Raw genomic sequence first — 72,089 nt, forward strand, 5'->3', positions numbered from 1 at the left:
TATCAAATGCAAGGATTATTATTATTATTACTATTATCAAAATGGTCCTTGTAATGATTTATCAAATGGGTGAAAATGTAATATGTGATGTGATAAATGTCACTGGTCATTCATACTGGTTGGAAAGGGACACTGAAACTCAATGAGCAGCATCAGTGGTGATGGCTGCACACTTGAGCTGGCTTTGCGCCAAATCATTTTGCCAAACTCAAGAGGGGTGTTCACACATGGAACTATTCAATAACTATATAGTACAGCTTGGGCCACAGCTTTAGTCAGCATGATAATCACCATCAGTGACATGTCCATCAACCATAACAACTTGCCCTTACGTAGTAGTGACTTCATGAAGTTGTTTGTCTCAAAACATTTTATGGAGATGGAGTGTGAGTCAGAGCAAGTTGAGAGATGGGGTGGGGGGAGGAGGAGGGAAATAACCAAATGCACAATCAAAGGCGGGTTATTAAAATATGTTTGGCAGTGGAGAGAGAGGATGTAAGACAGGAAGATTCAGGGAGAGAATTTCAAAGAGGGAAGACAATGTCTCTCCCACAAATTGTGGGTGGAAGGGGCAGAGGCTGTGAAGCAGGCCAGATTTAAGCAGGTGGGTGAATAAGCCTCCTGGAGATCACAGAGGTATTAGTGGGGCAAGGAGATTAAGGTATTTGAATATTAGAATGAAGATCTTCGGATGAGGATATAAAATTCATTTCAAATATTTACTGTTCTAGTTAATAACTACTTTGTTATGTAACCTACTAATACATAGTTTTTTATCACAGTTCAGTTCCTTACAATATGTTTTGTGGACAGCAATGCAACAAATGTCTTGGGTATGAACATTTTAAGATATAAACCAATATTTTCCTGTTTGTTGAAACTGACATGTAATGTTAATGTGCTCGAATACATTGTGCATTCACATTGTTCATTTTCAGCATATTACAGCATAGCAAAAAGTGTGGCAAATAATAATATTTTTTTTGCCCTCCTATCTCATGAAACCTACATATATCTGTGCTTGTTGGAAATATACCCATGCACATGTCGGTACTGGAAAAGGCAATGCATTGTTACTCCATGAAATATGTTTGTTACCATTGTAGCTAATGTGCACCAGAGAACTATAATGGTTGGCTACAATGAGGAAGATATGTAACACTGAAAGCCCAAACTCCAGGTTATTGGCCATTTTTCTAAAGGTCCAGTGTCTCTACAGTACCACGATGTGTCCAACATGCACATTACCTGTACATAATAACAATATATATGTAATATAGAAGCATATGCTGAGCTATGCTTCTATAGTACCTATATTGTTATTGAGACACCTTACAGTTATATAGTGCTCCTCACACAAGGTAGTATCCTAGAATGCTTGACAGTGGTGGAGCTTGACGCCAAGCTAGGGGAAGGGGGGAATTGACTGTAGGCATGGTTGAATAGGAAGATGTTCAGGTATGACCTGAAGATGGGAAAGAAAGGGCAAAGCAGAGGGCTAGAGGAAGCGTGTTCCAGAGTTTTGGGGCCCAGTAGCTGAAAGTGTGGCCACCAATGGTGGAACGGAAAGTGTAGCAAAACTTTTAAAATGATAATATATGAGAGGAACAGTAGTTTCTGGCATTTACTTTTCCTCTCGTCTAACATTTAACTAATAAATATTCAAACATTCTCATATATCCTTGTTAAAAGTTCAAGTCAACCCACATTTACTAAATATATTAAAATCTACCTGTGTCAATATACCAATGTTAGTTATACTGCCTGTGGAGTGACGACCTGAACAATCAAAATCAGTGTGAAGGTCTTCGACAACATTGCATATATTGCTTTGAATTTGAGAAAGGACAAAATAATTTTATTTTAGTGAGATGAATGTTTAAAGGCACAGTTTTAGCAGCTGGGAATCCATTTGCATGATATTTTTCACTGAACCAATTTAATTCATCTTCACAGGGGAATGTTTGGGCAATGCAAGCTTTGAGTAATAATGAGAGCATGATTGTACAATTTACCAATAATTAATTTAATAAGGTATATGGGAAGATTGATGACAAATATAGTTTAATTTGACAAAGCATAAGTTATATGTTTGTGTTCCCTATGGCCAAAGAATGACAAAAAGCATTACATGTTGAATGGGGAAGCACAAAGCAGGGCAAATCAATGAAGGGATGTCGAAGTCTATGAGCCTGTTATTAATGGTTGATTCGCAGGTGTGGAAAATGATCAAAAAGAGTAATGGGATAGCTTGCTTCATCACAAATGATAAAAATATAAGAATAAATAAACACTGCTTTGGCTGTGTTGACAGATGGTCAGAACTCATTTGAAGTATTATGTTCAGTTTTAGATGCCCAACCCGAGGAAAGATATGCTGACCCTGGAGAAAGTCCAGCAATAATCACTAGAATGATCCTTGGAATGAAAGGAATTAAGTATGATGAAAGATGAATAAATTGGAGTTTCATTCAAAGCAGGTGCCTTGAGCCATTTTATCTCAACCTGTCAGAATGCCCAACTCCTATTGCCGCGTTCGCCCACAAATATACAGTTAATTCACTTTACAGTGTGTTCTGTGAAGCGCTTTGGGACGTCCTCCCGACGTGAAAAGCGCTATATCAAATGCAAGGATTATTATTGCAACATTCAGCTGTATTCTAAATCCACTATCCTGCCCTATTGGTGGGCAGGCCCCCACCCTTTGAAACTCCATCCCGCAGTCCCTCCACCTCGCCCCCTCACTTGCCTCCTTCAATACCCATCTCAAGACCCTCGTCTTAGACTTTGCATTCGGTTACCCTTCTACCCCTACCCTTCCTGCCCTCCACACCCCTGATCCCAACCACCAGTTCCTGTGGGGATCCCTGATTGTCCAGCGCCTTCGGATGTCCTCCTGACGTGAAAGGTGCTATACAAATGTAATTTGTTCTTATTGTTGTTGTTTAAGGCAGCGATGAAGTTGTTCAAAGTCAGGAAGACGTTTAGGGTTGGATTGAATGTTTTGTTAATTTGACTCATTACAGACCTCAAATTTATTGAAATCTTATGCCTTTCAGCCTTTCATTTTTAAGATTATGTAGAATTGTAGGAAGTTCTTAATTCAGTCTTACTTTGGAAGCTGATAACTTTTAAGAACTGAAAGAAAACATAAAATGATTTTACAAAGCTGTCATTTTTTACAAGATATGAATTGGTAAATATTAAAAATGAGAAATAATATTAGGCTCTCAGAGTTTGTGTGCAAGTGATATCTGGCTATCATTGGATTTGACATAGCACCTTACCATGTCTTCCAGATAATAATAATAATCCTTGCATTTGATATAGCGCTTTTCATGTCGGGAGGACGTCCCAAAGCGCTTCACAGAATATACTGTAAAGTGAATTGACTGTATTTTTGTGGGCGAAATGCAGTGGTCAATTGCATACAGCAATGTTTCACAAACAGTCGTGGATTGAGTGACCAAATTATTATTTTATTTTTTTCTTAAGGGATTATTATCAGGCGTGTGGAGTAAGGAAACTTGCCCAAGGTTACGCCCTGCCAGGAATCAAACCCAGGTCTCTCGCTTGCGAAGCGAGTGCTCTAACCACTGAGCTACAGGACTCCCTAAGTATGGAATACTTATCTCAGTAGTATAAGCTACAGAAGACTAAAATCTGTTCATCTGCACAGTGTGTGTCTGTATGTGTGTTTGGGGGTAGACAGCTCATAGGTGTATGTAAAAATTGGCATTCCATTAATGTCAGTGAGAAATTTTAAGCTGCCCTTTAGAGAGCTAGCAGGACCATGCCAATTTCAATCATTACCATATCTCCACCTCTGCAATAGGATTCATTTGGTGACACATAGGTATCAGTCTAGTGACACATGTAATACCACCTTGAAGGAAGCATAGTCATGTAGCTAATAAGTCATTGCAATTAACAGCTGGCAAAATTAAAGCCTTACCACTGTGGAGACTCGCTAATTATAAATTGTTTTTGAAGGATTTTGAAGTGCTTATTATGGAGGACTGCATGATCCTGTTCAACTATGATCAGCATGTTGTGCATCTATTCATTACCAATTGTGCTGAGTTCTAGTGCTAAAATGCTTGCAGCAGCTTGAACACATGCCAAGGATCACAGCTCAAATATTCATTCATATAACACTATATGCAATAAATATTTTCACACTACAGTGAGCAATATTACTGCTAAATGTCACCCATAGGAATGATGTTGGCAGGCAAACAGAATCAGACTTTGGAGATAGATCATAGATCCACTGCGTTGGGCAAAATATCTTTACTTCCTGTGTTGCTTATACTGATCATAATAATCCTTGCTTTGATAGAGAACATTTTCACATCTTCTAGATGTTTCAAAGCGCTTCACAGAATATACTGTAAAGTGAATTGACCATATTTTGTGGGCGAAACGCAGCAGCCAATTGCGCACAGCAGTGTCCCACAAATAATTGTGCAGTGACCAAATTATTATTGTATTTCAAGGGATTATTACCCCCGGAAAAGTGATCTGCCACTCGACTAACAACCGGGTTCCTACTTACTAGTACACAGAGGCTGGTAGAGTAAGGAAACTTGCCTTACCTGTTATGTACACCAGTAGTTGTTATACACTTCTGCACAAATTTGAAATGCCACCTAATCTTAACTTATAAGACCATGTTGTGTTAAAATGTAAGGAGACCATGCAGAATTATGGAAATTTTTTAAATTCACTCCAAACTTTGGGACCAGTTATTTTTAAGACCTGTAGAAAACTAGCTCGCAAATTAGGACTGAATTTTAGTATTTTACATGTTCTGGCAACTTTAAATTTTAAGAACAAAATGGTCTCACAGGTAAAGACTCAATGGAAATTTGGACCTTGGCAGACATCTACATACCTTCATAGTGAGCATATTACTTAATGGGTCAACAAAAACAACATATTTACATTTATATAACACCTTTCATGTTGAGAGGATGCCCCACATCAGTGAAAGTGGTTAAAACCACTTACAAAGGAAAACCAGAAACATAGGGCTCCAAATTCTGCCTACTTTTAATCTGTAAAACTGTTTTTTCTTAAATTTAAAGATTACACAGAACTGAGGACTCTCACTTATGCATAAAAAGGTTAAGGATTCAAGTGCCACATCAGGAATTTTACCTCATAATCTAAGGTGACACTGTAGTACAGTGCTGAGTGAGCAATATGCGTCCCGCAGTTCAGGTGGATGTTAAGGGTCCCAAGGCAATATTTGACAAGAAAATAGGAATGATTTTAGCTTCCATTAACATCACTGTTGGATGCCCTGTTAATGTCCCACTGTCAAGACTCACTCATGAAGAATGGACACTTTCTTAAGTTAGAGGAAGGCTATCACAACCTTGGAATCCTGATAATATTTTTTAAATGTGGTGCCTTTCATATTGGGAGGATGTCTCAATGCACTTCACAAGATATACTGTGAAGTGCATTGACTGTGTATTTCATGGTCCACATCTATCATTGGCTATTAATGGTAACCTCAGAAGAGATGAGGTGAAAAACATGATCAACACTTGATGATAAATTATTCTTAGAGTTTTACAACTTGATTATCGCATATCATGACAGGCATAAACCATTAGGGTTGAATTACTGGAGTTGATCAAATACATTTATCAGTAAAACTGAGTTTGTTTGTTCACGATGTCAGAGACCTTTCAATAATTAAAAAAAATCTGAAGTAGAAATTTCTCCAGTCGGACATATTTTAAATTATATATTTTTATTTGATCAGTGTGATATTCTATTATTCCCCAACATTTACCCTTTGTGGATAGTTCAGGAAGTTTGCCACAAATATAAATTTTTACTTCCCCTAGCTGTTTGGAATTAACAAATATAATTGGTTGTTTTATACTTTAGAATAAGACAACTGTGCATTTCCTAAAGGCATCAAACATTTGACATTCGTGCAGGCTTTTAGAGTTATTATCTTTTGATATGCTATAAAACTTGTACAAGTCTTGCCTTTATAAATTGTATAATCACTTAAGTCGTACATGCACTTGAAGCCCATTCAGTTTCCCACCAAAAAACACTTACATTTATTTGTACCAGTCGTATTTTATAAATTAGATAAGCACCTATATCATTAGGATTTATTGGTCCAAAAGACATCCGAAATGCTAGTCGATTTGCGGTTGTTAGTCGATTTGCGGATCATTTTTGTGGGAATAATAATCCTTTTTTTTAAAAAAATTATAATAATTTAGTCACTCAATACACGACTACTTGTGGGACACCACAGTGCTCAATTGGCTGTCATGTTTTGTCCACAAATATACCGTATACAGTATATTCTGTGAAGCACTTTGAGATGTCTTGAAGATGTGATAAGGCACTGTATTAAATTATTATCATTATACATCTTATGCAAATCATCTCCTAACGTGTAACACTGCTACCATACTTAGTGGATTGTGGGAAACTAAGTATTGACCCGTCATGGCATGTGTACTTACCAGTTGCATTGAACGTGGGAAATGAAATCTTGACCATTCACTGCATGCACTTACCAGCTGCATTAAATTGCAGGAAATGAAGTTTTCACCTGTCACCACAAGTGCACTTAACGGTTGTATTGAAGTATTGCATGTATGTAGGTTATTGATTAAGTCATATATTATACAACTTCTGCACATTTGCCTATAACTCATAATTCGTAAGTTATATTAAATCTTATGGTCACAACTACGATTTTTGCAACTTTTACTGTATCTACTGTATCTACTCCAATCAGGTTTCCGTGCTGCCCACAGCACGGACAGTGCTCTAGTCAAAGTCACAAACAACATCCTGACCATGTTTGACAAGGACTCCCTCTGCCTCCTTGTCCTCCTCAACCTCTCCGCTGCCTTTGACACCGTGGACCACTCCTCCACTGCCTCTCCTCCCACCTCAAACTTCAACGTTGTGTCCCTGACTGGCTCAGGTCCTACCTTCCATACTGCCTCCACTTCGTCTCAGCAAACCGCTTCTCCTCCAGCCCCTGCACTGTCTCGTGCGGTGTTTCTCAGGGCTCTGTCCTTGGGCCCCTCCTCTTCACCCTCTACATGCTCCCCCTTGTTGACATCATCCGCAGACATGGGGTAAATTTCCACATGTGTGCGGATGACACCCAACTCTATTTCTGCCTCCACCCTCAACTCCAGGACTACTGGCGTCCTGACCTACTGCCTATCCGACATCAAGTCCTGGACGAGGGCTAACTTTCTCCAACTCAACGTCAGCAAGACCGAGGCCCTCCTGATTGTCTCGCACCAGTGCCTCCGCACCTCGGGCGCTGGCAGCATCAGCCTCCACGTCTGCACACTCAACCTCACTAAGCCAGTCAGGAACCTGGGTGTCTTGTTTGACCCTGAACTGTCCTTTCTCCCCCACATCCACTCCATGACCGGCACTGCCTACCACCACCTCCACAACATTACCAGTCTCCGCCACTGCCTCACCCCTCAGGCTGCCGAAACCCTCACCCACGCATTCGTCACCTCAAGGCTCGATTATGGGAACTCCCTCCTCATCAGCCTTCCCAACTCTTCCCTCCACAAGCTGCAGATCATCCAAAACTCTGCAGCTCGTGCACTCTCACTCACCAGGATCCGCGACCCCATCACTCCCACCCTCGCCCGACTCCACTGGCTCCCCATCCCCCAGAGGATCGATTCAAGATCTTCGTCCTCACCTTTAAGGCCATTCATGGCCTCGCCCCCTCCTAGCTCTCTGACCTGTTGACTCCCTACCAACCTGCCCGTTCCCTCCGTTCATCGGGCTCTGGCCTGCTCCATGTGTCCTGCCCAACCCACCCTACCATCGGTGGCCGGGCTTTCAGCCTCTCTGCCCCCACTCTCTGAAACTCCACCTCACAATCCCTTCGCCTCGCTTCCTCCCTTGCCTCCTTCAAGGTCGATCTCAAGACCTTCTCTTCGATCGTGCCTTTGGTCTCCCTCCCACCTCTCTGCCTTCCCTCACCCCTACACCACCCCTCCCCCATGCTCGGGTCTCAACACCTGACTGTTCAACGCTTTGGGACGTCCTCCCGACATGAAAGGCGCTCTATAAATGTAATTTGATTATTGTTGTTGTTGGTACTATGAAAGAAAACACAAGAACATTGACTATTAATCTATAATCATATATTTAAGTCATCTAATAATAACATTTGATGACTTGCATTTGACACACCTTATCACATCACTGGATTTTACTGTAGCATGTAGTAACTGCATTTTGTAGGCGAACACTGTAGCCAATTTGAGCACAACAATGAGTTGAAATGAAATTTACATTTTATCAGGAGAAAATAGTATTATTTCCAGGATTGACTCCAGCAGGCTGTATCTGAAATGGAATGTATTCTGAAATTCTGCAAACCAATAATATTCTTAGCAGACAAAAGGCAGACTTTTCAAAATTTAAAGTGCTCTGCATGTAAAACTGTGTCTGTTTGTTAATTTATTATTTTAAGATCAAAAGAATATTAAAAATTTTAAAATCAACTTCAACAAGGCTGTGCATTCATTTTTCTTGAGTCAGGTGTCAAAACAGAAATCAAAGTAACTGTTTGATTTAGAATAAGATAAAAAAAAATTGTAGAGTTACCGAGTACTATAAAAGCCAAAGGTCATTGAAGAGACAGCTTGTTATTATCAGCGCCTTGGGACATCCTCCCGACGTGAAAGGTGCTATACAAATGTAATCTTGTTGTTGTTGTTATATTTCATTTCAAATATGATATTGTGTAAATATGAATGAAATATTAGCGCATTTTGAAGGATACAATCAAATGTGTATTGTGTAAGTAGAGGAGAGATTTTAATTTTTGCTTTATTGAAGAATTACATTTCAATACATCAGTAAAACATTATCGCATTTTTCCTCTATTCATAAGACTTCCAAAATTAAATCAGTTTTTAAACACACCTTTAAGAAAAGACAATATGTTTGTTTTATCCTCGGGGGAAAGTTCTGCACTAAAACTCGGTGATCCCAAAAGTTAAACAGAACTTCAACATATTCATCATTTTCACTTATTCACCTTCAAAAGCCTAACTTCTTCCCTCCACATGCAACTTTCCCCACCACCTGGCCAACAAACTCCCAGATTAAATGATCATTCACTTCAGGGCTGTTTGTCATACATTGATGTGTGTAAATTGACGTCCGTATTCACCTAAAAATACACAGTCACTGCACTTTATAGTGAAATCCTATTAAGCACAGATTATTGTCTATTATAGCATTACAGAAATCACTATGTCCCAGGATAATGTGTGTCTACATTTATCCTTTGGTCTGTGAAAACTGACCTCAAACTAATTCTTATCCGTTTAGTTGTGAATAAGTAAAAACAACACAGCTTCTATAAAGTAGAATATACTTTGGATATTACAACATTCATATTTGCAAAAATAGCAGATGATTTCTGCTATGTTACTGTGATGTCCCTACAATCAATTTGCGTTAAAAAATGATTAAACTCATGGTTCAACTTCATGCTTGCTAACTTGCTTCACTGGAAACATTTTCAGTGCATTCAATTTAGATTTGGAAAGAAACACAGAGAGTGAAATTGACCGAACATAAGATTCATATTTGTTTCTGTTTAGCAATATTATATTTTTTCTTTTGTTCTCTTTTTTAGAAACTCATTTAATTTCACATTATCCAGCTGAAAAATATGTTGCTGGCAAAACTGTTATTTCAGCATAATACACAAGCTCACACTCTGAATGCTGAGAGATCTTTTTTAATTAAACAAATCACAATAGGCACTGTAAACCGTTGCTGACAATCCGTAATTTCTGTAATGATTTATAGAGCTGCATGAGCAATAAGCCTACATTTTCCGTATATTTACCCCAATAGTTGTTTCTCATAAATCATATTCTATTCAGTAAGAGCCAGGTACAACCAGCCAACCCATTGACCAGTTTGAATAAATGATGTTCAGTTCAATATTTCTGAAAAACGCTTAAACCAGCAAAATCCAATTAAGGATCTGCAAAACAATAAAGTATTACATGAAACATTACAGATTTATAAAGTGTCTAGTGTGATATTATCCATGTACAGTCAATTTAGATTGTTGAGATTTTATACAATATTGTGAAGAGGATACTTCTGTATATCTCTGGCTGTAGCTGAAATTAGACGAGTTTCCTTTTGGACTATATTTCCTTGCAGGTTTTCCCATATCCTATCATGAAGTCAAATTTGTGGTGCTTCATAATGCATTTGATGTGATCATATTGACTACGTTACGGGACTGTGGCAATGAGCAGTCAATTTGAACACAGGAATGTCCTGCAAATAGCCATGGACAATGTAATAAGACAGCTGCTCAAGTCATAGAGCCAATGGGGAGGATGATCCCCAGCGTTAGAGAAATAAGTTATGAGAAACAATTAGCTGAGGAATTATTTCTTTACCCAGAGGTAAATAATTAAAAACTGGAACAAATTGGCAGGAAAGGTGGATCAGACCAAGGTGCCGGACGTGTTTGATAAATCCCCAGCTTGATGCTTGTGATGGGAATATGGTAATATGGGTATTCTGGAAGGATAAGATCAAATGAGCAGAAGGGCCTCCTCGAACTGGTTTCTGAGACCCAGCTATTGACAAGAGTGTCAGATGGGACCTCTGCAGCACACGTGGGGACCAGCCAATGTGTTAAAAATCATAAGCTTGCTAAATTTACAGGCAGTGTTAATTGGTACGTGGGTGTTAATTAGCATATCACAACTTGCAAAATTTACCCCAAAGCTCCATATGTGGTCACTCTGCCCAATGTTAAAATCATTTCTTTCAGACTGTAATCAAATGTCCTGAAGACAGAGTTAGCATTCGATCAATCTTATTTGCCTCAGCATTGTCCTGAAACCTTGAGTGAATGATCAATATTCAAATCCTGATTGGTTTGTTCTCTGTCTGTGTTAATGAACAGCTCTTTATTATATATGCATAATAAATGCTTCTTGATTTAAAATCTTGCATGTACACATTGATAATAATCCTAGCATTTGATATAACACCTTTCACATCAGGTGGACATCTCAAAGTGCTTGAAAGGATCTACTTTAAAGTAATTACTGTGTATTCTGTAAGCAAACACAGCAGCCAATTTGTGCACAGCAATGTTTCACAACTTGCCATGAAGTGAATGATCAGTTTTATCAAGGGAGATGGTTGGCCATGACACCAGGAATAACTTTCCTTCTCTTTTCGAACAGTACCATGGAATCTTTAATATTCACCTGAACAGTTCGGTGGGAACTCAGGTTAATGTCTCATCCAAAAAATTTGCACTCCCAGAGTAATCTGTGAGCCACAATCTGGACATGAGGTTTGAACCCACAACCTTCTGACTTAGAGGTGAGAGTGCTTCCAACTGTGTCAGGTTGACACATTAAAATCCATCTGCTGTTCCGTCACCTATTCACTTAACTGGTTTACTGTTGAGGTTAGAAGCGTTGGTATAGCATCTGTGAATTTGCTGATGGGTTCAGTCATGCTTATATATGTGCTACTGAGGCGTTAGAGGTGCTGATTTTGAAGTCGACAGCTTTGATGGCAGTTCTGGAGCTTCCAAAGGGATATTTGAGTCAGTTGGGAAATTGTGAGTGTAAATGGCACCTCACTCCATGAACTTATCGCCTCTCTTTCTTATTTGAGTTTTAAATTGATCTTTGAGCAAGCTTTGCCTCATCTTCAAGTATGTGCCTCACGTCATTTGAAACAGATTGGCTTTCTTCATCCTTTAAGTCTTGTTTCACAGTTCAGTGTTGCTGGAGTCACTGCTATCTTATTCAGTCATTTTCATCTTTTGAATCATTTTACATGTCCCAGCCTGAAGGATAGTCTGGATATACTAGGATGTTAATTTAGCTTATTTGAAGCTCCTAACTGACTGGTAAAGACCAGTATCTGCCGAAGTATCTCAAAATATGGGCCAAGCTTGGAAATAGAATACAGAAATTTGGTAGTGCCATGGGATCTTTAATGTGCACCCAAACAGACTGAAAGGTCTCAATTTAATGTCATCATGCGAAGAATGGCACCTCTGACAACAATAGCAACAACAACTTGGATTTATATAGTGCCCTCCACGCTGGACAGCGTCTCAGAGTGTTGCAATGCACCCCCAGCGTTCCATTAGAGAGTCAGCTTAGACTGTGAGCTCAAAGTCTGGATTTGGCATTTGAACGCAGAAATGGAGAATTAATTATGCTTTGACTTAACAATAAAAAAGTTGTCTATTGGATTTACTTGGAAATTGATTGAAGTTACCTCTGGTTCTAACAAATCAATTGCAACAATTTGCGACATTACATTAAAGTACACAAATGTTTTAATGTAGAAATGGAGTTTTCAAATACCACTGGCTATTTCAACAATACAGTGCTGGAGAAAAGGGGATGCTGAAAGTCAAGGTATTTAAGGACATGTCTATGCAAATTGTACTATGTAAAGTATCAGGATGTTACCAGTAAAGCCATCAAGACCTTGTGTCCTTTAATAGAAAGGACTTCCAGTGCAATCTGTCCGATAAAGCGCTCTGGGACGCTAACCTGTGTGAGGGGCGCTATATAAATGCAAGTTGCTGTTATTGTAAAGGTAAATAGCTACATATGATTCTGAAGTTACCACTCTTTTATTCTTCTATTTGTCATGTCCACCAGCATCCTAAAGTAGTACTGTTCTTACTCTTCTATGCTATTTACTCTCGTTTGTAGCTGGGTATTAAGCTGGGTATTAATACACAGTTTCACACTGAAACCAATCATTTGTAGAAAGAATTTCTCAGAACTCCAATAATTCCATAGCACCAGTAATTATATACAGTAATTATATTCTGTTTCGAATGATTTTCTTCATCCAGTGCTTATAATGTAACATCTTATGAGAGGATTCTATTCAGAAATCTTTTTGGGATGTCCTCTCGATGTGAAAGGTTCTATGCAAATGAAATTTTGTTGTTGTTTGTGCTGATGGCTGATTTTCCTATTGTTCCATGAATTCTCAATTCCAAAACAAATGCTTACAAAAGCATTCTGTTTTCATGTGCACTTTTCTCTGCTTTTTAATGCAAAAGAGTTAAGTTGAAATGTGAAGAGAACTATAACCTTATGATGCTATCGACCAAAACAGATCTAAGGATGGAAAGCTTGGCAGTATTACTCTGGAACAGACTGTTTTTCAGTCCAGGAATTTAAGTTTGTTATTTCTTTCTCTTCTGAAAACTGTTGAGAATAGAAAAACTGAAACCACTAACAGTTGATCCAAGTTGGTAAAATTTGTGCTTATGAAAGTATTGATAGAGATGTGTCTGAGCTGTGGGCTGGTGGATAGTGGCAATGCTCTCATACATTTCATGCTAAGATGTGCTTTCCACCAGGAAGCTGACAGGGAGGCCCTGATAGCTACTGTCCACCTTGTGAGGGCTCAATCCTGTGCTTGATGGAAGTCCAATGATCGACTGGTGACCATCTTCTTTGTGGGGTTCGGAGCAAGTGGAGCTGATATGGTGAGATGGCTCTGAAGTGACATGCTTGGCAACAGTATGACAGAAATGAGCTAAACCTCGTTGGAGATCTCGGTAGTCTGCGGGTTGAGCCGGGTTTCCACAGCACTCCAGGGCATTGCTAATGTCAGATTAGCCAGCGAGACATGTTGGTAGGATGTGGAAGGGCAGACCTGTCACTGGGAGCAGGGATTCTTTTCACTCAACCCTGCAAGCCAATGCCCTATTAGGTAGAGTGGTCCAAGCTGAACAAGCAATGGAAAGCTTCCTAGATAGCACTCTCAATAGCAAGCAAGATGCATCCCTCCAGGAAGAGAGTGTGATTTCCATTCCAGATACAGGGAAATTTCCAAGTGTAGATGGCATAGATATGTAAATCTCTGTCTGGTTTGGATACTCCGAATGGTCATATTTTTTNGCAGGTGTCAGATGCCCAGATGAACGAAAAATATATTTCCTGAGTTTGAATATTCACATGAAGACAAGGCTGACAGTCATTCACATGATATTTAAAAAAGGACTTGTGTTGAGGAGAAAGCAATCTGTAGCAAATCAATACAATAGAAATATTGCATCAAAATATTAAAACTTCAGCTGGGATTGAGGCAGGGAATAATGAGCAAAATACAATATAACCCTTTTTGTTCTTTAAAAGAAGCGGATCATTTCAGTTAGATGCTTGGCAAAAGTAAGCAACACTGAGGCTTTGAGTACAAAAAGAAATATAGCAACAATAATTTACACATATAAATGTCTGCAGAAAACATCTTAAAATGCTTTACAGAGACAGTAGAGTGGGAGACCAGGGTGGCTGGAAGATAAGGGATGAAGGAGGGAGGTGGCCAAAGGTGCAGTCAAACAGAAAGGTTTTTAGATGGGTTTTGAAAGCAAAGCGAGAGAGAAGCTGAGAGGAAGGAGCGTAGGTGGGAGGTGACAACACAAAAATAACACGCACAACTAAAATAATTTGGTAAATCTGTTTCAGCATTGCAGGGCTTTAGCTAAACAATTACCAAAAAAAGTCAACACAAGAAAACTGCATTTCTCTCAACTTAAAAGAATTAGTGGGTTAAAGGGGGAGTTGGCATCGACAAGATAGGTTGACTAACACGAAAGTGACTGAATTAAACACCAGTGGGTGGATACTATGGCATGTCCAAGTGTCAGGTTTGGAAATGGACACTGATGATTGAGTGAAAGAAAGGGTATCCAATGCCATGTTTGAAAAATAACAATTTGCAATGTATTATTAATTCTGTCTGCTAAACATTACATGGATTTAAAGTGAAGAAAACATTTTTTTTCTGGTATGAGAAGAGAAAAGCATCCTGGGATACAATTTAAAGTGCAATCTTGTATGCAAGAGAAAATCAGTTTACTAAACTGGCAGGACATAGCTGCTGTGATTCCAGATGCTTTTCTTTGGCCCATTGGATGATGATAATTCCTGTCAGTATGTGGGGTTTGAACAAATGAAGAATGTTTAGCTATGATGACACGCTGGGTAGACAGGGTTTATATTTGTTGCAGTACAGGAAGGTTAAGGTGTGATTTGTTTGAGGTATTTAAAGTAATGAAAAGGATTGAAAACATAGATAGCGGAGAGATCCATTTCAAGAGGGCATGGACTGAAAATCAGAAGTAAGATAGAAACTAAAAACTAGGTCAGGAAACATTTCTTCACAAAGAGGTTTGTGAAAATGTGAAATGCTTTGTCCCAGCTATAGAGGCAGAAATAATAGGGATGTTCAAAACAGATTCGACCATCGTCTGTCCGTCCCCCACCACCTCTTTTTGCTATGTTAGTCAGGTAAGTTTGAATAAATTACAGCCGATTTCAAAATGTCTTGCTTCACGTCCCCTGTCTTGCCTGCCCCACAATTGGCCTTCAACCACTTTGCCCCCACCCTCTGGAACTCCTTCTCACAGTCACTCCAGCTCCCTCCGTCCCTTGCCTCCTTCAAGACCCATCTCAAGACCCTCCTCTTCGATCGTGCCTTTGATCACCCTCCTTCCCCTCCTCCCCTCCACCCTCCCTGATCCCGAACCCCCAGCTTGGGTCTGAAACACTGTTTCTCCAGCATTTTTGGACGTCCTTCTGACGTGAAAGGCATTGTACAAATGTAATTTTGTTGTTGTATTCTGTGAAGCGCTTTGGAGTGTCTAGAAGACATGATAAGGCGCTATATCAAATGCAAAAGGATTATTATTATTCTATTATTATTTTGAATTGGGTTCGTACCATAGACAGCCCTGAACTGCACAAAACAATCAGTTTATTGTATTTCACCAGAGTTCACTGTGTGGTGCTGCTGGAATCATAGGATAGAATCATTGAATTTTACATCAATCACAGATCTCATCCGAAGGACCGCACCTCCCACATTGCAGCACAATCACAGCACTACATTAGCGCATCAACTTAGACTATGTGATTGCAAGTTCCGGCACGGGGCCTTGAACCCACAAGCTTCTGACTCAGAGGTGAGAGTGCTTCCACCACGCCAAGCTGACACACTATAAAAGGCAGTCAATTTGGGTCCAGTAATGTGCCACTAACAGCCACAAAGTTAACAGCTAATTTTATCTGGCAGATTGCTGGCTAGGACACTGTGTGAAATCCCCTTTTTATGTTTTAAAAAAAATGTTTATTAGTTGTGTGCAGCCACACGAGCTTTGGAGCTCAGATTGTTAATATCTGTTTCATTACAGCAACACGCTGAAGACCCCAAGGCCACAGATACAATGAGCTGAAATGTAATCATTCCTTAACCTGTGTTTCCTATTACACTTTGATCAAAGGGGAAACTCTGCAAAAAATCAGGGTGGTAAAAGATTGATTATAGTCTGATTCAGCATGTAATCATTCCCTTCTGCTTTCTCAGCATGAATCGTTTCCTGGGAGGATAAATTGCCATCTGATAGCAATATGGTTGGGTTAAAATCTAACAGTATCCAGTTATAGAATGCATAATGCCTCACATTTCTTTCATTAGGAGGCTATTGTATCTTACTGTGCAATCCATCTTGCTCTGACTATCTGAGTATGGTGAAAACAATTGCAATGTGGCAAGTCTATGTTACTGCAAGTGAACGCAAACCTTATTCATCTGCCTAATGCCATGTATCCATTATTGTTAACCTTGATTTTTTGGGGGAGAAACAGAGTTTATAAATTATAGAAGAAACTGGAAGTGACACCAATCCCAGTCCCTTTATCTCTTCTTTTCATACTTACTTGTTCACAAATTAAGATGACACATGTTTTTCAAGTTCATGACCTATAATGGGTATAAAATAAACCTTTATGTTGACTTTACTTTATGCTGACCCTATTTGACCAACCAGGTGACTATCCCTGTGGAGGGGCAGGTAAACAGAGTGTCCTTTGGCGGTACCTGAGCCGGCCTCTAAGGTGATGTACTTGACAACAGAATGTCGAAATCAAGTCAATCGTCTGTGACAATCTCAGTATTCTAGGGTAGGTGATGCGTTTTTGCATCTGTTAGACACCTAGCTGAACAAAAAGAAAATTATTTGCAATTTCCACTGTCCCTTCTTTATTAGATATAAGGGTCTTGCAAAAATGATAAAGGATTTTTGACATGCTATTCAATTATTATAATTATATTGTATTTATTGTCTGACAAATAATAATAATCCTTGCATTTGATATAGCGCCTTATCACCTAATCTAGACGTCTCAAAGCGCTTCACAGAATTTACTGTAAAGTGAATTGACTATATATTTATGGGTGAAACACGGCAGCCAATTGCGCACAGCAGTGTCCCCATGCTGACATAATTCTACTGTAAGATTCTGACACACAGTAATTTTTGCAAGAGTTATTAGTCTATACGTTCTTGGAATGGGGAAATAAAGCTGTCCAGTTTTATATTTCAGAAAAAAAACTAATTCTGCTGCCTAAGAAAGATTTTTAAATTTATTCAGAGTAGATCTAAATGATTTCAATGTCAAAAGACTAAAGTTATAGCAAATGTGTGGAAGACTATTGGGCAACTTTGAATGAGATCAACTTTACCTCCCAATAATTACCTAAACTGATGGATTTGTGACACTGTGTGGAAGATTTATTATGTCCTAAAATAAAGATGGGTACAAAAATAACCCAAACCTAAATTTTCATTCAATTACATTTTTGGATGAGTGACACAATGGATAAAAAACTGAAATATTCTCTTCAATAATTTCTGAATTTCTTAATTTAATAATGTTTGACCTCAACAAACTGCCAATTACTGCAATCTTTTTGTTCTCAATAACATTATTGGAACAGACCGTGACATCTTGTGACATTTCATTTTCATTTTCAACAGCCCACAAACAAGCAGAAACTAAATAACCTATTTTACCTTAAGTGTTGTATTTGGCCTCGAGTAGTCCTCACGCTCTCCTTTTCCAACAGTAAATTTTGGTTCCATCCCTAAACCTGACAATTACAGTTCTCAGCGAATAATATGTCATAGATGTACTATACTGTACTGATTGGACGTTTAATAATTATACAAAGTTAACAGTTACCTTAATTTTATGAGAAAAAGAGTGTATGTAATATTAGAGTCAGGACCCATTTCTTTGCCTGAAGCATGTGTTATCTTAGATACTCTTCTGAGACTAGTATTAAATCTGTCCACTTGGGGCATTTCACTTCCTGTTTTTTATTGTATGGCATTTAGTTTGTTCAGTTATGGTCATGAGCTGGGATGTTTCAGACAGTGCTGACTCCCTGGTGGATGTTTCGTATCTTAGCCTGTGGTGTTAGCTGTTGAGACAGCACCTTTTACACTTCCTCCCCAGGCATTCTCTGAATTTCTATTCGAACCACTTCAGACACATTCTTTTTCTAACCTTTGGCTTTATTGCTGTAATCACATCCACCGCCTTCTGAGCCACACAGTAAAAAGAAAGTCTGTGTGGAAATCTTTGCATTGAACCTAATTGATTGCTTGATGCATGTGGCTGCTTCCATCACTCTTTAATTATGGCGAATGTTCTTTTTAAATTACAGTTCTGTTAGTTTAATTAACAGAATCAGAAGGAGAAACCATACTACGAAATACAATAACCTTAAAGCTCCCTTTACAATAAACAGAGGATGTCTTATATCATGAATTAGTTTCCATGCTTTCACCTATTCCATTCTGCAATATGCCAGGCACTGTCATATTTACCCTCTGTTTGTCCCTTCTTCCCCATGGAATACCTTGCTTTACACATTCTCTTGATGACATGGCCAAAGCATGTTGTGAATGTGGGCACAAACCTGTGTCCTCTATTCCTTGGCATAATGCCAATCTAGCAAATTAAAAAATTGCCTTCGTTCCTCCGGGTCTGGCCTCCTCCTTGCAGTCCTCCGCTCCACGCTTGGCGGCCGTACCTTCAGCCACTATGCCCCGAGACTCTGGAACTCCCTTCCTCACTCCCTTTGCCTCGTTCCCTCCCTTCCTATTTTCAGGTCTCTGTTGAAGATCTTTCTTTTCGACTGCGCCTTTGGTCACCTTCCTCCCCCTCCCCCTGGCTTGTTCCCGGGATCCGTTGCTGTGAAGCGCTCTGAGACGCCGTCCGGCGTGGAGGGCGCTATATAAATCCAAGTTGTTGTTGATGTATTACCTGTTCTTCAAGGCTCAATATCTGGTTTTGTATCAATGGCATGCCTCTTAAATAATAATATAATTACATTTTTAATCTGACTATCATGGTCAGAAAGACTTCCCAAAGCTTTTCCCTCAAAATACTAAACTAAGATGAAACAATTTTCTCTTCTTTAACCCCAAACCATCTTTCCACTCAAAATATCAACAACACTCATTCAGTCCCGTATCTAAACCAAAGAGTTTGCATATGTTCTAAATTTAAATTTTAAACTTCATATTTTTGTTGAACAGGCTATTTCTGTATGTTTTCATTGAATCTTCGTAACCTTATCAATGGTTCACTGCCAAATGTGCAGTATAATTTGAAAATGTGCAAATTAAAGATGTCAGCCTTTTTCAGCTGATAGCACTCTGACCCCTGAGTCAGAAGGCTGTAGAATCAAGCCCTGCGCCAGGACTTTAAATTCATGTCGGCTGAACCTCCAATGCAGTGACGGAGTTATGCTGCAATGGAATCATGGAAATGTACAGCACAGAGGAAAGTCATTCGGCCCATTGTGTCAGTGCAGGCTATTTTAAGAGCAATCATTTCAGTCCCATTTAACTGCCCTTTTCCAATCCTCTGTAGTTTACTCCTTTTTAAAAAATGATTGAGTTCCCTCTTGAATCATTAATATGGGTCATATTCAACCATTGTTCTCAACATAGTATTCCATACCCTATACTACTCTGTGTGTGAAAAAAAATCTTCCAACCTCCCCATTTGCTCATTTGCTTACTATCTTAAATTGATGCATTCTAATAACAACTCACTGCTCATTGCTTGAAATGCCACCCTTCGGATGAAATGTTTAACTGAGGTCCCAAGGCAGGACTTGAAAAGTGAAGGGAGTTTCTCCCAGTGTCTCAATCTACAATCCCAGATAAAATTGCCATTCATCTCATAGCTGTTTGTAGGACTTTCTTGTGTGAAAATTTGCTGCCAAATTCACCTCAACATACAGTCATACACATTACACAAATCCTGTGAAGCACTTAGAGATTGCCTTCTCATGTGAATGGCACACTTGAGTCCTGCTCATAACATAAACTGCAGGAGATGGTTTCAAGAGCAGAGAAATTCATACCAATGCAACAGGAACACAGCTGGTACAAATGGCACAATGCTCAGTTGGTTTCTGAGGTCAATTCGAAGGTCATATAGTCTCCAAATTGAGTATTCTAAGGAGGCTTGCACCCATCAGGAAGAACAAAATTTCAGTCGGGCTTGGATTTAAATTCAGCTAAAAGCGATAAAGGTACAGTATAGTGACTCGCAATGGCATTCAGCCGCATTAAGAAGTTGCAAATTTGACAAAATCCAGTGCTGTAATCAATCTGAAGCAAGATCATTCTAGTTCAGTTCATTTAATGTTCACTAAACTTGGTTAGGTTCCAATACAGTAAACACCAAATCCATAGCCTTTTTGCTCCAATCTGTGCAGACTGATCTGCACTTCCCAAATGTACATATATAACCAGTTCAGTATTTCTATCATAATAATTCTGAAACTGGCTCCAGTGGTAGAGAAAATACAATTACTTGGGAGCAATCATCTTTTATTTGTAGCTATGGTAATACAGTAGTTTATGGAAATTGCTCATCTTTGATTTTCAACCAATCTGTTCAGTACATATTTTTAAACCGGAATCAAGCATTGCTTTTAATAAAAATAATCCTTTTGATATAGCATTGTCGAGATAACTCAAAGCGCTTCACAGGATATACAATAAGTGGTTTGACTGTATATTTTGAGGGCAAAATCATTTCAGCTAGATATCAAGAACCACTTTCACTAATGCCAGATCTCATGGCAGTGCACGGGTTATGATCATTGCCAGTTTATGTATCATATGTTGAAAATCAATCCTTTACTCCTGGTTATCAAAATAATATTGATATTTATGATTAGATTTTTTCATGCAATCTTATGATTCTTATATACTATAATATGACACTGTTTGCATTTGTGGAAGCTCTGTTTATTGAAAGAGGAATTTTAAGGTCTAACCTTAACGTGCCAGTCTCCTCCTAACATCCTGTTTCGAACTATCTTAATAAAAAAAATGATATATGGTCTGACTTTTACCTCTTCTTCCTAAATGCTGAGTTTAAAGGTCAAAGGATGAAAGAGTCCATGGACAGTGCACTCACACCAACAGTTGTAAAAATGCTAATAACCTTGGCAACAGTTCCACGGCTATTAGGAATGCTATAAGCCACAGATAAAGAGCGAGCAAATGTTTTCCTTATTAGTATTCTGTAAAGCGAAGAGGTTCAGAAATACTCTGAAATATCTGTGAAGATTTGCAAAACTGCCATTTATTTTCAAATTATTGGATTACCAATTGACCAGGAAAGGAATGACGTTTTGTAGATTATGTAATTTTGCAACCCGAAGACGCATTTTGCTATTCTCAAGAAATACACAAGTTATAACTAAGACTTGCTTGCATATGTTCCAGGGGCATGGCCTTGTCGAAAAGATTATCCATGCAACTCCAAGCTTCCGCAGATTAAGTTCTGGAATAGTCTGAACCTAACAGTTTGAAGCTATCCATTAAAGACCCATTACAGCATTTAAAAAAGGGATAATGTTACTGGGATGTTAACTTTCATGGGAAAGGAAAAAAAAGAAAGTTCTCTTGTAATCTATTAGCAACAATCAATAGTAAGCACATAAAGGTGATCTGCAAAAGTATAGATCCTGCATCAATTATTTGAAAGACAATGAGAGATCATTTTGTACAAAGGGAAATTTGGAGATATCTTCTTGACTTTTTTTTACATAAAACACCCTCTCCCTCAACCTCTCCCAACCTAGGTGACTTCAACTTTCACTTCAACCCCTCCTGCTCTACCTCTACTGACATCTCCTCCCTCCCCTCCTCCCTCAACCTCTCCCTCCACATCCGCTCCACCACCCATGTCAGTGGTTACACCTTCGACCTGGTGATCACTCAGGGCCTCACCGTCTCGGACCTCCCCATCATCGACAAAGTCATCTTGGATCATCACTTCATCTCCCTTAACTCCTCAATCCCTCTCCCCACTGCTACCCAATCCACCTCCTCCATGCCTGGAAAACAACCTCTGCCCCCCCAGCTCCCACTCTCTTCTCTCTGCTGCCTTAGATCATCTGAACTTCTTCCACTCTGGGCTTCCTCCCGCAATGATGTATCCTCCTTGGTTACTCTTCTTCACAAATCCCTCTCCACCACTCTCGATGCCCTTGCTCCCCACACCTCCCAAACTGTCTCCTATTCATAAAAGTCATCCTCGTACACAAGCCACCACTACTCCCTTCTTGCACAGGTGTGTGCCGCTGAACGCACCTGGCTCAAATCCAACTTAACGGTCCATTGGCATATCTGGCTGGACCTTATCAAATCTTACCACTCCACTCTCGCCTCTGCTAAATCGTTGTTCTATTCCAAGATATTCTTGGAAGCCAAGTACAACCCCAGGCTCCTTTTCTCCATCACCAACCATCTCCTTCACCCATCCTTTCATGCCTTGCCCATCCACTCCTCCAATGCCAACTGCGAGGTTATGCTGGACTTCCTCAAAACCAAAGTCGAGGGGATCTGCTCAGCTGCCTCTGTCCTTCCATCTACTACCCCCTCCCCATTTCCCCCTTGCATCCTGGCCCCTATCCATCCCTCCCTCCACACCTTTGAACCTGTCTCACACTTCTCTCTCACCACCACTATAACCTGCATGAAACCAACCACCTGCTCCCTCGAACCCATCCCTACCCTTCTCCTTACCTCCCAGCTTCATCTCCTTGTCCCTCTACTCACATACACCTCTCCCTGTCCACTGGCACCATTCTCACCCTTTAAAAACAGACACCATCACTCCTATCCTTAGAAAACCCTCCTTGGACTCATCCCTGCTCTCAAACTACCGCTCCATCTCCAAACATCCTTTCCTTTCCAAGGTCCTGGAGCCAGTTGTTACTTCCCAGCTTTGCTCCTTCCTCTCCCACCATTCCCTTCACGAACCCCGCCAATCGGATTTGTGTGCAACCCACAGCACAGAAACAGCATTGTTCAAAGTGACAAAAGACATTCGGTCCATCTGTGACCAGGACTCCATCTGCCTCATCGTTCTCCTTGACCTCTCTGCTGCCTTCGACACTGTTGACCACTCTATCCTTCGCCACTACCTCTCCTTTCACCTCATCCTTTATGGTTCTGTCCTTCAATGGTTAAGATCCTATATCTCACATCGTCTCCACTTCATCTCCATAAACAGTTTCTCCTCTAGTCCCCGCAATGTCTCATGTGGCATTCCTCAGGACCCTGTCCTTGGTCCAGTTCTCTTCAATATCTATATGCTCCCTCTTGGTGACACCATCCGCAAACAGGGGTCAATTTCCACGTGTATGTGAATGACACCCAACTCTATCTCTCTGCCTCCACCCTCGACTCCAGGACCACTGCTGTCCTGACACAATGTCTGTCCGATATCAAGTGCTGGATGTTAGAAAATAAAATCAGCCAAATCTGTAAGGAAATAACGCTAATTCCTCTACCCAGATATCAGACTGTTTTATTATTATTCGTTCGTTATTCCCCAATATCCCGATGGGTCAGACCAAAGGCCGGTACAATCAACAGACCTTATAACAGAAAAACACCACTATAGATATCTCGAGTTCAAGAGTTCAACACTGTGTCTTTCCAGCACACAAGCTTGATTCTTCATGCTTTCAGTCTTCTTGCTTACAGCTTTCAATCTTCCATCTGATATCCTCAGTCTTAGTGTTTCCAGCTCTCAGTCTTCCATCTCCGTACCCTTGTCTCCGCAGCCCGGGATGGCCCCATATCCTTGGCTCCGCGACCCGGGACAGCTCCATCTCCTGTATCCTTGTCTCCATGACCCGGGACGGCTCCATCTCCCGTATCCTTGTCTCCGTGACCCGGGACGGCCCCGTACACAAAGTTATCGGAACTCTTATACCAATGTTCATCCAATCATGGTGCGGACATTAGATCACCTGTCGAAATCATGCCGGGTTCACGTGAACACCTCATGGGGTGTACGTGCCTCACACACACAAACACACTGTCCTTGAGACAGTCCGTTATCTCGTGTACATGCAGGGAGTTTCAGTCCAGCTGCCCACAACACACTTAACTTAAAAGTTAACCCGTTCGCAACATCTATTGTGATTCTAACATTATACAAAAAGTGTAAATTCTAACAGTCCCCACCTTGATACCGAATGAACATGAGATATCACAAAATTACAAAAAGAATATAATACAAAATCAGAAAAATAATACAAGGTTACACAACCTGATAGTACAAGAAGACAGATAATACAAAGTCAGAAAAATAGTACAAGGTCACACAACCTGGGAGGGAGGATGGTACTTCCAGGAGGCAAACTCTCTTAATGAGCTTCACAGTTTCACAGCTCAGTCGTAAGGTTATTTCCAGCGATCACAGTCACAATTGAAATACAACAACATTCAATTACTGTCGGACCTGGTCCCTCTCCTTACCCGGAGGTAATAGAGGATTTCCCACTGACTGTTCGAACGCCCGAAAGTTACTCCATCACTTACGCAATTTCCACATCGACACACAATATATCAACATATTCGAATGTCGTTCACACGCACATCAGCGCACTTAAATGCCTGGTGCGATCGCCAGCGTACTCAAATGCCTGACCGTTATCGAAGCTTGGTCCCGACTACACCTTAGTGTGGCACCCACAGCTTACTCAAAACTACTGTCCTCTACTTGATATATTCAAACATTCAAGGAGACAATCACAAACTTCCTAGGTAATATAGTCAAATATTCAGCTTTAAAAACAATCAGACGTTGATGTATTCAAACATGCAACATCATTAAACGTTCGTCAAGGCTTGATTGTACCTCCCTTGTGTGTTTACTGGGGAATCCTGCCGACTACGCCAAAACTGTTAGAAAATAAAATCAGCCAAATCTGTAAGGAAATAACGCTAATTCCTCTAACCAGATATCAGACTGTTTTATTATTATTCGTTCGTTATTCCCCAATATCCCGATGGGTCAGACCAAAGGCCGGTACAATCAACAGACCTTATAACAGAATAACACCACTATAGATATCTCGAGTTCCAAGAGTTCAACACTGTGTCTTTCCAGCACACAAGCTTGATTCTTCATGCTTTCAGTCTTCTTGCTTACAGCTTTCAATCTTCCATCTGATATCCTCAGTCTTAGTGTTTACAGCTCTCAGTCTTCCATCTCCGTACCCTTGTCTCCGCAGCCCGAGACGGTCCCATCTCCCGTATCCTTGTCTTCGCGACCCGGGACGGCTCCATCTCCCGTATCCTTGTCTTCGCGACCCGGGACGGCTCCATCTCCTGTATCCTTGTCTCCGTGACCCGGGACGGCCCCGTAAATAAAGTTATCGGAACTCTTATACCGATCTTCGTCCAATCATGGTGCGGACATTAGATCACCTGTCGAAATCCTGCTGGATTCACGTGAACACTCATGGGGTGTACGTGCCTCACACACACAAACACACTGTCCTTGAGACAGTTCGTTATCTCGTGTACGTGCAGAGAGTTTCAGTCCAGCTGCCCACAACACACTTAACTTAAAAGTTAACCCGTTCGCAACATCTATTGTGATTCTAACATTATACAAAAAGTGTAAATTCTAACATGAATGAGAGCTAACTTTCTTCAATTGAACATCAACAAGACCGAAGCTGTCTTGATTGGCTCCAGTCAGTGCCTCCACAACTCAAGCGCTGACAGCATCACCATCCAAGGATGCACACTCTACCTTATTAAGCCAGTCCGGAACCTTGGCATCTTGTTTGACCCTCTACTTTCCTTTCTACCCCATTTGGTACCATGACCTGCTCTGCCTTCCCCACCTCCGCAACATTGCCCAGCTCTGTCCCTGTCTCTCTCACACTGCAGGCCACCAAAATCCTCATACACGCATTCGTAACATCCAGGCTTGACTACGCAAATTCCTTGAGTGTTGGCCTCCCCAATTGCTCCCTCTATAGGTTGAAGATCATCCAGAACTCTGAAGCCTGTGTCCTCTCCCGCACCAAGCTCCATTATCCTATCATCCCCATCCTCACGCGACTCCGCTGACTTCCCATCACACAGAGGATACAATTCAAGATCATGGTCCTCACCTTCAAAGCCCTCCATGGCCTTGCTGCCCCCCTACCTCTGCAACCTCCTAACTACCTACCAACCTGCCCGCTCCCTCTGCTCAGCCGGCTCCAGCCTGCTTCACGTCCACCATTGGCGGGCAGGCCTTCTGTCATTCTGCCCCCACCCTCTGGAACTCCATCCCACAGTCCCTCCACCTTGACCCCTTGATTGCCTCCTTCAAGACCCATCACCCTCATTCTCCCACTGCCCTCCCCGCCTGACCTCCATCTTGGATCTGAAACACTGACTGTCCAGTGCCTTGGGACATCCTACCGAGGTGAAAGGCACTATACAAATGTAATTTTGTTGTTGTTTATTTCTGATCTGGTATGACAGTAGGCTCAAGTGTATGTCTCAGCTACTAAAGCATATCTGATCACATTCAAGCCAGATTTCCAATATTTCTTAATACGAAATGTGCAATTAATGAATTTCTAAAACATAGAATAAGCTAAATAATCTATTAGCGGTAGAGTTTCTCCTCCACTTTAGTGAGCTTCCATATTAAAACATTTTAAAAACTCAAAGTCCAGATTTGTATATGAGCATTGAAAGTAATATGTTTATAATACAATCCAATTTACATTTTTATGGTGCCTTTTGAATCGGAGAGACATCTCAAAGAGCTTAACACTGCAGGATGGGCAACTGTGCTGGGGGTGGAAGTTGAAGGAGGTGGGGAGAGAAAAGATGACTGAAAGACTGTCAAAGATAATATATAATATTATATTTCTGAAATTTAGAAACTGTTCCACGTATATAACCCACCTGACTCTCAGTCATTGAAATATAACTGGAAGAAAGTATTTTATCTTGTCACGATTGCCCAAGTGTTTCAGTTCTCAGTATTCATTCTGCTTTAATAAATCAAAGGCTAAGACTATTGAATAATAGTTCTACTGGACGTTTGTCAGTACTACTCTTCTGCTGACCCATCATGAGACATTGGAGTTAGCCATATGCTGATTGCTAAAAATTTAATAATAATCATTTCATTTGCCATAGCACCTTATTGCATTGTTGACTGCTAGACCTACTGAAAAGTGGTATCCCACAGCAATGTCCTGCGAACAGCCATGATATTTTTTGGGGGATTGTAGATCAGGACACTGGTAGAAATTCCCTTGTCTTTTCAAATAGTGCCATGAGATCTTTAACATCCACTTGAACAGGCAGACGGGACCTTAGTTTAACATCTCAAAATATATTTTATTTATGTCCTTTTGATGCAAACATCCGTTAGTAAAGGCATAACAAAAATAATCAATATTTTAATGATCAAAGGATGATAGATCACATTGTTGAGTCACTCAGAGGAATGAACTTTTGTCAGATTTCTCTTCCTCCCATTGCCCAATTAAGAATGTCAGAGCATAGCTGCAATCTAAGTTATGCATATAGATCAATGACTAGATTTGAATGTTGCTTTCCAATTTGGGATGATTGCTTTGTATGAATGTAAGTATTTTATAAATAGTAATTATCTATAAATTTAATAGTCTGCCTGTTCAAATGGATGTTAAAGAGTAATTTGGTGGTGTGGACTTGAACCAAAAATAGCTGGATTGGGAATGTTGGAGGTGCCATCTTTTGCCAGATCAGGTGGACATTTAAGATTGCAAGGCACTACTCAAAAACTGGCCAACAATACCCAAAATAAAATTCATCATTCACTTCATGGCTGTTTGTGAAAATTGCTCCGTGCATACTCGAATGTCACATTTGCCAACAAAATAGAGAGTCATTACACAACAGTGTGTCCTGTGAACTGCTTTGAGACATCCTCATGTTGTGAAAGGCACTATATCAAATGTAAGGATTATTATTAATCAAAAGCCACCACAACCCATAGGTTAAATACGAGACATGGTGTCAACACTAAGAATAGTGTTGGTGGGTGGGGTTCACCTCCATCATATCTGGCTAATTCCTATTCAAAAACTTAAGAATCTCTTAATTTACATTGTATCTTACGCTCATTAATGTTGTACGAAATGTCTTCTTCTGTGTGCACAATACATTAAATTATGATGCGATCAGGTATTGAGTTATTCATTTTATACACGGTTCATAGAGCAAGGTCTGGACTAATAGATTGTATTACACATTCAAATGTTGTGAAATATTCTTATTCCAGTGGTAAGATTTACAACCGTCCCTTAATTTATGTAAATCATCCAAACTGATGCATTTTTATGAACTAAACTTATCTGTTTTGTGTGGCTTATACTTCAGTTATGTAAGAAATGCTGCATCTATCAAAATCCCACCAGATCCAATTTGCATCTTATTCAGGATTTAAAGTAAGAGAATAATATAAGCTTATTTCAGGTCACAGAACTCTATTTCAGCTGGTTAGAAAAGGGTGCAGAGTTATCTCCCTGATATGTGTAACAACTAGAGGTGAGCTTGCATTATGGGTCTGGCTGTCAAAAAAAAACATATTACTCTATTACTGTATTGCATTAAATGCAGCACATTGTGAACTCAAAACCATTGTGGCTATCTTCTTTCTCTAGCATTTACATAAATTGTACACCATTATTACTTAACATGATTTCAAACACTATTAAACACGCATGTAGGTTGTTAGAAAATGTTCCTAGACATGTGCTTGCACCAATGCATTGAAAATTATATTTGAGGATTATTCACTGTTTTGTTCAGCTCCCTTGCCTTGAAGTGTATGTTAAAAATCTACCTACATTTGCTCAATTTTATTGCTTTCTAGGCACGGTTTTCCACCAAGCTGATGTTTAAACTTTGATAAGACACAAATGTAGCCTGAAGAAACTTGTAACAAATTCTACATTTCACTCTTGAGAAAAACAAGCTCAGCGATTCCCTGGGACATGGTTTTGGAACAAAACATGGAGGGGTGGGGGCTTCATGTTGGATATCATTCACGTACTTCTTCTTGCAGCATTGTTTTGGGAGGGGAACCATAAAATGCGAGGTATATGTTTTACCCAGTATCAGAATCAAGTACTCTGAGCCAGGAATAGAATGGCCAGAGGCAGAGTAAAGCTGTTTCTGCTGCTTCCTAACAAAATGCTTGAGACCCAATCTCAGAAGAACACTCTAACTGGATCAGTGTAATTTTTTTGAAATCTTACTTCAGCCATCCTTATTGTCTCTACGAGTGAGATTGCTAACTTGTGCTGAGTTATGAGTAGTTTTGTACTATGAATCCAAGCTCACCAGCAATCCATTTTGTGTGGAATCCTTTCTGAAGCAGAATTTTATCCATCTATCAAACTAGATTTATAAATATGCCTCAGAGGTAAGGGGAGAGTTGAGAATGGCTCTTTACTTCCTCATTTTTCTCTTTCCTTTCGCTTCTCTCTTCAAGAATGCTTCAATAATAAATAAAAATTGGTCAACCACTCCATGGCTGTTTCTAGGTACATTGCTGAGCACAAACTGGCTGTTGTGTTTCACCCACATAACAACAACAACATTACATTTATAGAGAGCCTTTCACGTCGGGATCGCCTTTCACATAATATACACTGTACAGTAAATCCTGCGAAGACTTTGGGACACTTTGAAGAAGGGAAAAGACACTATATCAAATGCAAGAATTATTACAATTCTGCACTGACTTGCAGTCACTGCCAAACCATATTAATAATCATTGCATTTGTCAAAGTGACCATTCTACACATACAAGTATAGCTCTACACCTACACACGGAAAGAATTCCCACCTGGGTCTAGATTTACTCTGTAGCTTTTTATGGCATGCAGAATTCTTTAATGCAACCTTCATTTTCAAGCCAGTTTTCTGTAAGTTTCTTTCAAGAGTGACCAAAAAGGACTTAAAAGTTGAGATTGAATTCAATAATTTATCAAATTCTGGATGCTCTGAAATACTATTTGAGTAAACTATTTAAATTGTGCATAAACGCAAATTAATCTGAATCTTTTCTCATTGTCCGTTACACATGCATACTTTCAGCATAGAATCTGAATTCAGATCAGTCAGCAGTTAACAATCAGGATTTTTCCTTCCTTACTGCAGGCGTTTTGCATACCCTTATCACTTCACCACCAGTGATGAGCTAACTCATCATAGAGCAGGGATCAAATCTGGGGCATTCTTAGTTTGTATGACCATGCTGATGTTTCAAGCTATTTATTTTAAAGTCTTGTATTCATCCTTAAATAAAGATTGTCTTTTTGCAGTAATTTCAGTGTGCTTTTCCTAAATATATCTGCCTTTCAACTACTTAAAGGAGTTTTTTGCTTTTGTATAGCACTAACCACGCAAAAGAATGTTTTGAAAATCATATTCAATAATACAATTGGTATTCACTCAAAGAGAGTGAGTATCAATTATACTGGAGGATACATTTTCTTTTATATTTGCGATAATAAGGCATCCTAGAGCTTTGAGTATTTGGTTGCACTGGCTAGATTCTGTGCTGAAAGGAACGATTAATAGACTAGCATTTTTAATGAGAATCAAATTAAAAACAGGTAAACTATACAAATAACAGAACATTATGCACATAATAATCACAAAATGATACTAATTTTTCCATTTCAAATGGTGCTTTATCAGGTCATCAAAATGTGTATTTTTAGGATTTTGCTTTTAAGTAAACCTGTGTACTTGTAGGCAAATACAGCAGCCAATTTACACACAGCAATGTCTGCCACATGGAAAATTATCACCATGCTTAAGAGAATCCATACCAGACTGGGAGTTACACATATGAATTCAGCTACACATAAACATTTTACCATACAATCTCTCCCTGGAAGGTCATATCTTGCTTACGTAATTCAGGAGAATATTAGACAAGGCTGGCAAAAGCCAAGGCTTCGGGACTCCAGAGTACATGTTTTGGGAATACTGCTGGAGTTCAACCAGCTAAAACTGTATAGCTTACCATTGAGAGTGCTGTCTGGCTTCCTACTGCTTATTTCTTACTGGGATTTACTCTAGTAACTAGAAGTAAATCACATAGACCTCCAGGAAATATATTCCAACACTCCAATTTACTTGCGGAGCAGAGTTCCCGCAGGTGGACAGGAATTCTAACAGGATTCCATATTAAGGAATACAGTTAACAAATAAAACATTAGATTCAATGATACATAAATGTTGTTTTGTTACCAGAGACTTTGTTGTCTGTAATAAATTTACTAGGTTGGGTGATCTTAATTCTGTGATTGGGAAGAAATTGCACAACAAGACTGAATCACCTTAACAGAAAGTAAGTCATTCTTAAAGAACACTTGGAAATGATTGAAATAGGATTGGGTAGTACTGTAGGTTAGTACCATCCTTTCTACAAACACACCTGCTAGTTATTGGCTCTTATATTGTGTAACATAGAGTTACAACAACAATAACTTGCATTTAATATAGCACCCTTCAAGTGGGGTAGTATCCCATGAGCTTCAAAGCAGGCCATTCAGCCTAACTAGTCATTGCTTGTGTTTATTCCACACAAGCCCACTCCTCCTATTCCCCTCACTTATACCCTGCTTTTCCATTCTCCCTTACGTATTCATCATGTTTTTTCTTAAATATCTTGATGCTATTTGCTTCAACCACAGCTTTAAACAATGAGTTCCACATTCTCACCACACTCTACAAAAGAAGATCCTCCTAAATTCCCAATTAGAACTACCACAAGTTATCTTATAATTGTATTTATGCTCTCTAGTGTGAAGAAAGTTATGTGAAGAAAGTTTGGGTATTCTCATGTTAGTTGCTGTTGGGAAAAAGGACAATATCCCCAAACTGACTGCAGTTTGTCACAAAAATATATGTCAAAATTTATTTCATGTGTCACTGGTGATATTTATCATAACACCATAGAATGTTGTTAAAATCTGTCCTTAATCTTGTTAATGACAGATTTAAGACAGAACCCTCGAACTCCCACAACCACACACACATATGCATGATTCCTGAAGAACAGTTTCGCCTACAGGTTTTTATGCCCGGGCACTGCTGATGGTGGAGTCAAGGGTCATCTGCAGCACTTGGAGAGGCAGACAGAGGTTGTTGGGGTTCTTCTCACTCAGCTCATATTAATCTTGCAAGCCAAAGCCCGAAAGGGTAGAGTGGTCCAAGCTGGACAAGCAATGGGAATTGAATATTGCTCTCAATGGCAAACTATGCAGTTTTAACTGATTAAATTCTAGCAGTATCCAACTGAATACCTTGGGGCCCTTGCCAATCTATGCTTCATATAGTACTCTAGATAAAGCTAGGATTTAGATAAGCAGGGTGCATCCCTCTGGGGAGAGAGTGCTCAGGGAAATATAGGTAGCATATATAAGTGGAACTGTGCCTGGTTTGGATTCTTTTAAGCATGGTAATGCATGTGGGAGACAGCCAACTGACCAAAAAATACAGTAACTCCAGAGTAAGTCTGAAGGTTGTTTTGCACATCGAATTATTCCCACTATGTTGCAATCTAAGAAGATGGTAATGCTTGGGACGTTTCAGCAAAGTTTCAGTGTAACCACTATTCAGAAATCGGAGAAGGGGAGTATTTGAACACTGTTTCTTCAATAATGCATGTCATGGACTGTATTGTTAATGTTTATTTGCACACTTGTATATGTATACAATAAGACCAATTATAATGCGACCACTTAGATCCATAAAATCAGACATCTCGCTGGTCATGTTATAACAATGGCGACCAGTCAACACCTGTGTCATTAGATCACTGCTGATATCAGTAAATCACACTGTGGATGCGTGATGGTGAACAACCACCATTCTCCTGAGTGTATGACTCCAGGCAGCCTTCTGTGCCTACACAATAAGCACAAGAAGTGACCAATGAATGCCAGAAGCTGGAAGGTTTTCGCACTTCCTGTGTACTCCCTTGTGCCCCTATGTTATTTATGGACTGACATTATATGTGAGGCCATTATAGCAGGATTTGACTGTGTTTAGTTATTTTCATCTCTTTGTGCTAATATCCTCCATTTAAAGTTAATTTGTTGTTGGAGTGGCACAAAACCATGCGAAATTCATTGCAAACAATTATTCTGGGTGATTGTTAACCCTCTGGCTAACTTCTTGGCAAGAATGATAAGTTTAACTACAGATCCCTTACCACCAATGACAGTTCAGAAACACTGAATATTATAAAATCATTCATATAAAATAAAATGTCAATTTCAAGTGTATGAAAAATAAATACCATGAAATGGAATAAAAGTACATATAGAACAAATGGAAGTGATGTGACACCTAGTAATGTCATGCCATTATAAAGGAGGCGATATCATGAAATACATTGTTCTGAACTGTATTTGCTTGAATGCTTGTGTACCCTGAAAAGGGGAAATTGTTCATGGTGTTTGTCACTGTTATTGAAGTATAGTCATCAATTCTTAGAGAAGAAAATTAGATAGATAGTTGTAAAAGAGGAATATTAAAAGGTATTAGGAGTGAATAAGAGAGATGAAGTAGGAATTACGAATAGATTAGATGACTCATATGCAGATATGCTGGGCTGAATGTTCTGTTTCTGTGCTGTAACATCCTGTGAATCTCTGATATCCTGGGCTGATAAACTAGCCCATTGTGCAATAAGGAATCCACAGAATTCCTGATACAATTTATCTGTAAAATACTCCGGAATAAAATATGCACACCGTTCTTTTTTCACATAAACTGCTAATCGCTGACAATTTAACAGCTTCATTTATTTATGTTACTGAAGCTATATCACATGCTTTGGCACTAAGATGTGGTAAATATATTGTCACTAAGGTACTCTGTTGCTAAGCAGGCACAAAATGTGCATTTTCCAAGTAAATGCTCCGATATCAATGTACAGTATAGAATAATAGCTGATTTGGAAGTGCATTGCAAGAATATAAAACAACCTAATAGAAAACATGAGATTGAAACTTCAATGATTTATACATTCACAGTCACGAGATTTACTATCGCTCGTAATGCACATTTCCAGACAGTTGTTTTCTAAAATATATTTTTGCATTTATTTTGAGCTTTTTATAATCTTCTGGCTCCACAATCAAATGCTGTTCAGACTTTTAACATCTACTTCACTGTTACAATGTTTTTATCTTTCTTTGCCAGGAGGTTGAGTTCTGATATTTTTCCATTGCACTGTTGTTAATGCATTTTGACCAGTCAAGAAAAGTTTGTAATGTTGGATAATTAAGTGACCACGTGATCAGAAGAGAAAAAAAAATTGTTCACTTCTGATATCCGCTACCATAACCAGAGATTTTGCCAGTTTATATATAACCTATTTTTGGAACATTTTTATTCGATCTTAAGATAAGACATCAGCAGTTTGATATATCTTAAAACATAGGATCCCTCACATCTCCTTCAGAGCACGTTTTTCTGGTAGCTATAAAAATCTTACTGAAGTCTAATACAAGCCTTTTCCCCTACAAAATCCTGCAGTGATTTGTCACAGAGCTATGGATAATGGTCTTGCAGTGTCACAAGCAGTTTGTGGAATGTCTCTGTTTCTCACAGAAATGCATTAGTCGGATGCAAAAAGTCCCAAAGCTTATGAAAAGCTACTTTTCCTGTCCAGTGCACTTACATAAAGCTTATATATTAACTTCAGGCACAAAGTCTGTTAGAAGGCAGTCCAGAGCAACAAGTTGATCTGACCTGGAGCAGTTAAACTACATCCTGCAATATCACGAAACAGTCAAACCTTGTTATTACAAACTACGGTTGAGGGATAATCTGAATCCAAAACCCGGGAGCTTATTCACAAAACTAGGTTAAGTGTATGTTATTTGATGCATGCTGTAAATGGACATTGAAAATGAATTGTCTATTTTGTTCTGCAGCGTTATAATATATTCTATTCTCTATAAAGACATTTGTAGGTATCTAATTAAAGCATAGTAGATTGCAACAATCTCATTGCTTTGCGGAGCATATAATGTAATCACGTTACATATTATGTCACTTACCAATACAGGCCATTTGTTTATGTGCTTGTTGGCATCTCTAGGTGTGCAGTCAATGGATTAGGGAAGGTTACAGAATATCTCCAATTAAAATCAGTGGGGTTTTTTGCTGATGTTTAAGGCAGTAAGGACATTTAGAACTAAAATACTTTTCAAAGATATTGTAGCAGACATGCAAAAGAATATGTTTGTGTATAGAGACCAACAAGTGACGATTCCTATCAAGATTACTTGGTAAAGGAACCAGAAGGAAGTCACGCTGACTTACAGGAAGTTCGACTCTCACATGATGTTAACTCAGAATGGATGGTGTCTGCAACATATGTTTGGTTACTAAAAGAGGTTCCCACTCAATTTCCTTAATAAGGAATTAGATATCGGGAAATATTAAAACCCTTTTCCATAACTTGCTCTCACATCTGGTTGAATGCTTAGTTTAGGTGCAATATCATGCCAGCTTATTAACCATCAAGGTTGGCTATTAAAATTACCTTTGTCTTGTCCTGAACTGGAGTAATGTACTGATGCGGGTGGGACATTTTCATTTGTAAAAAAATCTTTGTCCTGCGATAAGCTACTTGGCAAAAATTTTTTTACTGAAAATGGAGGCATCCAAGAGTGTGAGCTCTCTCCAATGATTCAAATGCAATGAATGCTCAGCTAGGAGGCTCAAATATAAGAGATAGAACTCCCCAGTACTCTTGTAGATTAAAGCACCACTAGCTTGTTCAGCTCTATGTCAAACAGAATAGAGATTTGCAGGTTTGAATTCCAGTCTCTACTGAGTAAGTTGATTGCTGCTGATAGCAGTGGGTGCTGCACTTGGCTTGAACATTCTCTGACCTTGATGTGAAATCAAGGCTCTATGCTTGTGGTAACTGTCCATTTCAGAATTTTTGCTGAAATTTGTACATCTGTGAACAATTGGGCGTCAACAGATTTAGCCTTCGGCAGTGATGTTTTATGATTGAATTGCTGATAATGTATGCTCAATATATGGCTCTTGGACAAGAAACCATAGGGTGGGCATCACCTGAAGAAGTAAACCCAACAGAGTTTCAATGCTTTCAGGAAAAGAGGTTTTGTTTAATGTTTAATTTGTCTTCATAAATATTTACAAAAGGTTTTCAAAGATGGTTTTCCAGCAAAGGAGAAATCTTAGCCAGTTCAACTGGACTGGTAGTAAATGTTTCCCAAACGTTAGCTACAAGTGGTAGAAAACTGCACATAATCTTATAACTGTATAATGGGTTTTTGATTCATCCAGTGCAAAAAAAATGCAAGATGTGCTGCAATTTAAGATAATAATAATCCTTGCATTTGATATTATCATTATCTTAAATTGCAGAACATCTTGCATTTCTTTTGCACTGGATGACTCAAAAACCCGTTATACAGTTATTATAAGATTATTTGCAGTTTTCTGCCACTTGTAGCTATCCTTTGGGAAACATTTACTACCAGTCTAGTTATTATTATTATTATTATTATTATTATTATTATAAGATTACAGGCAACAAAATCATCAAACTTATCTGGAAATTCTTTTGATCTTCAGATCTGTGCTTGGATTGAATTCTTGTGCCCAAGGATCTTTGCACTTGAATCCTTCCAGAAACACAGCAAAAGCTTCTCATGTTTTACAAAAATGAACTGCTTTGTTTTGGTTATGTCCTTTTCACAGTTTCTAAAATATGTGCCATTTCAGCACAGAATATCAAGTAAACTCATTACATCAGGGAAGACTCCCAGCTGACCTAGAAGAACTCTTCTTCCTACATTCACAAAGGAAAAAACCCAAAAGATTAAACAAGAGCTAGCATTGAAGTAAAGATTGCTGGCAATAAAACAGGATACCAAACACTGTAGCAGAAGCATCACACTTGGAATAAAGGATGGGATGGTTATTTGATAAGTAATGCCAATTACTGCAATTAAAATACATTGATCCTATTTGAATTGCCAATATTTATCAGCATCATATTTTTAAAACTATGATTATTGCAATATGATTCATATAGTAAAACTGCCAGTGAAACAATTTTTTACACAATTTGTAACCTGCAATTTGCAACCTGCAATTTGCAACCTGCACCTATTAGTGGAATTAGGTGTGAAGAGTGAGTTCCTCCAGAGAAAAAGGGCACATTGAATTCCAGACGCAGGGAAATTTCCATGTATATATGGAGGTTTTAGTCTGGTTGGAATATTCTGAACTATGGAGTTGAGTTTCTGTGTGTGTCAAACATCTAGATGACTAAAACAAAAATATTTAAATATGTAACATAATCACATGATTGGCCCAATATATCTATAGATGTAAAATGTTCCCTAAATACATGGTCAAATTTGATGCACAATTCAGAAAGGTTCGTATTTATGCAGTCTGTTTGGTTTCCCCAAGTAATCGTTCTGACAAAAAAATTCCCCTCTGACAAAAATTACCAACATTATCCTTTTTGAAGAGGACTCTATAAATGCAACTTGTTCTAATTTATTTTTGTGAACATCTTAAATTTGCACCCTCAGATGACTAACTCGCTGACCAGTGAAAATAATTTATTCGTGTTTATTCTAGTTGGTGTTACGGTATAAAACTGAAGAGATTTTAGTAGCCTTTTCGGCTTTAACATGTTTCTGCTTCCCGATCCTGCTCTATTTAAGTGCTATTGAATGGCTAGATGCTTCATCACTGTTATTGGATCTGTTTCTTATCTTTCACTAATTTTTATTTGTTGTGGCTTGTGACTGTGAACATTACAATTTCCCTAGATATACAATCAAATTGGACAATTAAGCACAACAATATTTTTGGCACTGCTTGTCACTAGAAAACACTCAGTCAAACTGACAGATAACTAGCAAACCCCCAGAGGCTAATACAAACAAATAGATATGCAGTGAGGAATGAAAGTGAAAATATGCAAGTGTCCTTGTGTTGCTTCAGTTTATATACTGATCGATTGGAGCGTCCATTTATAATTTGTAGACTGAGATACAATTAAACTTAAATACTCAGGCGTTGGGGAAATTGATATTGTTCAAAGATAAATTATTAAGTGGATGGGCTAAGTATTGAGATGCAATTTCATGTGGCTATAAGTACATTTATCAGCATTGGTGCTGGAAACATAATAATAACAACTTGCACTTATATAGCGCCCTCCACTCAGGGTAGCGTCTCAGTGCGCTTAACAGTGGCGGAGCCTGACTCTGAACGGGAGGTAGGGGCGGTGGTAGGGGAGGTGGCCGTAAGGTGCGGTTGAAGAGGAAGGTTTTCAGGCAGTGCTTGAAAAAGTGGAGAAAGTGGGCAAGGCCGAAGGTTTGAGGGAGAGTGTTTCAGAGTTTTGGTGCATAGTGGCTGAAAGTGCGCCCTCCGATGGTGGGGCGGAGGGTTTGAGGGATGAGCAGGAATCGGGTGCCAGTTGAGCAGAGGCACTATGTGGTGGAGTGGGAAGTGAGGAGGTCGGAGAGATAGGGAGGTGCCAGAAAGTGAAGGGATTTGAACACGAGTGTGAGGATCTTGACGCTGATCCGTTCGGTGATGGGGAGTCAGTGGAGCCTGGTCAGAACTGGTGAGATATGGGTGTGGAGTTTGTATGTGGGCAAGTATGTGGGTGAAAGAGTTCTGAATGAGCTGGATCTTTTGAATAGCGGACTCTGGAGATCGGCGAGGAGTGGGTTTGAGTAATCCCAGCTAAAGGCGACAAACGCATACACAAGGGTTTCGGCTTCATTTGGGGTAAGATACGTTCAGAGGCAAGACACAGTAAATGTATGTCTGCTCACCAAGTGGAAGAAGGGTTTGTGATTATTAACTCTTCACAGTGTCCAGTTATTGTGGTGTTTTTAATAGCCCAATTAAGTGGTGGGAAGTATTTAAAAATCTTTGGTTTTCAAACTGCAAAAGAATACATTGAAAGACTTCATTTGATCAATTTGCAAGTCTCGGACTTTCAAAGAGATTCTGGGAGAAGGGATGGGTGGACCACTTGATCAGATGGTCTTCTCCTGATTGAAATGGTGGCCATGTTACTATGATAGATTAGAAAGGACTCAGACAAGAACAATGGGAGATTTCTGAGACACAGAATACTAACTTAAGATCCTGAGAGCGTTCACAACTTTGTTCTCAGCTCCCTCTTGCCCATAGTCTCATCTTACTGTAAGAGAAAATACATTAATTTGATACAAATGTCAGTTAGATCAGAAGTTCACTCATGGAAAAGGTTCATATTAATTATTTCTTACTCCACTGAGAACAGTACCATGCTTATTTCATCTATTATGCCGTGAATCTCTGGAGCTTCTTGTCCCCTCACTGCCCATCTTCAAATCACACTTGAAGCCTATTCTCTTGAACCATGCCTTCAGTCACCACCACCCCCACACACACGCACACACACACGCACACACACACACACATGCACAAACACACCTTTCCTTTCTGGCTTGGCTACTATTGGCTTCAGTGCTCCTGTGCTCAGGAGCAGAAAACACTAATGGAAAATTGTGAAAATGTCACCTATGGAATAGAACCAGTCAAGGCTAAATAATAAATGCCTGGACTGGTGGATTGATATCCTAACATTTTCACTTGATTACTTTATGAGTTCAGAGAGATATTGCACAACCTCAAAAGATTACATTGGGGGAAAGGTTCCCACAGAGCAAATTAAACTTGGTCTACAGGGTAGAGCTGACTCGATGACCTGATCAGATTGGCTGGCCCCAAAGCCTCAAAGCCAATACCTAATTTTGTCTTGGTCTAAGGGGTACAAAATTTGACCTTCTGAGGCAGATGAATCCTTGGAAAGCACAATTAATCAAATTGAGCCAAATATACTGTCTCAAATTCATAAAAATGGTCATTTCCGGATCAAAATAGAATGATGCCAAAAAATAGCTTGAAACAGAAAAGGGACACAGTATTTAGCAAGGTGGATCACTAGACCTCCTGAGTGCCACCTCCATGATCGTATTCCTGAACCTTAAATAAGGTTTCTTAAATAAGAGATGGAATGTGTTTAGGAATACTACAAATTTTACCTCTGATAAAAATAATTAGGCAATTTCTAATTCTTTCGTTGGTGATAACATTTACAATATTCCTGAACATGGAAGATCCAGGTAAACAAAAGTAATTGATAAATGAGTGCATGTTTAATTGATTTGTTCCTACATTTTGTATGGAGCCCAAATTGTAGCATGTGACATTATCACCAATGGTAATATCAAATGGCACAATTTTGCCCCTATGTCTGCATTGGTAACCATCTTGATTATTTTATAAGTGTTATTTATGTGCTTCCCTTACTAAAGGCATAGCACTCTTGAATGTCTACATAGCTTTGTAGAGAAGGGGCATAGGGTGCCAATATGTGAATTATTGACTAACATTTGTGAAGGTAAGGCTGACATTTGTAGAGATTCCGTGACTAAATGAAAGAAACACAAATGGAAATGAACGTGGAGAACATTAACTGTATATTCTTTCCAAAGGAGCAATTGAAACTGAAAATTAATTGTATATTATTATATAAGTGAGCCAGAAATTTTAAAAAATGGATGAAACTGATGATCAAGCAGTGGAAGTGTTATCACAGCAAACTGCCATCATTTTTCACCCACAAAATGCACAGTCAATGCACTTTTACAGTATATCCGGTGAAGCGGTTTGAGACATCTCAAGAACGTGATAAGGCACTGTATCAAATGCATGAATTATTATTACTATATTATTATCATAAAAATTTACAGAGCAAAAGGAGGCCTTTCAACCCATTGAGTCTGCACAGTGTGGAGAGGTGTTGGCAGGGAAGGAGGAACAAGACCATGGAAGGATTTCAAGGCAAAGATGAGGATTATGAATTCAGTACTCTGGGGGCTGGGGAGCCAGTGGTGTCTGGCGACAGTAGGGTGATAGGGTCACGGAGTCTGGTGCGAGAGAGGACATGAGCTGCAGAGTTCGGATGATCTGCAGCTTGTGGAGGGAAGCGTTGGGGAGGCAGACAAACAGGAAGTTGGTGTAGTCGAACCTAGATGTAAGAAATCCATGGATAAGGATCTCAGTGGCCTGAGGGGAGAGGCAGTGGCGGAGCCGGGAGATATTGCGGTGGTCAGGGAGGAAGAACGGATCATGGCATCATTGCACTCAGTCTCTAGGTGTGGGGAGTACTGGCATTTTAACACCATTTATTGCCTGTCCCTGGTGGCTCTGACAAGGTGGTAGTAGGCTTTCTCTTTACAAATGTGTAGTTTGCCAGCCATTTTTCAGAGGCATACAGTATCCATACTGGAGTATGAATGTCTGATACAGGAGTCACAAGTAAACCAGATCATGTAAGGATGGTAGATTTACTTTCCTTATCATGAATTAGTTGTGATTTTATGAAATTCCAGCAGTTTGATGGCTATTTTTTCAGGAGCTAGTTCAGATTACAAATTTGCGAGAAAATGATGTCTTTTGGATGAACTGTTCATTCAAATTCTCACCTGCCTGCTCAGATGGATACTAAAGATCCAATGGCACTATTTGAAAAGAGAAGGACGTTTCTCCCAGTGTTGTGGCCCAGCCACTCTTCAGATAACATTGGTCACTTCACTGCTGTTGATGGGACATTGTTGCAACTGCTGCATTTGCCTACAAAATACATAATCATTACACTTTACAATAAATTCTGTGAAGTACTTTGAAACATTCTCCTGATGTAAAAGGTGCTACATCAAATGCAAGGATTTTTTTTCACTTTCAGTCAGAATGTTAAAACTACACAACGTTTTAGTCTCAAATCAACATGAAAACAAACCACAATATCTGCGAATACTAGTTGTTCTCCATTCTTTTCCTTTAGTTTGGGTTCACCATCCCAAGTACTGAGAGAAAGTTCCTTTGAATAGCTCCTTTGTTGCTTGGGGTAATTTAGCTCTCAGTTTTCCCTCAAGTAGCTATTTCCTCACCTGATTTGCATTCCTACACCCCCCCTGTCCATAGCCTTTCATTCTCTTCACTCAAAGGTCTGAATCCAGGAAAGGTGTATTGACAGAGGTGTCCCATTTCTAGGTCTCCTTTGGCAACGACAGAAACCACAAATTACATTCGTATAGCGCCTTTCACATCGAGAAGATGTCCTAAGACATTCGACAGTCAAGGTTTTGAAAAATTTTACAACTCAACCCTGTTGCACACCACTAACTAGTATTGGCCTTCTAAACTTAACTAACTAAGCAGGGTTGGAGTCTGAAACATTTACTGTTCTCTATGGCTCACTGTGACACAACAGTCAATTTACAGATTTGAGGCAACTTATACAATATTTTTAATCTAAAATAAGTAACTATCACTCCTAATGAATAACACTTGGCTGGTTTGCACCTATAGGACCAATTTAATAATCTGTATGGCCTAAAGATTAAGATGAAAATAAAATATAATTGACTTTGACAGTGTTGTTAATTACTGGCTGTGGAACCTTGTATCTGGATTAATGTATTTTACTGATCAAACAGCACTGAAGTCACTGCATGTGCATATATATTGGGAGATGGTTTGCGTATAAGTGTGAACAAACATGACACTTTCCCTGGTGATATTATTAGTTTGTCTTCAATTCCTCCTCTGTCCCTGTCTTGGTTGATGTCTGGCAGTGAGTGAATCCCCCTGACTTTGTCACAACGATTGAGTTTGAAGCCAACCTGCGGCCACTATTGGACTTGATGCCCTATGGATTTCACAGCTAGTTCCCAGGACACTAGCTTACTTCAATATCAAAAGTGTCTTGGCCTCTATCATCTTTTCTGGTAATCTGTTCCAGCTGCTCATTATCCTCTGTATAAATAAATAATGTACTTTCTGGTGTCTGTCCTGAACTTGCCCAGCACAATGCTAAATACGTGCACTAATGCCCTGTTGCCTTGGTGAAGCTAAAATAATTTGTTGCTTGCTTTTTTTCTATCCCATTTAGCATCTTATATACTTGTATAAAATTCTCTTCCAAGACTTCTGTTTTCAAGAGACTATGCTCCTCGGGGGCAAAGTAAGTGTGGTCTCCTTGTAGTTCAACAGCCCGTTTATTGGCAATGGAATGCTGCAATTGAATATAAACTTTCTGGTTCTTGAGCAAAGCAGATCCATAGTAATCCAGGGCACTGCTGATGGCAGACCAGCTAGCCTGGCATAGCAGCAGCAATTGAAGACAGTATGGGGTCAGGGACTTTTCCCACTCGAAACCCTGCATTAACCCTGCAAGCCAAAGCTCTCAGTGGCTCTAGCAGTATGCCCACACACACTCTGGGGTTCCAATGATTGGTTGTTGCCAACCTACGCCTAATACTCTCAGGAAATAGGTAAGCACATTTTTCTGGGGCAAGAATGCATATTTCATTCCAGATATAGGAATTTCCATGTGTAGATGGGATGCAATGAATTTTCAGTTTGGTTTGAATTGTCTTAAGCATCTTAATGGGTATCCACTTGTGTCAGACACCCAGCTAATTAAAAAAAAGTCTCTTTTCAAGGTAGAAGAATCTTATTGTTCATTCTCTAACACTGGGGATCAGCCTCAGAGTTTACCTCTGCACTGCCTCCAGTTCCTGGGGAACCTTCTTATTCTGGTGACCAGATTGTAAGCAATACATCAGGTGTGGCCTGATCAGAGGTTTGTACAATTTGAGCATGACTTCTTGGATCTGAACGCAGTTAATTTGGTACGGTAGTTTGGCTGATCAATCTTATCCTTCTGGACTGTTTCTTTGCTGGAGATGAAATACGGTGAATGGCTCACCAGACTGTCTCTTGCAGTATTGTGTGTTTTTAAGAAACATTGTCAATATCACAATGTAAAGGTTCACTTAGCGATTCAGAACATAATAGACTATTGCTACTTTACAATGTGTCTACACAATTCCATCAAATGTGACTGGGACCCGTTATCTATTTTGGGAAATAGGCAATGAAAGAAAAATGTGGAAATTATTTATGGGGGAAACTATTACATTATATATTATCTCCAAAACAAATAAGGGAAACCAAGAGAAGGAAGAAAGAAGGTAGGAATATGGATCTATGCTTAGCCATTTAGGTAAAAGTGATTGATTACGGATAAGAGTTAGAATCATGGATATTTTACAAATATGACGGAAGATGCTTGTTTTAGTTATTTAGGGTTAGTAGCATGATTATGTATTACATTTCAGTAGGCTATTAATAAAATGCAGCATTATTGTATATTTTAGGGTCACAATGAGTGAACTGGAAGCTTACATAGCTGATCAACTTCCTTACTAACTTCTTTCTTTATTTCCTATTTCTTTCGGCAATAAAATTAGTCTTCTGCTCTGAGAAATGAGCACTCCAGTACATTACAGGCAGTAGGGCCATCTTCAAACAAAATATTAGCTCCAAATAATAATAAAGATTTTTTGAAACATCATAAAACACTTGACAGGTAATTGCTGTCAAGTGTCGTGACTGTGCAATTTGCAGGCAAAGCAATCTGAATTGCAACAAGCCAGATGCTATCGGAAACATCTGAACACTGCTTATGTATAAAATATTTGGATTTAAACCTCCTTTTCAAATATCTGAATTTTTTTCCTCTCAACTCAATTTTCCTCCTTTATTTTCCTATCTATTTCCTGAAGCAGTGCCATATGCTGAAGTACGGTTCAAAAGCTCCACATATTTGAATACGAGTAGAGAATAGTGACTTGTCACCAGCACAGAACAGCACAAGCTTGATCGAATTCAAGAACTGCATACCTGAATATGTAATCACCTAGAATTGTTTTTGTGTTAGTGACAGGAATGGTAGATTTTAAAAAAATGCTGTCTGTGCCAAAAAGCCAGTTTTATAGGCCTAGAGGTTCATGTAGGCATTGCTTTGAATTAGACAGCGTATCATCTTGTACGTTGCATGATGGAAAAGAAAACCCATGGTGATTAACGTTTACATTGCATTCTCTTCTGGCTCCAGAATTTTAAAAAATGGTCTCCTCGACAATTTCATACATTATGCATACCAAGTGAAAGTGAAAATAATAATAATATCCTTGTGTGTAATAGAAGATGAATGGATTGAATTATGAAGCAAACAATCGTTGAGAAGAAGCATTCAGATGGGTTTTAGCTCTTTCTTCGACTTTTCTTTTAGCTGTTGGAAATCATAAGCCTGTAAGTGACCACAGATGCTTCTGTTGACCTTGTCACATCCAAAGAAGATCAAATAAAAAACATGCACAAACTCATATGCACATTTTCCTTTTTTCAGGAAGAAAGTGTTTGATTTAGCTCCTGTTCTGAACATGGAAATAATACGAATAACTTGAAAGTATTACCATCTGGTTAGCTAAGCTTTGTAATTTAATTTGAAGTGACACAAATAAATCAATAGGATGAAATGGGGTAATGTTCAAAGCCTGAGACAAGACATGGTATCAATTAATATGCTTATTTATAGATCTGAGTTATCCTGTTTATTACCTATCACCTAACTCAACTGTATTTTCGCTTTATTGAGAAGGACGTTCTATGAAAAGCTTCAAAGTTTGTGTAAATGAGAAACTTATTTCCAACCTTGCTTTAAGTGTAATTTCCAGTGAATTAAATTAAAACATTTTTGCCATTTATGTTACACCCTTTAAAATAGCCATTTAAATATTATTAAAAGGAAAGTCAGGATGAATGTTTTATTATAATTCTTGCATTTAACCTTTGCCTTTGGAGCTCCTTTACTTCAGGTAATCCACTCCCGAATTGAGTGCTGCTGATCCTGTAATCTGGCGGAAGAGCCTCCAGGGTTTCTTGAGAACATAAACACGTCAGCACCTTCTTGACTACAAGGTAAAGCAGATGTGCATTAAGGTACTTTTCAACATCAAAAATGGATGCTCTTCAGTAAATTACTATTGGATTTCCTTTCCGCAATTAATGGCAAGATATCTAAACAAATTAACATATAAAGAAGACCACTCTATTGCATTTCCCAGGCCAGGGCAATGAGATACTCAAATTGATGCACACAATAACAACAACAACTTAGATTTATATAGCGCCCTCCACACCGGACGGCATCTCAGAGCGCTTCACAGTAACAGACCCCGGAGCCAAGCCGGGGAGAGGAGGAGGAGGGTGACTAAAGGCACGGTCGAAAAGAAAGGTCTTCAGCAGGAACCTGAAAATAGGAAGAAAGGGAACGAGGGGAAGGGAGTGAGGAAGGGAATTCCAGAGCCTCGGGGCGTAATGGCTGAAGCCACGGCCGCCAAGGGTGGGTGGAGGACTCAGAGGATGAGAAGGAGGCCAGACCCGGAGGAACGAAAGCAAAGGGTACTGTTTTGAGGAGAGAGGAGTTCAGAGAGGTAGAGGGGTGCAGAGAAGTGGAGGGACTTCAATACAAGGGTGAGGATCTTGAAGTTGATCTTCTCTGGGATAGGGAGTCAGTACAGTCTGGCAAGGACTGGGGAGATCGAGGAGCAGAGTTTCGTACGGGTGAGAATGCGGGTGGCAGAGTTATGAATGATTTGGATTTTATGGATGGTAGTGGATGGGAGACCGGCGAGGAGAGCATTAGAGTAGTCCAGCCGAGACGTGACAAAGGCATAGACCAGGGTTTCAGCGGCTTCCTGAGAGAGGTTTTGGCAGAGACGGGCAATGCATCGGAGGTGGAAGAAGGCGGTGCTGGTGAGGGACCAGATGTGGGGGAGAAAGGATAATTGGGGATTGAACCTGACGCCTAGGTTGCGTACGGGTTTGGAGAGTTTTAGGGGGAGGTTGGGTAGGTGGAGGTGGTGAGAGCCGTGAGATTTTAGATGTTGACGAGAGCCAAAGAGTATGGGAGTATGGCTTCCATCTTGTCAACGTTCAGCTGAAGGAAATTTGCACTGATCCAGCCCCTGAGATTTGACAGGCAGGCTGACAGAACATCAGGGGACTGGGGGTCGCAAAGATAGGTGGAAAAATAGAGTTGAGTGTCGTCCACGTACCTCTGTGGATGATATCCCGAAGAGGGAGCATATAGATCAGAAAGAGGAGGGCGTCAAGGATGGATCCTTGGGGTAACCCGCAGGTAACCGGGTGAGAGAGGGAGGAGAAGCCATTTGTGCAGATGTACTGCTGGCGATTTGTGAGGTAGGATTCGAACCAGGCGAGTGTGGTCCCACTAAGGTGGATGATGGAGCAAAGGCGGTGGAGGAGGATGGCGTGATCGACTGTGTTGAACGCCGCAGCGAGGTCCAGGAGGACAAGGAGGCACAGATAGAGAGGATATCGTTTGTGACTTTCACAAGCGCAGTCTCTGTACTGTGGGCAGGGCGGAAACCGGACTGGAGGGGTTTGAAGAGGGAATGGGAGGAGAGGTGGGCGTGAAGTTGATTATCAACAATGCGTTCTAGAACTTTTGCAAGGAAGGGCAGGTTTGAAATAAGGCATTAGTGGCCGGGGTTTGAGGGATCTAGGGAAGGTTTCTTGAGGAGGGGGTGATGACAGCAGTTTTGAGGGGGGCAGGGATTGATCCAGAGGAGAGGGACTGTTTGATGACATTAGCCAGTAGTGGGCAGAGGAGGGGGAACTGGGTGACAGCAGTTTGGTGGGGATGGGGTCGAGGCAGCAGGTGGTGGGTTTCATGGAGGAGATGGTGGGTGAGAGGGAGGCGGGAGAGATCGGGGATGAAGGAATGTAGGATGGGGGTCGTGGTAGGAGCAGATGATGGGGAGGGTGAGGAGGACAGAGAGGGCGTGGTGGTGGGTGACAAGAGGCAGGTGGATGAGGCTGACTGGCGGATGTTGTGAATTTTAGATGTAAAGAAGTCCATGACCTCCTCGCACTTGGCATTTGATGTGAAGATTGAAGAGGCCTGAGGGGGTGCATGGAGGAGGTAGCGAGTGGTGGAAAAAAGGATTTTAGGGTTGCATTTAGCCTCCAAGATGATGTTGGAGTAGAAGACCATTTTTGCATGTGTCAAAGAACGGCGGTAGCTGTAGAGATGCTCGAACCACAGTTGGTGGTGAACTGTCAGGCCAGTTTTCCGCCATCTGTGCTCGAGCAGCCAGATTTTGGTTTTTAGGCGGCGGAGATAGTTGTTATACCAGGGGGATTGGGTGGGTTTAGAGATGGTCCTGGATTTCGGGGGGAACGAGGGATTTGAAGGTGGAGGAGAGGCGATCATGGAGCAGCTGGACGGCTACTTCAGGATCTCCTCGAGTGTAAGGCCAGAGGGATAGGATGTTTGATGAAGTGAGGGCTTTTGTGAGGGTCTCAGGTGGTAGCCTTTTCCATGGGTGGTAGAGGATGGTTGAGGGCTTGGTGAAGGAGAGAAGGATGTGAGAGGAGAAGGAGATGAGGAAGTGGTAATAATGAGGTCAAGGGCATGACCACGGTTGTGGGTTGGTGAATTTATATGAAGAGTGAAGTTTGGGGAGGAGAGGAGGACAGTGAAGTCGGAAGAAGTGATGCAATGGGAGTTTAGGTGGAGGTTAAAATCGCCCATTATGAGCAGGCGCTCGGAGCAGAGGGACAGGGAAGAGAGGAGAGTAGAGATGTCTGTGTGGAAGTAGCCGGGCGGCTTAGGGGGGCGGTAGACAAGGAGGATTTTCAATGGGAGAGAGGGGTGGAAGAGAGTGATGTGCTCGAAGGAGGGGAAGCAGCCAGAGGAGTAGGGGGTAAGACCAAGGGAGGCTTTGGAGATGAGGGCCACCCTACCGCATGTTGGTTTGGACGGGGGGTGTGGTGGAAGGTGTAGCCTGGAGAGGAGGTTTCCACAAGGGGGATGGGGTCATTGGGGGAGAACCAGGTTTCAGTGAGCCCAAGAATGTCAAGGTGCTCGTCCAGGATGAGGTCATGGATTGTGAGGACTTTGTTTGAGAGGGAACGGATGTTTTGGAGGGATATGCGGGTGGGTTTGCTGGAGGGAGGGGAGGGAGGAGAGAGTGAACCGGAGAGGATTTTAGGGTATACGGGAGAGATGGTTGTGGAGAGTAGTGTGAGTGGAGAGTTGGGGAGGGTACGTATGAGGGAGGGGGAAGTTGGGTTTGCCTTAAGGAGGCGGTTTGTGCAGATGGAGTGAATGATTGGACACTTGGGGTTGCTGCTCTGGGTCGACCAGTGCCAGGAGCCACGGTGGGCCCGGCGGAGAATGCCCAGGCTGGAGCAGAGGGAAATGGTGATGGGGTCAAGGAGAGAGAGAAGGCGGGGAGGGCAGTGGGAGAGAAGGACAGAGTGGGAGTAGCGGATAGAAGGGGGTGGGAGGAGAGACATTTGGAGTGGTGGGGGAGGCTTGGGTCGTGACGGCAGCCAAAACGCGCACGCAGAGACCGGGAGCGAGCGATCAGCGGGACGGCATCAGCCCTCAGGCTCAGATAAAATGTACTGTATAATGTACACAAGTGAGAGCAATTGTGGGAAATGGAAAATGAAGATGCATGTTGTATGAAGGAGGTTTGTTTATTTAGAATGATAGAACCATACCAAATCATGGCACAGGAGAAGGCCATTCAACCCGTTGTGTCTGTGCCAGAATCCAAGGAAAGGGCAGGTAAATGCGAGTGAATGGAATGCTGTTGTGGCAAGGATTGCCATTTGAGCAAGAATTCTTCTTCCTCTTTGTAAAGCATTTTAAATTAAAAGTGCCCCTGAATCCAAGGTGCTTAACTGGATGTTTGCAAATGGCTACATCTGGGTCACTTCGGTTAATCATCCCGTTACGTTTCAACCTTCTTAGCATGAATTCCCATTATACATCCCCATAACCATGGCTAGTAATTTCACTGACAGGGGGATTTCACTTTGCTGCAGTCTTGAAACACACAGTAGAATATGTTTACTGATGAGAACTTGCAGAGCAGCATGTTACATACTTTTAAGAATTAAATTCATTATTCATGTGGGGATATTCAAAATGAATGCAAAATAATTCGCCCATAAAACACACAGTCTCTCCACTTATCCTATGCAATAATTTGAGAGATTATCTTCTGAAAGGCACTATACCAAATGTAAGTATTATTTTTATTATTATAAAAGGACCACATTGTTTTGTTTGCCCACAGTCAGTTGAGATCTCTTGACTATGATTTTGCAATATATTTACAAAAGTCACTACACTTTGCAGTATATCCTGTGAAGCTCTTTGAGATATCCTCGCAACGTGAAAGGCATCATATCAAATGCAAGGATTATTAGTATTGGGATTATTTAAGTGTCTGCAGAATGAATCTGAGTCTAATACAGTTGTGTTTGTTAACTTGCTCTGATACCTGAAAGATTTGAAAACATGCCCCGACATGAATTAGCATCTGCAGAAGAGGAGAGGAGAAAATCGACGTTTCCAAGAATATTATATTTTCTTTCAGCAGCCATCCCAGATCAGTTGTTGCTTCTCTGTGTGGATTAACACTTGATACAGCCCCCTAGTGTTGTAATAGGAGCATCGTAACCTGAGAATGTAATTGGTCTGAATTGAATATCATGGCACATTAATTGTAGATGAGCAACAAATGTTAGAATCATGGAAATTTACAATGCAGAAGCAGGTCATTCAACCCATTGAGTATACCGGGTCTCAGAGCAACTGTCCATTCAATTTCATTGTCCTGCCCTATCTCCATACCCCTTCAAATCTAAAACACTGATGCCAACTGTTCCAAATCTGACTTAATCCAATTGCTATGAGCAATTCATATATGACCCTGGCCTGACTAGGATAGACACAGACATATTTTTGACAATTTGCTTCTTTAAAGTAACTCTTTGGATTTACACAATAGGTTTTATTGTGTGACATATCCAGACCATGTGTGAATGATGTCTAAGGTAATGGTTAATATGTATCATGTGACAATTATATATTGACAAAAAACAAATTGCATTTACGTAATGGTCTTCATGTACAATAACATCTCAGAGCAATTCAACAGATAGAATCCAAATGCACATGCACAGAGAATTACAGTGTAGAATTAAATGTGCTTGAATATGTAATGAACAAGAACATAATTTATTGTAATAATCCTTGCATTTGGTAGAGTGTCTTTCGTATAAGGAGGACATCCTAAAACACTTCACATGATCATATTGATAGTAACTGTATATTTGTAATTGACATCCAATTGTCTCTTTTTGTTTGTTGATTGCATAAACAATAGAGTACCTTTTTTGTTTATACATGGTTCACACATAGCACATTACGCACATGGACCTACACATGGCACATAGTGGTAACCAATATCAATTATAGAATGTCAAAAGTTATCATGCATTAAAATCACAGTGGAGGTCTAAGCTGATGTGACTACTGTAACGTAAATGACTTATTTGTGAGTTGCTTCACTGGTGGTTTAATGAAGGAGCACAAACATCCATTTTCTCAATTGTGTGGCAGACAGGGAGTGTCTGTGTCGGAGCCGATTAGTTATTCAGGATATGCAAATATATTCCTAACAAGTGAGGGTTAACACGTTCATTTATTTACACCCACTCAAAGGCCTGAATTTTTTGCCTGTCAGAAAAATGTACTAGAATTAGCAGCATGTGCTTAGTTAGGATAGGATTCCAAGTCTACAAGAGATAGACAAGTGAAGGGAATTCAAACCCAAAGTGTTTGCATTGTGTTGTTAACTAATAGAGCAAAAAGAGGGCATCATTGATACACAATTTTATAAACAAAGCAAAACAGGATCAAAGAGAAGGAAGAATAATAACTATGGGGAATTTTGCTTACCTGAACTAAACTGAATCCCCAGAGGATTGATTTCAAGATCCTCATCCTCACCTATAAGGCCATCCACGGCCTTGCTCCCTCCTACCTCTCTGAGCTACTATCCCCCTACCTACCTGCCCGTACCCTCCGTTCTTCCGGCTCTGGTCTGCTCCACGTCCCCCGCCCCAATCGCCCTACCATCGGTGGTCAGGCCTTCAGCCTCTCAGCTCCCAGTCTCTGGAACTCCATCCCCCAGTGCCTTCGCCGCTTCCTCCCTCTCCTCCTTCAAGGCCGGTCTCAAAACCTTTCTCTTTGACCGAGCCTTCAGCTCCCCTCTCGACTCTCTTCCCCCTCCTCGCTCCCTCCCTTCCCTCCCCTCACCCTGACCATTTCCCCCCTCCTCGCTCCCTCCCTTCCCTCCCCTCACCCTGACCATTTCCCCCTGCTCGGGTCCTGACCCAACTGTGCAGCGCCTTGGGACGTCCTCCTGATGTGAAAGGCGCTTTATAAATGGAATCTTGTTGTTGTTGTTGTTGAATGAGGAAAAGGATCTTTCAGGAGAGTGCAACTCTACCACCCTGGCCATTCCATCTGTGAGTGTACACTGGCCTGCTTCATGTTTCCTGCCTGACGCTCCCCACTATGCTATCAGTGGATGAGCTTTCAACTATTCCACCGCCACTCTCCTGAACTCCATCGAGAAGCTCCTCTGCTTGGTCCCTCCCCATCTTTAAGGCCTGTCTAAAGACTGTTTAAAAATCACAAGATTAGTTTGGATAAAGAAGGCCCTTCAACTCATCTGATCTCATCCCTCTAAAATATCCACCTTCCTGTCCTTGCCTCACAGCATCAAGCTGGTTTCTAAATGAGTCCATGCCCTGACTTCAACTACCTTTCTTGACAACCTGCTCGAATTGTTAATTAATCAATATAAATAAAAACTTCCCAATATTGGTCCTGAAATTGCTCTTTACAGCTCTAAACCTATATCTTCTTGTTCTACTGTCTTATCCTTTTCGACCATACTTTTGGTAACCTTTCTCATTTATCCCAGCTCGGAGTTCCAGCTGATTCTGTGAAGAACTCTGAGATGTCCTCCTGACGTGAAAGGTTCTATATAAATGAAAAATTACTGCTGTTGGTGAGAGTGAGTTCAAGTGAGCATGTTAAGCTTATAATCTTTATTAATTAGCAAGGCCTTCAGGACAGCCAAAATTCAGTGTGGGAATATCAGTAACAGATGAAGTTACCATTGCTCTCTCTGACTGATCTATCATGCACCCACAGGACATCACAAATGTCAGCTAGTGCTTGCTTTCACATTGTATTAAGGAGATGACTGATGCCTTCTTTCAAAAGTTCTTCAGTACATCCTGTGAGAAAGAACAGAAGCTACATATGCAACAATAGACTTATAACTTTCCATGCTTCATAAAAGTATGGGGACTATACATAGTCACGGGGGACAGAAACAACTTTATGCAAAAATTGCAGTCATATACAACACAAAACATTTCTGTTGTGTTGAAAGGAATTCCATCCTAAAGTACCTTCAAACCCTTCCAGACAAAGGCATTAAATGCTCCACATTGACTAAGATAATGTGTATGAAGTGAGAACCTGACTGGAAGATTGAACATTCAACCCCTGTTTATGGTGAATTAGCTGATCTCAGTCAGAATAGCACTAGGAAGATTGCGTAACCTCAGTGCTCTATATTAGGATTTACACAATCTCAGTAGAGGTACAGATAAAACCCCTTAGCCCATTGGATCTATTTTTTTCCAGAATACCCATGTCATGAAACTGTTTCTTAATTGAGTCTACCATCATGGCAAAATTGGAACAAAATTGGCAAGGAACTAAATAATATGAGAAAGAAAAATGTGTCCATTTTGTCCGTTTGTTAAGTAACATTCATCCAATCTGAGATTCTCCAAAGTACCATGAGCACTTTTCCCTCACTGATGCTAACAGCCTCTCTTCGAAGGTTTTCTCTTCAATTAGAGGTAATGCCTTCTTAGACCAATGTTTGATACATTCCTCAGATAATTCGAAAGCATTCAACCAAGCCCCATTTCAATTGTCTGAGCTTCACTTGCTCAGCATCCAAGGAGCCTTTTGATGTATCCTGAAAGGTTACAAACATAAGGCAAGGCTTTTAAGCAGTAAGTTGTTGCAATGGACCATTATCCCACCTACCACTTAAAGATGCAGCCTTCAATTAGCTTCTGATAAAGTAGATCATTTGGAAAATTTGGCCAGTCTAAAGTCTATAGAGACATTTCAATCTGTGGGGTATCCAGCTCTGTACATTCAGCTCACATGATAAGAAACTGAAAAAATAATATTGCAATAATAAACCTACTAAAACATCTGTATAGCTGTATTAATATAGGTAACTATAAACCACAGCAACATCTAAAACCTTGTGCTTAACCTGTCATCACGCTTTCTTTGTGATTTCCATTCTTCCCTATTTCCTTTCAAACAACCAGAGAAATTTGCAGCACAGGAGGTTGTTCAGCCCTCGAAGCTAGTATAGAATCTATTATTTAGTAGAGCATCTCTCATGTCAGGAGGACATCTCAAAGCACTTCACAGGATTTACTATGAGATGTAGTGACTGTGTATTTTGTAGGCATACATGGCAGCCTGTTTGTTCAAGCAAATGTTGGGACTTTAAGCGCATTGTCTAAGTTGACACAACAGTGCAGTGCTAGGGAGGTGTATCCTTTGGATGAAACATTAAACCAAGGTCCTGTCTGACTGTTCAACTCGATGTTAAAAGTCCCATGGCACTAATGAAAATAAGAAGAGCGTTTCTCCTAATGTTCTGTGCAACAATCCTCAAATTAAAATGAATCATTCGCTTCATGGCTGTTTGTGGGACATTTGTTGTGAGCAAATTGTCTGCGATATTTGACTGCAAATATACAGTTACTTCACTTTGCAATAAATCCTATAAAGCATTTTGAGACACAACAGGGTGGTTTGTCAAATTCAAGACTATTACAGCACCTTCATGCAGCTTACTGTCTTAAAGTACTTGGCTAAGGCAATGTGGAAAAAGAGCAATGTTCTAACAACTGCAGACAAATATGTCTACTGCTGATTGTGTCAAATCATCTGGAAACCATATCATGAACAAAAAAAATGTTGGAATATCGAAATCACAACCTTGAATTTGGTCATAAATTTGATTCAAAATATATCATTCAGTTTGTGCTGCTCTTGAGCTGATGATTCAGAAATGAAGCAATTCTGTCAATGCCACAGCCCAATGATAGAACTGGTGTGTAGGGGATTTTTTTTTAGAGATCTTGAGAAGGTACACCAGATTCAACAAGAAATGAGAATTTATTGCAACAGTCAACCACTGAAATGATCCACAAATGTACTATTTGCCAGTTACGGTAACCTATTATGCTACTTAGACAGTGCAATCCAGAGACCAATTGGCTTGATGAGTTGCCCTAACATCCTAACTAATTTATCTTATCCAAATTCACTCTTTACAACTCAATACGAGTTGACCTTGTATGAGAAAGTTTGATATGTGCTTTCTATCTTTTCAGTATTCTGGATGTTGCCATATCATACTTGGATCTTACTTTAAAGAAGTATTATCTGTCCGTGTAAGAAAGACGAGAGCTACAGGGGTTTCACATTAATTATCAGTGACAGATGACCCCTGGACATACCATCAGTCAGTCACTGTGGTGGAATTGGGGAGGTGGGAGGTGTCACACCCTGACTAGATGATGCCTTTCATTATTGGCAGGGTGGAGTTTTCAATTAAGTGAGGATTAAACCTATTGGTGAGTCAAATAGACATCTACAGGACAGGAAGCCATTCGACCTATTAGGCCTGTCCTGGCTCACACAGCAAGGAGACTGCTTCAATTCCACTGCTGCACCTTATCTGTATAGAAACATCTTGAGAAATTCCTTCTAGGTGTAGAATTACTTTGTGTATATAGTATTTTAGAGCAGCCAGAATTTAGCAAATTGTTGAATTCAGCCTTGACCTTGAAGCCAGTTTTATACAAGTTCTTAAAAGAACTGACATATAATTGCCTTGAAAATAAATAACTTAATAAGTGATGTATTTTATTTATTCATGAATTTGTCGAATTTTGGTTGTTCGGAAATGTTGCATAAATAGAGTAAATCTAAACCCAGATGAAATTTCTCCAGATACTAAAACAAAACATAGTTTGGGAACATATTTTATAAGAGTCTTCAGTAAAGGCTCATGGCTGAAATAAAAGCTTGTGGAATAAAGCAGGATCTAGTAAATTGGACAATGAATTCACCAGATAATAGAAAATAAAGAGGAGTAATCAATGGTAAAAGTTCTAACTCGATAGTTATAGCCAAGAATATAATTCACAGATCAGCCCTGGGACCTTTGCTGTTCACCCTACCATATTTATAAATGGTCCTGATAAAGCAGATTAGAAATATACTGTATACCTTCGCAGGTGATAAAAAAACAATAAAATTTGAAGAGTTACAGGAACTTTGAAGGTTATTCTGCTCTGTTTACTAAGTGTAGTGAATCGTTCGAAGTGTTGTTATAATTGGAAATCCCACGATAAGCAGCAGTCAAGTATGAAACTATACCTAGTGAATAGATCAGAATAACTGCCATAGATCTTGAGTAGGTGAAAGGTAATACTGCAAAATGCATTTTGGCATTCAGTACATTAATATTTAGGATAAAATCACAAAGTGGATCAAGACAAGAATTCGAAAGACAATACAAACTAATTTGAATAATAATAATTCCTGCATTTGGTATTGTACCTTTCTCATCAAAAGGACGTCTTAAAGAGCACAGAATTTAATTGGAGTGACTGTATATTTATAAGTCACTGCTCTAGCCCATTTGCACACAGCATTGTTCACAAACAGCCATGAAGTGAATGACCATTTTGATTTGGGGAATTGTCGGTTAGGACATTAGCATAAATTCTCTTGCCTTTTCAAATAGTGCTATGGGTCTTCAATGTCCACCTGAACAGGTAGTCTGGAGCTTAGTTTAACATTTCATCCAAAGGATAGCACATCCAACACGCAGCACACACCCAGCACTGTACTGGAGTATCATCTTGTACTATATGAGTTTGAGGTCCCACCATGGGGCTTGAATCCACTACCTTCTAACTCATATCTATGTAAAAATGTGTAAAACTGCTTCACATGTAATCATTCTCGAGTTCAAGACCAGTAACTGTTTTTCTAGGCAAATGCAGTAGCTATTTTTACCAAGCAAAGTCTTTCACAGAGTGAATGTCCAATTTTACCAATCTAGGTGGAACAAAAATGTCATTATAGCACATGGGAACAGATGCACATGAGAACATCTCATCTGAATCCGAAGCTATCATACAGGGGTTGAAACATCCCTAAATGGCCGCTGCATTTCAGAGGCAGAGAAATTAATTTAGAAAAGGGCAACAATATTCATTTCTAAGAAGAGAGATCAAGGAATTTCCATTAGAAATAACAGATTAAACAGGTCTTTCGAGAGAGAGAGAGAGAGAGAGAGAGAGATTATACCCAAATCTAGGTTGAGTTCAGTAGGAGTGGGAGTAATGGAGGATGGGAACAGAAACAGGGGCATTTTGGAGAGGGTGGCAGCTCAGGTCAGGGGCAGCAAGGTGAGAACGAGGATGTTGAATTCGATCCTCTGAGGGATCGGGAGCCAGTGGAGTTGGGCGAGGGTGGGAGTAATGGGGTCACGGAGCCCCCCAGAGGATCGAATTCAAGATCCTCACCCTCACCTACAAGGCCATTCACGGCCTCTTTTCCTCCTACCTCTCCGACCTACTATCCCCCTACCTACCTGCCCGTACCCTCCGTTCCTCTGGCTCCGGTCTGCTCCACATCCCCAGCCCCAACCACTCTACCATTGGTAGCCGGGCCTTCAGCCTCTCAGCCCCTAGGGTCTTGAACTCCATCCCCCAGTGCCTTCGCCGCTTCCTCCCTTTCCTCCTTCAAGGCCGGTCTCAAGACCTTTCTCTTTGACCGTGCCTTCAGCTCCCCTCTCGACTCTCTACCCCCACCTCGCTCCTCCCTTCCCTCCCCTCACCCTGACCATTTCCCCCCTGCTCGGGTCCTGACCCAACTGTACAGCGCCTTGGGACGTCCTCCCGACGTGAAAGGCGCTCAATAAATGGAATCTTGTTGTTGTTGTTGTTGGTGCGTAAGAGTACACAAGCTGCAGAGTTTTGGATGATCTGCAGCTTGTGAAGGGAAGAATTGGGAAGGCCGATGAGGACGGAATTTCCAAAATCGAGCACTGATGTGATGAATGCGTGGGTGACGGTTTCGGCAGCCTGAGGAGTGAGGCAGTGGCAGAGACTGGCAATGTTGCGGAGGTGGTGGTAGGCAGTGCCGGTCATGGCGTGGATGTGGGGGAGAAAGGGCAGTTCAGGGTCAAACAAGACACCCAGGTTCCTGACTGGCTTAGTGAGGTTGAGTGTGCACCGTGGTTGCTGATGCTGCCAGTGCCCGAGGTGCAGAGGTGCTGGCGCAAGCCAATCAAGAGGGCCGGCAAAGGTGGCTGGGGGGATAACAGCACGGGAGGGGAGAGACTTTGGTGCGCTGGGCACAGAACTCATTTTTGACTGTATATTTAAAAAATGCGGTTTGTGTGGTTGTGAATAAATTAGTAAAAGACAGCGAAGATAAGACCCCAAAAATATTAATAAAATAAGTACTCAAATCTTGTTTTGAAACCGCTAGGCATGGCACCACACTGTGTTTTTTTTTCCCCAGACTTTGCAGCTCTTATGCTGTCTGCCTGGTCTTCTCTTTTTCCTGCTCATTGCTATAAAGTGAGTTCATTTGTAAAGTGAAATAGCTGCAAGAAATCAATGAAAGGGGTAACAGTAAGAAGCGCTATCAGATTCAACTGACTTGTCCAGCAAGGCATTTCCTGCCCCTTTGGGGTTTGGATCACATGAGGTATTATAAACCACAATTGGTATTTAGTCATCAGCAGCAGGATCCCGACCCCCAGCTTGGGTCCAAAACACTGATTGTCCATCGCCTTGGGATGCCCGTGAAAGGCGTTATACAAATGCAATTTTGTTGTTGTTGTGCCAACTTGTTATCTCATTTTCTTTTTATTTGTCTACTAAATGTTTGAAAACCGTTAATGAGTTCAGGAGGGAATTGGAAAAGAGAAAGGAGTTTTTTTCCCCTGGTGTAATGGCCAACAATTTTCTAAATAAAATTGGTCACTCATTCCATCGCAGTTTGTGGGACACTGCTGCTGCATTCACCCACAAAATATACAGTCCATTTACTTTACAGTATATTCTGTGAAGCGCTTTGAGACGTCTAGAAGACGTGACAAAGCGCTATATCAAATGCAAGAATTATTATTATTACAGATGACCTGATAACATGCTATATCAAATCCAAGGATTATTATTAGTATAAATGAAAAAAATCTACAGAGATCACCATGACTGCACTATTGTAAATTTGAAAACAAAAATTCTCATAATTTTCAAACCTTTCAGAAAATACACATACATCAACATATCTCAGACCTCAGATTATACAAAACATGCCCAGGGATGCTGAAAAAGAGACTTTGTTCCCAGCGTACAAGCAGCAGTGCTCATTACAGAAAAACCTGCAAAATAATTAGCCTCCACTCCCTGCAGTACCATACAAAATACTCTGCTCTGTTACTTAGAAGAATCAATTCATTTCATACTCATTGAATCTGTACATGAGGGTTGCAGAATAAATTCTATAATCCAGCATTGATAAAGTTAACTGTTTCAATTCATTTTGATTTCTAGTCAGAGGCACATTTTATCCCAAAGGTCAAATAAAATCTGTCTTGCCAACTGATGAGCTGGCCACAAATTCAGCAAAGCTAATTTTTCAGTGATTTTGATCGGGTAAATGTCAGCTTTTGGATCCAATTGAATGTTTAATCATTAGAATTTTTGGTCAAGTAAGCTGCAATACTTTTCTCTGTAATCATAAGAAGGGTAATCTTTAAATAAAGTGTCCAACATGTAAGGCATCTCCTAACTGAGAATGCAATACATTAAAAAAATGTTGTGTGAAAATATTAACATTAAGAAATGTACAGCATATCCTTTCGTTCTCAGTTACTGTTTCAAAAATATTGTGCAACTTGTTGTTTACATCTTCAGGAAGAATAAGTAGAAAATTTGATCACATTCAAATTTACGAAAGCATGGGAAACAATTTGGCAGGTAGTGTGACAGCCATATATTTTACAGCACTTCACATTGATTTAATGATACATTAGAAGCCCATGGGGTGGATTAGATTCAATATATATTGCAGCAATTCCACTGTCATTAGTGATAGCTCAATAGGAAATATTCTGCATCTACCTCAACCCAAAAAAACAGTGATTGTTAGCGCAGTGTCTTTAGCTAATATGCTCAGCTTCATTGAGTTCTGTCAGATTTGGTGATGTGAGTGATAGATGCTACTTTGCACAAGATGGTATAATTCTTAAGCACTATTGTCAAGCATACAATATCATTGAGTGAGTAACCATGGCTGCTCAATACCTTCAAAGAATCTGCTATAATGATTTCAAGCATATGGCTACAGGTACAATGCATTGCATAACAGGCAATAGGAATGACTCTGAATACGTAAGCATTTGTTTATTCTATGCAAGAGCAATTTCTTTGTTCTTCACACTGAGTAATTAGGCAGGAAACTGTAGTTTCACATATGTTGTTTACTGTTAAAGAAACAAAAAATATTCAGACATAAAATGCCACATCTGTCAACTTGAAAATATACTACTTGTTCATGCAACATGACAATAATAATCCTTAGATTTGATATAGTGCCTTATCACATCTTCGAAACTTATCAAAGCACTTCACAGCGCTTCAAAGAATATACTGTAAATTGATCTTCGTATCAAATGCCAAGTGCGAGGAGATCATGGACTTCTTTTCATCTAAAATACTTAACATCTGCCAGGCAGCCTCATCCATCTGCCCATTGTTACCTACCACTATGCCCTCTCTGTCCCCTCACCTTCGTCATCATCTGCTCCTACCACCACATCCATTCTACATTTCTTCCTCCCCATCTCTCCCTCCTCCCTCTCACTCTTTCACCCACCCACCATCACCTCCATGAAACACACCACCTGCTGCCTCAACCCGCTCCTCACCAACTTACTGGTCACCCAGCTCCCCCTCCTCTGCCCACTACTGGCTGATGTCATCAACCAGTCCCTCTCCTCTGGATCAATCCCTGCCCCCCTCAAAACTGCTGTCATCACCCCCCTCCCCAAGAAACCTTCCCTAGATCCCTCAAACCCCGGCCACTAATGCCTTATTTCAAACCTGCACTTCCTCGCAAAAGTTCTAGAACGCGTTGTTGATAATCAACTTCACGCCCACCTCTCCTCCCACTCGCTCTTCAAACCCCTCCAGTCCGGTTTCCGCCCTGCCCACAGTACAGAGACTGCGCTTGTGAAAGTCACAAACAATATCCTCTCTATCTGTACCTCCTTGTCCTCCTGGACCTCGCTGCGTCGTTTAACACAGTCGATCACGCCATCCTCCTCTACCGCCTTTGCTCCATCATCCACCTTAGTGGGACCGCACTCGCCTGGTTCGAATCCTACCTCACAAATCGCCAGCAGTACATCTGCACAAATGGCTTCTCCTCCCTCTCTCACCCGGTTAACTGCGGGTTACCCCAAGGATCCATCCTTGACGCCCTCCTCTTTCTGATCTATATGCTCCCACTTCGGGATATCATCCGCATACATGGGGTATATTTCCACATGTACGCGGACGACACCCAACTCTATTTTTCCACCTCCCTTTGCGACCCCCAGTCCCCTGATGTTCTGTCAGGCTGCCTGTCAGATCTCAGGGGCTGGATGAGTGCAAATTTCCTTCAACTGAACGTTGACAAGATGGAAGCCATACTCTTTGGCTCTCGTCAATGTCTAAAATCTCACGGCTCTCACCTCCTCCACCTACCCGACCTCCCCCTAAAACTCTCCAAACCCGTATGCAACCTCGACGTCAGGTTCGACCCCCAATTATCCTTCCTCCCTCACATCCGGTCCATCACCAGCACCGCTTTCTTCCACCTCCGATGCATTGCCCGTCTTTGCCAATACCTCTCTCAGAAAGCCACTGAAACCCTGGTCCATGCCTTTGTCACCTCTCAGCTAGACTACTCTAATGCCCTCCTCGCCGGTCTCCTATCCACTACCATCCATAAAATTCAAATCATTCATAACTCTGCCACCCGCATTCTCACCCACACCAAACTCTGCTCCCCGATCACCCCATTCCTTGCCAGACTGTACTGGCTCCCTATCCGAGAGAGGATTGATTTCAAGATCCTCACCCTTGTATTCAAGTCCCTGCACTCCTCTGCACCCCTTATCTCATGGACCTCCTCTCTCCTCAAAACAGTACCCGTTTCCTTTGTTCCTCCGGGTCTGGCCTCCTCCTTGTTCCCCGAGTCCTCCGCTCCACCCTCGGCAGCCGTGCCTTCAGCCACTATGCTCCGAGGCTCTGGAACTACCTTCCACACTCCCTTTGTCTCGCTCCCTCCCTTCCCATTTTTAGGTCTCTGCTGAAGATCTTTCTTTTTGACCGCACCTTTGGTCACCTTCATCCCCCCTCCCCCTGGCTTGGTCCTGGAATAAGCAAAACAAACCACATTGTCTCCTTGATTCTAGCTCCTTGAAATATCAGTGGTGGCCAAATTTTAAAATTTTCTTGATTAGTGAGGAAAACACTGAAAACTAACGATCAAACAGTATTAAATAGACTTGTTCGAATGTTTTGGTGGGGGCTGATAGGCCACCACTGTGCTATATAAATGTAACTTTGTAATGTATTCCTGCCCAGGAACTCTGACCACCAAAGATTTAGTTTCCTCTGTTTTCTCTTTTTCCTTCAATATGGATAGTCTTTTAAAACCCAAGCTCAGCATCACCACACATGTATTTACTTAAGTAGTTTTCTCTGCTATTCTTTCAATCTGAACAACATGTGGTTTAATGGGATTGGCCCTTCACTAGGGTCTTCAATTAGAAAACAAGATTTTCTTTTGCTGTAGAAGTTTCAAGAGAACGATTAGAAGCTCCAGTCATTTCAAGATAACCATTAGAAACTCCACTGTTGAAGTCCCTTTATGATTCATAGATTTATAGAATGTAATGCACAGAAGGAGGCCATTCGGCCCATCGAGTCTGTGCCGGCTCTTTGACAGAGCAAATCACTTTCACTATCCCCAATCACCAGTTTTCTCCCCATAAACCTGCAAACCCATCTTCCCCAGATACCTATCCAGTTTCTCTCTTAAAAGCTGTTATCGAATCAGACTTCACTGCCCTTTCGGGCAGATCATTCCAAATTCGAACAATTCGCTGAGTAGTCTTCTAACCTCCCCTCTGCTTCTTTTGGTAGATATCTTAAGACTGTGACCACGAGTCACAGACACACCTACCAGCGGAAACAGCTTTTCCTTATCTAGCCTGTCGAAACCTTTCATGGTCTTGAAGACCTCTATCAGATCCCCGCGTAACCTTCTCTGCTCTAATGGGAAAAGTCCTAACTTCTCCAGCCTGTCCTCATAGCTAAGGTTCCCCATTCCTGGTATCATTCTCGAGAATCTCCTCTGCATCCTTTCCAGTACCTTAATGTCCTTCCTGAAGTAAGGTGCCCAGAACTGGACGCAATACTCCAGCTGAGGCCTAACCAGTGTTTTGTATAGATTAACCATAACCTTCCTACTCTTATACTCTATGCCCCTACTAATAAAGCTCAGTACACCAAATGCCTTTTTTACTGCCTTATCTACCTTTCCCGCTACATTTAATGATTTGCTTACTTGAACACCCAGATCTCTCTGTACGTTCACCCCCCTTAAGATTGAGCTACCAAGTCTATATTGCCTCCTATAATTTTTCCTACCTAAGTGTATCACCTCACACTTATCCACATTGAAATCCATCGTGGAGTCCTGTAGCTCAGTGGTTAGAGCACTCGCTTTGCAAGTGAGAGACCTGAGTTCAATTCCAGGCAGGTCAGGGCGAAACCTTGGGCAAGTTTCCTTACTCCACACGCCTAATAATAATCCCTCCAAACAAAAANCAATAATAAATTGGTCATTTTCAATCTACGACTGTTTGTGGGACATTGCTGTGCGCAATTGGCTGCCGCGTTCGCTCACAAATATACAGTCAATTCACTTTATAGTGTGTCCTGTGAAGCGCTTTGGGACGTCCTCCCGACGTGAAAAGCGCTATATCAAATGCAAGGATTATTATTATTATTATTATTATTATTATTATTATCTGCCACATGTCAGCGCATTCCACCATTTTGTGTATGTCTGCTTGCAGTTGGTTACAGTCCTCCTCACTATTTACTACCCTACCTAACTTTGTATCATCTGCAAACTTGGAAATAGTGCTCCCTATGCCCAAGTCCAGATCATTAATATATATTAGAAAGGGCAGTGGTCCCAATATCGATCCCTGGGGGACACCGCTGCACACCTCCTTCCATTTCGAGAAACACCCATTAACCACCACCCTCTGCTTTCTGTCACTCAGCCAGTTTTTAATCCAAACTAACTGTCACTGTCCCCTAATACCGTGGGCCTCTAATTTTTGTACTAATCTCTTATGCGGTACTGTGTCAAAAGCCTTTTTGAAATCCATGTAAATAACGTCCACCCCATTTCCCTCATCAACCCTCGCAGTCACCTCTTCAAAAAATTCTATTAGATTTGTTAGGCAAGATTTGCCTTTAACAAATCCATGTTGGCTGTCTCTAATTACCTTGTGTTCCTTTAAATAGAGATTTATTCTGTCCCGGATTATGGTCTCCAGTAATTTTCCTATTACCGAAGTTAGGCTGACTGGCCTGTAATTTCCGTGTTTGTCTTTCTGCCACTTTTTGTGGAGAGGGGTAACATTAGCCACTCTCCAGTCTCTTGGCACTACTCCTGTGTCCATTGAAGATTGAAATATAATGGCCAAAGCCTCCGCTATTTGAACCCATATCTCCCACAGCAACCTTGGGTGAAACCCATTTGGTCCTGGTGATTTATCAATTTTGAGCCCAGTCAATCTTTTCAGAACTTCCTCTCTGTCTATAGTAATCTGATCTGTCTCCTCTACCCTTTCATCCAATACTGCAGCATTCGGGGCATCCATTTCCGTTGTGAAGACAGATGCAATGTACTCATTCAGTACATCAGCCTCCACAACAAGATTGCCGTCATTGTCTTTGATTGGCCCCACCCTACCTTTAACTAACCTTTTTTACTTTATGTGCTTGTAAAATATTTTAGGATTCCCCTTTATGTTACCCGCTAACCTCTTCTCATGCGATCTTTTAGCCTGTCTTATCACTCTTTTAAGATCACTCCTGCATTCTCTATAATGCGCTTTGCTATCCTCAGTATCTTGCGTCTTCCAATTGTCGTACGCCGTCTTCTTCTTTTTCATCCTAGATAGAATATCCCTGGTCATCCAGGCTGGCTTGGTTGTCGCACATTTCCCTTTTGTGGCAATATTTAGACCTTGAGCTATCATATCTTTGAAGATCTCCCATTGCTCATGAGTCATTTTACCTGCAAGTCTTACTTGCCAGTCCACCAACTCTAGGTCCCTTTATAGCCCATCAAAATTAGCCCTTTTCCAGTCAAGCATTTTCACCCTTGACTGTACTTTGTTCCTGTTCATGAGTAATCTAAATCAAATAATATTATGGTCACTGTTACCTAGATGCTCCCCTACCGAAACCTGTTCAACCTGACCTATTTCATTCCCCAGGACTAGATCCAGCAATGCTTCCTTCCTCGTAGGACTGGAGACATACTGCTCAAGAAAATTTTCCTGTACACAGTCTATGAATCTTTCTCCTGCCTTGCCCTTAGCGCTGCTATTTTGCCAGTCTATATTGGGATAATTGAAATCCCCCATTATCACAACTCTGTTCGCCTTACATCTATCTGCGATCTGGTTGCAGATCTGCTCCTCTATCTCCTTCCCGCTGTCTGGTGGTCTATAGTAAACCCCTATCAGTGTAACCACTCCTTTCTTATTTCTTATCTCTAACCAGATGGATTCTGTTGTCGGGCCCTCCAGAGCCTCGTTCCTTTCTACAGCTATAATTGTATCCTTAACTAATATTGCCACCCCTCCTCCTTTTCTTCCTTCTCTATCCTTCCTGAACACATTATATCCTGGAATATTTAACTCCCATTCTTGTCCTGGCTTGAGCCATGTCTCGGTTAGTGCCACCACGTCATAACCCCCTACGGCCAGTTGAACCTGCAGCTCATCAACCTTATTCCCTAAGCTACGTGCATTTAGGTACATGCATTTGAGGAAATTGTCCGCTTGTACCTGCTCTACACTTCCCTCTTGTCTTTTTCCTCTAATCTCTAATCCATTGTTTATCCTTGGATACCCATCCCCCTCGACACTGGTTTAAATCCGCCCCTACAGCATTTGATAATCTCTTGGCAAGGAAGCTCACCCCTGCCTTGCTTAAGTGCCGCCCATCCTCAAGGTAAAGATCCCATCTCCCCCAGAAGTGGTCCCAATTGTCGAGAAAACGGAAACCTTCTTTTCTGGACCATTTCTCCAGCCAATCTTTCATACGCTTGATCCTTTCATTATGGTGCCTTGTTGCCCGAGGTACCGGGAGTATACCAGAGATCACCACCTTGGATGTTCTGGACTTGAGTTTGCTCCCCAGCTTTTGATACTCACCCTGGAGCATCTCAGCCCTTTTCTTACCAATATCGTGGGTCCCCACATGGACCACGACTTCTGGACATTCTCCTTCCCCCTTATCCATGCGCTCTGTGAAGTCCACTACCCTTGCACCAGGAAGGCAGCAAACCATCCTAGCCTCACGATTCTGATTACAGAAGCTCCTGTCAGTGCCTCTTACTGTTGAATCCCCTATCACAACTGTATTGCTCTTGTGAACCATGGCCTTGTCCTGTTGGACAGAATGTCCACTGCTGTCCTCACGAGAGGCTTCCATGCTCTCGATAGCTAATGTTGAGTACCGATCAGAGACTGGTACTCTGTTGGGGGTGCTCTGCCTTGAACAAACCCTCTTCTTGCCCCGTCGCACTGTCACCCAATCACTTTTAGCATGAATGAAGGATGGCTGTGTGTTGGGCTCCTCTGGGAGTGGTCCTTTTCTTGAACTCTGACCTCCCGATAGCTCCAGTACCCCTCTCTCATGGCTCCTATACAGCGATGGGCTGCTATAACTGAGTCCTAGGGGAGTGAGGGTCTCCTCCACCATACTGTCCAGCAACCTCTCACTGTCCCTGATGGAGCGCAGTGTCTACATCTGAGACTTCAGCTCAGCTATTCTAAGTTGGAGCTTGCTCAGTTGCAGACATTTGCTGCAGATGAAGTCACCTGGGCTCAATGATGATTTCATTGTATTGCTAACCTTGCCTTGATACTTGTTAGCATTATCAACAAATAAATAATATACTAATTAATACTTTATTTACCATAAACTTCATGTGACATTTCATTCAATAATGAGTCAAATGTTCATTTGCTAACACAAGTGAGGCTTCCATGACACGGTGTGTTACCTTTTAGCTTTGCTTTGAAGCATTTACAACGGTTGGTCTGACATTTCCTCTGACCGCAGTTACACTTCATAAAGCCTTGTCCACACAAACAGACTGTGCAATGACAGCTTCATGAAGTGACATTGACTTCTCCTGGTTGACGCAGATCTCTGTTAACAATCGTTGGGGACAGAAGTCAAATTTCACGAAATCCCTGGTTTCACAATTTTACTGAAAATTTTAGGGATTTTGCGAAATACCTGGTTTCATAGCTTTACAGTACCAAGTGCCAAGCAAACTACGTAAGTGACAGAGTTAATTTTGGCAATAAAAAGATGACAGTTTGCATTAATTATCGTTATTTCATTTGCAAATGAGAGACCCGGGTTTTATTCCCGGCAGGGCGAAATGTTTTGCAAGTTTCCTTGCTCCACACACCGCTGTTTACCTAGCAGTAAGTAAGAACCCAGTTGTTAGTCGATTGGCAGATCACTTTGCTGGGGTAATAATTCCTTCAAAAAGAAAAAAAAGAATTGGTCACTTCAATCCACGACTGTTTGTGGACACTGCTGTGTACAATTGGCTGCCGCGTTTCGTCTACGAAATATACAGTCAATTCACTTTGCAGTATATTTTGTGATGCGTTTTGAGATGACTCGAAGACGTGATTATTTACTTTATCCCAAATAAAGGTAAGTCCATAAAAACAAAAAGAGAGCAAATGCTGTATTGCAGGCAAGTGTTTTCACAAAGGTATATTTGTCTATGAAGTACATAGAGACATTTTGATGTAATAAGGCATTATAAAAATGTAGTTTTGTACCACTACTGTTATTGTTGTTTATTCTCCAATTGTCTTAACTCAAAATAGTGCATAGAAATGTATGACTCAATAGGAGGCCATTCGGCCTATTATTTGCGTCAGTGCTTGCTTCTCCAAGAAGCCACCTGTCCTAACTCCACTACCCTGATTTTTCCCCATACTCTCTAATACCCTTCCTCTGTAAGTTGCATGTCAATTCTATTTTAAATATCGTCAATCAATTTTGCTCTAATAGCCATCCCTGGCAAACTATTCCATACCCTAATAATCCTCTGTGAGAAGAAATTATTTTAGACCTCTCCTTTTACTCCTGACATCCTCCTGACACAAGAGGTGCTATATAAATGCATCAATATAATTTTTGTTGTTACTCTCCTAGTCACGATCTTGAAATTGCGCCTTCTTCTCTACATATCCCCTACCAGAAGACAACATTTTTTTTCATGATTAATTGATTTTTTCATGATTCTCAAACCCTTTCAGAATTGTAAACAGCTCTATCATATAACCTTCTCTGTTCCGATGGGAAAAGTCTCAGCCTCCCTTGTTTCTCCTCATAGCTATATGAATTAATCTCCGGTATCATCATAATGAATCCTCGCTGCACTTTCCCATATCTCTAATATCCTTCTATAATGTGGCATGTAAAACTGCACAACTGTGGCCTAACTACTATCGTGGAGTCCTGTAGCTCAGTGGTTAGAGCACTCGCTTTGCAAGTGAGAGACCTGAGTTCAATTCCAGGCAGAGCGAAACCTTGGGCAAGTTTCCTTACTCCACACGCCTAATAATAATCCCTCCAAAACTAAAAACAATAATAAATTGGTCATTTTCAATCTACGACTGTTTGTGGGACATTGCTGTGCGCAATTGGCTGCCATGTTCGCCCACAAATATACAGTCAATTCACTTTACAGTGTGTTCTGTGAAGCGCTTTGGGACGTCCTCTCGACGTGAAAAGCGCTATATCAAATGCAAGGATTATTATTATTATTATTATCATTATTGGGTACAAAACTTAGCAAAAGATACCAAGTAGTTTTGCAGGGAGCAGAACATTTTGTCAAAGCGCTTTGTTCCCAATGATTATCTCTGTCTCGCTCAATTCAAAACCACCAAAATAACTTGTTAGCTTATGTAGCAGAGGATGATATCCTTATTCAATTTGTTTAGAAGGCTTTGAACTATTCCAAGCCTAAAATCAAGAGATAGACTTAATCTGCCAACCAAACAACATAATGGTACAATTTTCTATCAATGGCCAATTCTAGACTTTGCAGAATACTGAAGTTGATTATGGTCACAATTAGGGCTGTGAATCTTATAAATTTCCTCTTTTATCCAGCATGTTTCATGAATTGTAGATCACTTGTGATTACCAAGTCAAATAATAATTGTACATAACTGAATAGATTTTGGTATTCTGATAGAATGAATCTAAGAGTAATCAGAGTGCAACAATTGAGGTCAATGATCTTGAATTCAATCTGCTGGGAGCAAGCAATGATGAAGATGATGGGCTTGCAGAGTTAGTGTGCCAGAGGACACGGGACATAGAGTTGTGCATGGTATCATGCATAGGAACAGGAGTAGGTCATTCAGCCCCTTGAGCCTGTTCTGGCATTCTATAGGATCATGGCTGTTCTGTATCTCAACTCCAATTACCCGCCCTTGCCCCATATCCCTTGATACCATTACCTAACGAATATCTAGCCGCCTCGGTTTTGAAAATGTGAATGTATCTTGAAAATTTGAATGGAAAGTCAGAGGAATATGGCAACATTCAATCCCCTTTCAGTACTTGTTCCTTTGCTTCATTGCGTACTCATTGGACTTCCACATGGATATGAAGAGTATTAATAACCTGATAGACAAGCTGTAAACAACTTTTTTCCACTGCAACAAAGCTTACAGCTAAATTGCTGGGGAAAGCAAAATCGTGGTTTTCCAAATCAAATTCTTTATGTCCACTGTCTTGCCAAATTGAAAAGAAGCTCTAAGACTGATGATCTTAACATTTACGTTTCCTCTTCAATTCTGTAGTACATCACCAATTTGCGCAAAAGCCAATTGATTTCAGGATTCAAATGAGGAGAGCGAGATTTGCAATGGAGTAACCGATGTGTTAACAGTTCAATAGATGATAGAAGCTATCACTTGTCTGTCTCAAATACTGTATGTTCTTCAAGATTAAAAAAAAATATTTTGGTCACTCATCCACGACTGTTTGGGGGACGCTGCTGTGCGCAAATGGCTGCTGCATTTTGCCCACAAGATATACAGTCAGTACCCTTTACAGTATATGAAGAGCTTTGAGATGTCTCAAATGCAAGGATCATTATTTTTATATCACATGTGAAAAAAATGATTCCAAGTAGATGTTACATGTCATTAATTACTTTTATAACTGGAATGAAACAAAAATGGCTGCAATTGTCCTTAGGCAGTTGAGGGAAGGTGAATGAAGCGGTCAAAAACATGCAATTAGTGAGTACTCTCTGGTCTCCTTCTCACCCTGCAGGTTTCAAAACAGCTGTCATGAATTAACTACAAAAGGCTGTCAATTTTCCTGCAATAAATATGCTTGACTGTTTCCACTCTGAAGTGAAACTATTATCACTGCAGAGAAAATGGTTTCTGATTTTACTCAAAGAGGATCAAAGGTCCTAACTGTGCAACATTGCCTTTTTTTTCTCCCCTCATATAAAACTAGAGTATTGTCATTTCATTGTGCTGGGATTGACTGTTGGTAACTGGTAATACCTCTTAAAAGGTAGTGGGTTCAAGCTTTTCTATGAGGCTTGAATTCATATTTGAGACTGACACTGCAGAGGAGTACTGAGGAGTTCTGCATTGCTGTCTATTAGATATAATGTTAAATGGAGATCCTGTCTATCGGTCCAGATCCAATGATAGAATCTTAAAAGAGGAGGGAGCGTTTTGTGATGTCCTGACCAACAATCCATAGGATTAATCGGCCATTCACCTCATGGCTGTTTGTAGTACTTTGCTGTCACAAATGGCAGTTCTGTTTGCCTACAAATACACAGTCACTAAATTTGACAGCAATATCAAAGTAATAAGCCATAAATAATGATAAAATAATACCAGTCATTGCATGTGATATAAGCATTTGATATTTGAATGGAGCCTTATCATGTCATCAAGACATCTCAAAGAACTTCACAAGATTTTACTGAGAAGTGTAGTGGCTGTGTATTTGTAGGCAAATAAGTAATTTTGAAAGAGCAAGGCATTGATAGTTGATGTTCAGAATCACCATAGACCAGCTTGTGTCAAATAACAATATTCTCAATGTGAAATAGCTGTTGTTTTTATTCTGGTTATTGCGAACATCAGTGGAAGCCTCACCAGTCAGAATGAAACTGCAAATATGAATCGCTTTAATCTTGTTCTTACTTCCACAACATTGTGCAGAAATGATTTGTGGTGAAGAACAACCTACTTACCAGAGTTCAGTGTGTCCTAACACTATTCTATGTCAGTGTCTATTTTGCAGTGATTCATAACTGGAATCACCACTAGTGATTCTGTCTCGCAACTGCTAACTCCTGCCAACAACAACAACT

The sequence above is a fragment of the Callorhinchus milii genome, unplaced genomic scaffold, assembly GCF_018977255.1.
Source record: "Callorhinchus milii isolate IMCB2004 unplaced genomic scaffold, IMCB_Cmil_1.0 Scaffold1, whole genome shotgun sequence".
NCBI lineage: Eukaryota > Metazoa > Chordata > Chondrichthyes > Chimaeriformes > Callorhinchidae > Callorhinchus > Callorhinchus milii.